The 71248-nt window shown below is 45.0% G+C and overlaps 1 protein-coding gene and 1 long non-coding RNA gene across 4 annotated transcripts in view; both read right to left on the bottom strand.

Moving 5' to 3' along the window:
• Positions 1-32920: 32920 nt before the first annotated feature.
• Positions 32921-64992, bottom strand: LOC131817971 (conserved oligomeric Golgi complex subunit 2-like). 3 transcript variants are annotated; one of them, XM_059151923.1, is made up of 6 exons: positions 64782-64992; positions 44686-44847; positions 43458-43520; positions 41153-41233; positions 34285-34412; positions 32921-33729 (listed from the first exon to the last, which is right to left on the bottom strand). In XM_059151923.1, the coding sequence occupies exons 1-6, from the start codon at positions 64851-64853 to the stop codon at positions 33687-33689; spliced, it is 549 nt and encodes a 182-aa protein (XP_059007906.1). In that variant the 5' UTR covers positions 64854-64992; the 3' UTR covers positions 32921-33686. The 3 variants fall into 3 exon arrangements, 2 of the variants coding, with proteins under 2 accessions (XP_059007906.1, XP_059007907.1); XM_059151924.1 differs by lacking the exon at positions 43458-43520; XR_009348647.1 differs by lacking the exons at positions 32921-33729; positions 43458-43520 and adding an exon at positions 39420-39523 and having other exon boundaries at positions 33898-34412.
• A 5919-nt stretch (positions 64993-70911) lies between these two features.
• Positions 70912-71248, bottom strand: part of LOC131818771 (uncharacterized) — a 577-nt gene continuing 240 nt past the window's right edge. The window contains exons 1-2 of the long non-coding RNA XR_009348933.1: positions 71206-71248; positions 70912-71081 (exon numbers count right to left, since the gene is read on the bottom strand). The exon at positions 71206-71248 is cut by the window's right edge and continues 240 nt beyond it. This is a non-coding gene — a long non-coding RNA (uncharacterized LOC131818771). The remainder of the gene's footprint in view (positions 71082-71205) is intronic.

Below are 71248 nucleotides of genomic sequence, written 5' to 3'. Positions count from 1 at the left end.
TTCCAATTCAGTTGGGCTCTGTCGTCAAGGAAGTGAGGTCACCACTGCCTGGGGGCTCCTTCCCGAACTTCCTGCTCCACCAGAGCTCCCTGAGCCGCCGGATCTCAAGCTTCTCAAGGCTCACATTCCACTCAATGCAGTGCCCATCCAGTGACCCCCATACAGCCTCCCACCAGCCCCTGGGAGGCATGGGTGCAGCTGTTGTCCCCGCTGGAGGGAACAGAGCTGGGTTTAGACCAGGTTAGTGTTAGGGTTAGGGTTAAGAATGACTTAGGGTCAGGGTTAGGGATAGACGTCTTTGGGGTCAGGGTTAGCATAAGGTTTAGGGTGGGGTCAGGGTTAGGGTTACGTTCATGGTTAGGTTTAGGGTCAGGATCACAGTAGGTTCACGGTTAGCGTTACGGTCAGAGTCAGGCTCAGGGTCAGTGTTAGGCTGATGGTTAGGTTTAGGGTCAGCTTCAGGGTCATGGTCAGTTTTAGGATGAGGTTTAAGTTTTGGTTTGGGGGCAAGGTCACGTCAGGTCACGGTTAGGTTTGGGACAGGTTTAGTATCACGGTCAGAGTCAGGGTTAGGTTCATGATTATGGTAAGGTCAGCTTTATGTTTATGTTCTGTTTTATGAGTAGGTTCAGGATCAGGGTTAGCTTTACGGTTACTAATCTGTTCAGGATCACGGATTGGGTCAGAGTTAGGTTTACAGTCAGGGTTAGGGTCAGTATTAAGGTCAAGGCCAGGTTCAGGTTTAAGGTTAAGTTCTGTCAAAGGCAAAGTTCAGATTTAGGATTATGATCAGGGTCAGGGAGAGGGTCAGGATTATTGTTAAAGTGGGGTTAGGTTTAGGGTTAGAGGTAGGTTGCGGGTTAGGGTTAGACCGGGGTAGGGTCAGTGTCAGGGATAATGTTAGGGGTTAGTTTTAGGGTTAGGTTCAGCATTAGGTTTCGGGTCAGGGCCCGTGTTAGTGTCAGGGTCAGGGTTACGTTTAGGGTTAGACATAGGTTCAGGCTCCCATTCAGTGTCAGGGTTAGTGTTAGGTTCAGGGTCAGGGTCACTGTTAGGGTCAGGGTTAGGTTTCTGGTCTTTGCCTGGCTCGGGGTCAGGGTGAAGTCTAGTTCCAGTGTCAGGTTTACGGTCAGGATCAGTAATTGGTTTAAAGTCCACATTCGGATCAGGGACAAGGTTATGTAGTGGTCATTGTGAGGGTCATGGGTAGGTTTAGGGTCAGGGCCACAGTCAGGTTTAGGGTCAGGGTCTGGTATAGGCAAAGTTCAAGGTTAGGGTTATGATCAAAGTCAGGTATAGGGTCAGGGTTATTGTTAATGTTTAGGGTTAGTTCTACGTTTAGCGTTAGATTGTCGGTTAGGGTGAGAACTTGTTAGGGTCAGGGTCCGTGGTAGGGTTAGGGGATAGTGTTAGGGTTAGGTTCAAGATAGGATTCAGGGGAGGGCCCATGTTAGGGTCAGGGTCAGGGTTACATTTAGGGTCAGAGTTAGGTTCAGTCTCACAGTCCGGGTCAGGTTTAGTGTTCAGTTGATTGTCGGGGTCACTGTTAGGGTCAGGGTTAGGTTATCGTCATGGTCTAGTCAGGGTCAGGGTGAGGTTTAGCACCAGTCCTTGTAGGGTCAGGTTCAGGTATTGGTTTAAAGTCCACATTCGGGTCCACATTTAGCTTCCTTTAGGATGTGCCTAGAAATGAGCTGGGCACGGCGGTTTTCTCTGTAATGGGGTGCCTGGATACGTGGGTTCCAATACAGTTGGGCTCTGTCGTCAAGGAAGTGAGGTCACCACTGCCTGGAGGCTCCTTGCCGAACTTCCTGCTCCACCAGAGCTCCCTGAGCCGCTGGTCCCGAAGCTGCTCAAGGCTCACACTCCAATCAATGCAGTGCCAATCCAGTGACCCCGATACAGCCTCCCCCCAGCCCCTCGGAGGCCTGGGTGCAGCTGTTGTCCCCCTGAGGGAACAGAGCTGGGTTTAGACCAGGTTAGTGTTAGGGTTAGGGTTAAGAATGACTTAGGGTCAGGGTTAGGGTTAGACGTCTTTGGGATCAGGGTTAGCATAAGGTTTAGGGTGGGGTCAGGGTTAGGGTTAGGTTCATGGTTAGGTTTAGGGTCAGGATCGCAGTAGGTTCAGGGTTATCGTTATGGTCAGTGTCAGGCTCAGGGTCAGTGTTAGGCTGATGGTTACGTTTAGGGTCAGGTTCAGGCTCATGGTCAGTTTTAGGGTCAGGTTCAAGTTTTGGTTTGGTGGCAACGTCATGTCAGGTCACGGTTAGGTTTGGTACAGGTTTAGTGTCCGGGTCAGGGTCAGGGTTAGGTTCATGGTTATGGTAAGGACAGCTTTATGTTTAGGTTCTGTTTTATGAATAGGTTCAGGATCAGGGTTAGCTTTAGGGTTACTAATCTGTTCAGGATCACGGATTGGTTCAGAGTTAGATTTACAGTCAGGGTTAGGGTCAGTATTAAGGTCAAGGCCAGGGTCAGGTTTAAGGTTAAGTTCTGTCATAGGAAAGTTCAGAGTTAGGGTTATGATCAGGGTCAGGGAGAGGGTCAGGATTATTGTTAAAGTTGGGTTAGGTTTAGGGTTAGAGGTAGGTTGCGGGTTAGGGTTAGACCGGGGTAGGGTCAGTGTCAAGGATAATGTTAGGGGTTAGTTTTAGGGTTAGGTTCAGCATTAGGTTTCGGGTCAGGGCCCGTGTTAGTGTCGGGGTCAGGGTTACGTTTAGGGTTAGAGATAGGTTCAGGCTGCCATTCAGTGTCAGGGTTAGTGTTAGGTTCAGGGTCAGGGTCACTGTTAGGGTCAGGGTTAGGTTTCTGTCTTTGCCTGTGTCGGGGTCAGGGTGAAGGCTAGGGCCAGTGTCACGTTTACGGTCAGGATCAGGTATTGGTTTAAGGTCCACATTCGGGTCAGGGACAAGGTTATGTAGTGGTCATTGAAGGGTCATGGTAAGGTTTAGTCAGGGCCAGGTTCAGGTTTAGGGTCAGGGTCTGGTATAGGCAAAGTTCAGGGTTAGGGTTATGATCATAGTCAGGTATAGGGTCAGGGTTATTGTTAATGTTTAGGGTTAGTTCTACGTTTAGCGTTAGGTTGACGGTTAGGGTTAGAACTTGTTAGGGTCAGGGTCCGTGGTAGGGTTAGGGGTTAGTGTTAGGGTTAGGTTCAGAGATAGGATTCGGGGGAGGGCCCATGTTAGTGTCAAGGTCAGGGTTACATTTAGGGTCAGAGTTAGGTTCAGTCTCACAGTCAGGGTCAGGTTTAGTGTTCAGTTAACTGTCGGGGTCACTGTAAGGGTCAGGGTTAGGTTATCGTCATAATCTGGGTCAGGGTCAGGGTGAAGTTTAGCACCAGTGTCCTTTGTAGGGTCAGGTTCAGGTATTGGTTTAAAGTCCACATTCAGGTCAGGGACAGGGCTATGTAGTGGTCAGTGTTAGTGTCAAGGTTAGGATTAGGTTCAGAGTCAGGGTCAGGTAAAGGTCAGGGCCAGGGTCAGGTTGAGGGTCAGGCTTTGTATAGGGTCAATGTTCGGTTCAGTGTCACAGTTAGGTTTTGGCGGTAGGGTTTGGGATTGGAGTTTGGGTTAGAGTTAGAAGTAGGGTTATGGTTAGGGTTAGGGTTAGGGTTAGACAGCGTAAGGTCAGGGTTAGGGTTTGGTTTAGGGTCAGGGTATGTGTTAGGTTCAGGGTCAGCATGAGGTGTACGTTCAGGGTCCTTCTAGGGTCATGGTTAGAGTTACCATTAGGTTTAGGGTTAGGGTCAAGCACACTGTCACGGTCAGGGGTAGGGTTAGGGTCCGGGTTAGGTCAGCGTCAGGGTTAGGATTAGGGTCAGGGTCAGGGTCCTGGTTAGGTTTGAGTCATGGTTACGGTAATGTCAGAGTTAGGTTTAGGTTCAGGGTCCACATCAGGGTCAGTGTCAGGCTTAGGTTTAGGTTTAGGGTTCAGGTCAGGATCACAGTCAGGGTCAGGTTCTGGGTCATGGTCAGGGCTTGGGTCAGGTTTTCGGGCAGGCTCACAGTCAGTGTCAGGGTCAGGGTCAGGGTTAGTGGTTACTGTTAGGGTTCGCCCCGCTCCTGGGTCATGGTCCCATGCATTCAGGGTCTCAGGATAAACCCTGTGCAGAAGGGTGTAGACCCTACACCCGATCCCACTTAAGCAGCCTTAAACTGGGGTGTGAACATGACTTGCCCACCAGATATCTAAACCCTCATCAGCCTGATCCTGCTTGGGGCATCTCCACCCACGCTGGCATGGCAAGGTCCTCTTTACACAGACACACAGACACCCAGAGACACTCGCACACACACACATACAGAGACGGGGAGGAGACCTAGGGCTACACAATTGGATAAGATGTGTGGGACTCTCTGACTCTGAGCCCCCTGGTGTCACCTTTAAATTTTATTAGCCAAAGGGCCTGCGGAGTTGGGGAAACCTGATATGACTTGCCAGGGAGGGGACGTGTCTGGCGGGCGAGCTCTCTTTTCCCTGCATCCTCTCGGCTTTAGTACAGCAGAGAACAGGTCGCTTCCTTTAGGATGTGCCTAGAAATGAGCTGGGCACGGCGGTTTTCTCTGTAATGGGGTGCCTGGATACGTGGGTTCTGATTCAGTTGGGCTCTGTCGTCAAGGAAGTGAGGTCACCACTGCCTGGGGGCTCCTTACCGAAATTCCTGCTCCACCAGAGCTCCCAGCGCCGCCGATCCTCAAGCTACTCAAGGCTCACACTCCACTCAATGCAGTGCCCATCCAGTGACCCCCATAAAAGCTCCCACCAGCCCCTGGGAGGCATGGGTGCAGCTGTTGTCCCCGCTGGAGGGAACAGAGCTGGGTTTAGACCAGGTTAGTGTTAGGGTTAGGGTTAAGAATGACTTAGGGTCAGGGTTAGGGATAGACGTCTTTGGGGTCAGGGTTAGCATAAGGTTTAGGGTGGGGTCAGGGTTAGGGTTAGGTTCATGGTTAGGTTTAGGGTCAGGATCACAGTAGGTTCAGGGTTAGCGTTACGGTCAGAGTCAGGCTCAGGGTCAGTGTTAGGCTGATGGTTACGTTTAGGGTCAGGTTCAGGCTCATGGTCAGTTTTAGGGTCAGGTTCAAGTTTTGGTTTGGGGGCATGGTCATGTCAGGTCACGGTTAGGTTTGGGACAGGTTTAGTGTCAGGGTCAGGATCTGGGTTAGGTTCATGGTTATGGTAAGGTCAGCTTTATGTTTAGGTTCTGTTTTATGAGTAGGTTCAGGATCAGGGTTAGCTTTAGGGTTACTAATCTGTTCAGGATCATGGATTGGGTCAGAGTTAGGTTTACAGTCAGGGTTAGGGTCAGTATTAAAGTCAAGGCCAGGGTCAGGTTTAAGGTTAAGTGCTGTCATAGGCAAAGTTCAGAGTTAGGGTTATGATCAGGGTCAGGGAGAGGGTCAGGATTATTGTTAAAGTGGGGTTAGGTTTAGGGTTAGAGGTAGGTTGCAGGTTAGGGTTAGACCGGGGTAGGGTCAGTGTCAGGGATAATGTTAGGGGTTAGTTTTAGGGTTAGGTTCAGCATTAGGTTTTTGGTCAGGGCCCGTGTTAGTGTCAGGGTCATGGTTACGTTTAGGGTTAGAGATAGGTTCAGGCACCCATTCAGTGTCAGGGTTAGTGTTAGGTTCAGGGTCAGGGTCACTGTGAGGGTCAGGGTTAGGTTTCTGATCTTTGCCTGGTTCAGGGTCAGGGTGAAGTCTAGGGCCAGTGTCAGTTTTACGGTCAGGATCAGGTATTGGTTTAAAGTCCACATTCGGGTCAGGGACAAGGTTATGTAGTGGTCATTGTTAGGGTCATGGTTAGGTTTAGGGTCAGGGCCAGGGTCAGGTTTATGGTCAGGGTCTGGTATAGGCAAAGTTCAGGGTTAGGGTTATGATCATAGTCAAGTATAGGGTCGTGTTATTGTTAATGTTAAAGGTTAGTTCTACGTTTAGCGTTAGGTTGTCGGTTAGGGTTAGAACTTGTTAGGTCAGGGACCGTGGTAGGGTTTGGGGTTGGTGTTAGGGTTAGGTTTAGAGATAGGATTCGGGGGAGGGCCCATGTTATGTCAGGGTCAGGGTTACATTTAGGGTCAGAGTTAGGTTCAGTCTCACAATCAGGGTCAGGTTTAGTGTTCAGTTAACAGTCGGGGTCACTGTAAGGGTCAGGGTTAGGTTATCGTCATAATCTGGGTCATGGTCAGGGTGAAGTTTAGCACCAGTGTCCTTTGTAGGGTCAGGTTCAGGTATTGGTTTAAAGTCCACATTCGGGTGAGGGACAGGGCTATGTAGTGGTCAGAGTTAGTGTCAAGGTTAGGATTAGGTTCTGAGTCAGGGTCAGGTAAAGGTCAGGGCCAAGGTCAGGTTGAGGGTCAGGCTTTGGTATAGGGTCAATGTTCGGTTCAGTGTCACAGTTAGGTTTTGGCGGTAGGGTTTGGGATTGGGGTTTGGGTTAGAGTTAGAAGTAGGGTTATGCTTAGGGTTAGGGATAGGGTTAGACAGCGTAAGGTCAGGGTTAGGGTTTGGTTTAGGGTCGGGGTTAGTGTTAGGTTCAGGGTCAGCATGAGGTGTACGTTCAGGGTCCTTCTTAGGGTCATGGTTAGAGTTACCATTAGGTTTAGGGTTAGGGTCAAGCACACTGTCACGGTCAGGGGTAGGGTTAGGGTCCGGGTTAGGTCAGCATCAGGGTTAGGATTAGGGTCAGGGTCAGGGTCCTGGTTAGGCTTGAGTCATGGTTACGGTAATGTCAGAGTTAGGTTTAGGTTCAGGGTCCACATCAGGGTCAGTGTCAGGCTTAGGTTTAGGTTTAGGGTTCAGGTCAGGATCACAGTCAGGGTCAGGTTCGGGGTCAGGGTCAGGGCTTGGGTCAGGTTTTCGGGCAGGCTCACCGTCAGTGTCAGGGTCAGGGTCAGGGTTAGTGGTTACTGTTAGGGTTCGCCCCGCTCCTGGGTCATGGACCCATCCGTTCAGTGTCTCAGGATAAACCCTGGGCCAATGGGTATAGACCCTACACTCGATCCCACTTAACCAGCCTTAAACTCGTTTGTGAACATGGCTTGCCCACCAGATATCTAAACCCTCATCAGCCTGATCCTGCTTGGGGCATCTCCACCCACGATGGCATGGCAAGGTCCTCTTTACACACAGACACACAGACACTCAGAGGCACTCGCACACACACACATACAGAGACGGGGAGGAGACCTAGGGCTACACTATTGGATATGATGTGTGGGACTCTCTGACTCTGAGCCCCCTGGTGTCACCTTTAAATTTTATTAGCCAAAGGGCCTGCGGCGTTGGGGAAACCTGATATGACTTGCCAGGGAGGGGACGTGTCTGCCGGGCGAGCTCTCTTTTCCCTGCATCCTCTCGGCTTTAGTACAGCAGAGAACATTTCGCTTCCTTTAGGATGTGCCTAGAAATGAGCTGGGCACGGCGGTTTTCTCTGTAATGGGGTGCCTGGATACGTGGGTTCCAATTCAGTAGGGCTCTGTCGTCAAGGACGTGAGGTCACCACTGCCTGGGGGCTCCTTACCGAACTTCCTGCTCCACCAGAGCTCCCTGAGCCGCCGGATCTCAAGCTTCTCAAGGCTCACATTCCACTCAATGCAGTGCCCATCCAGTGACCCCCATACACTCTCCCACCAGCCCCTGGGAGGCATGGTTGCAGCTGTTGTCCCCGCTGGAGGGAACAGAGCTGGGTTTAGACCAGGTTAGTGTTAGGGTTAGGGTTAAGAATGACTTAGGGTCAGGGTTAGGGATAGACGTCTTTGGGGTCAGGGTTAGCATAAGGTTTAGGGTGGGGTCAGGGTTAGGGTTAGGTTCATGGTTAGGTTTAGGGTCAGGATCACAGTAGGTTCAGGGTTAGCGTTACGGTCAGAGTCAGGCTCAGGGTCAGTGTTAGGCTGATGGTTAGGTTTAGGGTCAGGTTCAGGGTCATGGTCAGTTTTAGGGTCAGGTTCAAGTTTTGGTTTGGGGGCAAGGTCATGTCAGGTCAGGGTTAGGTTTGGGACAGGTTTAGTGTCATGGTTAGGGTCAGGGTCAGGGTTAGGCTCATGGTTATGGTAAGGTCAGCTTTATGTTTAGGTTCTGTTTTATGAGTAGGTTCAGGATCTTGGTTAGCTTTAGTGTTACTAATCTGTTCAGGATCACGGATTGGGTCAGAGTTATGTTTACAGTCAGGGTTAGGGTCAGTATTAAGGTCAAGGCCAGGGTCAGTATTAAGGATAAGTGCTCTCATAGGCAAAGTTCAGAGTTAGGGTTATGATCAGGGTCAGGGAGAGGGTCAGGATTATTGTTAAAGTGGGGTTAGGTTTAGGGTTAGAGGTAGGTTGCGGGTTACGGTTAGACCGGGGTAGGGTCAGTGTCAGGGATAATGTTAGGGGTTAGTTTTAGGGTTAGGTTCAGCATTAGGTTTCGGGTCACGGCCCGTGTTATTGTCAGGGTCAGGCTTACGTTTAGGGTTAGAGATAGGATCAGGCTGCCATTCAGTGTCAGGGTTAGTGTTAGGTTCAGGGTCAGGGTCACTGTTAGGTTCAGGGTTAGGTTTCTGGTCTTTGCCTAGGTCGGGGTCAGTGTCTGTAAGGGTCAGGGTTAGGTTATCGTCATGGGCCACTGTCAGGTTTATGGTCAGGATCAGGTATTGGTTTAAAGTCCACATTCGGGTCAGGGACAAGGCTATGTAGTGGTCATTGTAAGGGTCATGGTTAGGTTTAGGGTCAGGGCAAGGGTCAGGTTTAGGGTCAGGGTCTGGTATAGGCAAAGTTCAGGGTTAGGGTTATGATCATAGTGAGGTATAGGGTCAGGGTTATTGTTAATGTTTAGGGTTAGTTCTACGTTTAGCGTTAGGTTGACGGTTAGGGTTAGAACTTGTTAGGGTCTGGGTCCGTGGTAGGGTTAGGGGATAGTGTTAGGGTTAGGTTCAAGATAGGATTCAGGAGAGGGCCCATGTTAGTGTCAGGGTCAGGGTTACATTTAGGGTCAGAGTTAGGTTCAGTCTCACAGTCAGGGTCTGGTTTAGTGTTCAGTTTATTGTCGTGGTCCCTGTAAGGTTCAGGGTTAGGTTATCGTCATGGTCTGGGTCAAAGTCAGGTTGAAGTTTAGCACCAGTGTCCTTTGTAGGGTCAGGTTCAGGTATTGGTTTAAAGTCCACAATCGGGTAAGGGACAGGGCTATGTAGTGGTCAGAGTTAGTGTCAAGGTTAGGATTAGGTTCAGAGTCAGGGTCAGGTAAAGGTCAGGGCCAGGGTCAGGTTGAGGGTCAGGCATTGGTATAGGGTCAATGTTCGGTTCAGTGTCACAGTTAGGTTTTGGCGGTAGGGTTTGGGATTGGGGTAGGTTAGAGTTAGAAGTAGGGTTATGGTTAGGGTTAGAGTTAGGGTTAGACAGCGTAAGGTCAGGGTTAGGGTTTGGTTTGGGGTTGGGGTTAGTGTTAGGTTCAGGGTCAGCATGACGTGTACGTTCAGGGTCCTTCTAGGGTCATGGTTAGAGTTACCATTAGGTTTAGGGTTAGGGTCAAGCACACTGTCACGGTCAAGGGGTAGGGTTAGGGTCCGGGTTAGGTCAGCATCAGGGTTAGGATAGGGTCAGGGTCAGGGTCCTGGTTAGGCTTGAGTCATGGTTACGGTAATGTCAGAGTTAGGTTTAGGTTCAGGGTCCACATCAGGGTCAGTGTCAGGCTGAGGTTTAGGTTTAGGGTTCAGGTCAGGATCACAGTCAGGGTCAGGTTCTCGGTCGGGTCAGGGCTTGGGTCAGGTTTTGGGGCAGGCTCACAGTCAGTGTCAGGGTCAGGGTCAGGGTTAGTGGTTACTGTTAGGGTTCGCTCCACACCTGGGTCATGGACCCATCCGTTCAGGGTCTCAGGATCAACCCTGGGCAGAAGGGTGTAGACCCTACACCCGATCCCACTTAACCAGCCTTAAACTGGGGTGTGAACATGACTTGCCCACCAGATATCTAAACCCTCATCAGCCTGATCCTGCTTGGGGCATCTCCACCCACGATGGCATGGCAAGGTCCTCTTTACATACAGACACACAGACACCCAGAGGCCCTCGCACACACACACACACACACAGAGACCGGGAGGAGATCTAGGGCTACACTATTGGATAAGATGTGTGGGACTCTCTGACTCTGAGCCCCCTGGTGTCACCTTTAAATTTTATTAGCCAATAGGCCTGCGGCATTGGGGAAACCTGATATGACTTGCCAGGGAGGGGACGTGTCTCGCAGGCGAGCTCTATTTTCCCTGCATCCTCTAGGCATTAGTACAGCAGAGAACATTTCGCTTCCTTTAGGATGTGCCTAGAAATGAGCTGGGCACGGCGGTTTTCTCTGTAATGGGGTGCCTGGATACGTGGGTTCCAATACAGTTGGGCACTGTCGTCAAGGAAGTGAGGTCACCACTGCCTGGGGGCTCCTTACCGAACATCCTGCTCCACCAGAGCTCCCTGAGCCGCTGGTCCCCAAGCTGCTCAAGGCTCACACTCCAATCAATGCAGTGCCAATCCAGTGACCCCGATACAGCCTCCCCCCAGCCCCTGGGAGGCCTGGGTGCAGCTGTTGTCCCCCTGGAGGGAACAGAGCTGGGTTTAGACCAGGTTAGTGTTAGGGTTAGGGTTAAGAATGACTTAGGGTCAGGGTTAGGGATAGACGTCTTTGGGGTCAGGGTTAGCATAAGGTTTAGGGTGGGGTCAGGGTTAGGGTTAGGTTCATGGTTAAGGTAAGGTCAGCTTTATGTTTAGGTTCTGTTTTATGAGTAGGTTCAGGATCAGGGTTAGCTTTATGGTTACTAATCTGTTCAGGATCAGGGATTGGGTCAGAGTTAGGTTTACAGTCAGGGTTAGGGTCAGTATTAAGGTCAAGGCCAGGGTCAGGTTTAAGGTTAAGTGCTGTCATAGGCAAAGTTCAGAGTTAGGGTTATGATCAGGGTCAGTGAGAGGGTCAGGATTATTGTTAAAGTAGGGTTAGGTTTAGGGTTAGAGGTAGGTTGCGGGTTAGGGTTAGACCGGGGTAGGGTCAGTGTCAGGGATTATGTTAGGTCTTAGTTTTAGGGTTAGGTTCAGCATTAGGTTTCGGGTCAGGGCCCGTGTTAGTGTCAGGGTCAGGGTTACGTTTAGGGTTAGAGATAGGTTCAGGCTCCCATTCAGTGTCAGGGTTAGTGTTAGGTTCAGGGTCTGGGTCACTGTTAGGGTCAGGGTTAGGTTTCTGGTCTTTGCCTGGGTCGAGGTCAGGGTCTGTAAGGGTCAGGGTTAGGTTTTCGTCATGGGCCAGTGTCAGGTTTATGGTCAGGATCAGGTATTGGTTTAAAGTCCACATTCGGGTTAGGGTCAAGGTTATGTAGTGGTCATTGTGAGGGTTATGGTTAGGTTTAGGGTCAGGGTCTGGTATAGGCAAAGTTCAGGGTTAGGGTTATGGTCATAGTCAGGTATAGGGTCAGGGTTATTGTTAATGTTTAGGGTTAGTTCTACGTTTAGCGTTAGGTTGACTGTTAGGGTTAGAACTTGTTAAGGTCTGGGTCCGTGGTTGGGTGAGGGGTTAGTGTTAGGGTTAGGTTCAGAGATAGGATTCGGGGGATGGCCCATGTTAGTGTCAGGGTCAGGGTTACATTTAGGGTCAGAGTTAGGTTCAGTCTCACAGTCAGGTTCAGGTTTAGTGTTCAGTTGATTGTCGGGGTCACTATAAGGGTCAGGGTTAGGTTATCGTCATGGTCTGGGTCAGGGTCAGGGTGAAGTTTAGCACCAGTTTCCTTTGTAGGGTCAGTTTCAGGTATTGGTTTAAAGTCCACATTCGGGTCAGGGACAGGGCTATGTAGTGGTCAGAGTTAGTGTCAAGGTTAGGATTAGGTTCAGAGTCAGGGTCAGGTAAAGTTCAGGGGCAGTGTTAGGTTGAGGGTCAGGCTTTGGTATAGGGTCAATGTTCGGTTCAGTGTCACAGTTAGGTTTTGGTAGTAGGGTTTGGGATTGGGGTTTGGGTTAGTGTTAGAAGTAGGGTTATGATTATGGTTAGGGTTAGGGTTAGACAGCGTAAGGTCAGGGTTAGGGTTTGGTTTAGGGTCGGGGTTAGTGTTAGTTTCAGGGTCAGCATGACGTGTACGTTCAGGGTCCTTCTAGGGTCATGGTTAGAGTTACCATTAGGTTTAGGGTTAGGGTCAAGCACACTGTCACGGTCAGGGGTATGGTTAGTGTCCGGGTTAGGTCAGCATCAGGGTTAGGATTAGGGTCAGGGTCAGGGTCCTGGTTAGGTTTGAGTCATGGTTACGGTTACAGAGTTAGGTTTAGGTTCAGGGTCCACATCAGGGTCAGTGTCAGGCTTAGGTTTAGGTTTAGGGTTCAGGTCAGGAGCACAGTCAGGGTCATGTTCTGTGTCAGGGTCAGGGTTTGGGTCAGGTTTTGGGGCAGGCTCACAGTCAGTGTCAGGGTCAGAGTCAGGGTTAGTGGTTATTGTTAGGGTTCGCCCCGCTCCTGGGTCATGGACCAATCCGTTCAGGGTCTCAGGATCAACCCTGGGCAGAAGGGTGTAGAACCTACAACCGATCCCACTTAAGCAGCCTTAAACTGGGGTGTGAACATGACTTGCCCACCGGATATCTAAACCCTCATCAGCCTGATCCTGCTTGGGGCATCTCCACCCACGATGGCATGGCAATGTCCTCTTTACACACAGACACACAGACACCCAGAGGCCCTTGCACACACACACACACACAGAAACGTGGAGGAGACCTAGGGCTACACAATTGGATAAAATGTGTGGGAATCTCTGACTCTGAGCCCCCTGGTTTCACCTTTTCATTTTATTAGCCAAAGGGCCTGCGGCGTTGGTGAAACCTGATATGACTTGCCAGGGAGGGGACGTGTCTGCCGGGCGAGCACTCTTTTCCCTGCATCCTCCCGGCATTAGTACAGCAGAGAACATGTCGCTTCCTTTAGGATGTGCCTAGAAAAGAGCTGGTCACGGCGGTTTTCTCTGTAATGGGGTGCCTGGATACGTGGGTTCCAATTCAGTTGGGCTCTGTCGTCAAGGAAGTGAAGTCACCACTGCCTGGGGCTCCTTACCGAACTTCCTGCTCCACCAGAGCTCCCTGTGCCGCCTGTTCCCAAGCTGCTCAAGGCTCACACTCCACTCAATGCAGTGCCCATCCAGTGACCCCCATACAGCCTCCCCCCAGCCCCTGGGAGGCCTGGGTGCAGCTGTTGTCCCCGCTGGAGGAAACAGAGCTGGGTTTAGACCAGGTTAGTGTTAGGGTTAGGGTTAAGAATGACTTAGGGTCAGGGTTAGGGTTAGACGTCTTTAGGGTCACGGTTAGCATAAGGTTTAGGGTGGGGTCAGGGTTAGGGTTAGGTTCATGGTTAGGTTTAGGGTCAGGATCACAGTAGGTTCAGGGTTAGCGTTTCGGTCAGAGTCAGGCTCAGGATCAGTGTTAGGCTGATGGTTAGGTTTAGGGTCAGGTTCAGGCTCATGGTCAGTTTTAGGGTCAGGTTCAAGTTTTGGTTTGGAGGCAAGGTCATGTCAGGTCACGGTTAGGTTTGGGACAGGTTTAGTGTCAGGGTCAGGGTCATGTTAGGTTCATGGTTATGGTAAGGTCAGCTTTATGTTTAGGTTCTGTTTTATGAGTAGGTTCAGGATGAGGGTTAGGTTTAGGGTTACTAATCTGTTCCGGATCACGGATTGGGTCAGAGTTAGGTTTACAGTCAGGGTTACGGTCAGTGTTAAGGTCAAGGTCAGGGTCAGTTTTAAGGTTAAGTGCTGTCATAGGCAAAGTTCAGAGTTTGGGTTATGATCAGGGTCAGGGAGAGGGTCAGGATTATTGTTGAAGTGGGTTTAGGTTTAGGGTTAGAGGTAGGTTGCGGGTTAGGGTTACACCGGGGTAGGGTCTGTGTCAGGGATAATGTTAGGGGTTAGTTTTAGGGTTAGGTTCAGCATTAGGTTTCGGGTCAGGGCCCGTGTTAGTGTCAGGGTCAGGGTTACGTTTAGGGTTAGAGATAGGTTCAGGCTCCCATTCAGTGTCAGGGTTAGTGTTAGGTTCAGGGTCAGGGTCACTGTTAGGGTCAGGGTTAGGTTTCTGGTCTTTGCCTGGGTCGGGGTCAGGGTCTGTAAGGGTCAGGGTTAGGTTATCGTCATGGGCCAGTGTCAGGTTTATGGTCAGGATCAGGTATTGGTTTAAAGTCCACATTCGGGTCAGGGTCAAGGTTATGTAGTGGTCATTGTTAGGGTCATGGTTAGGCTTAGGGTCAGGGCCACGGTCAGGTTTAGGGTCAGGGTCTGGTATAGGCAAAGTTCAGGGTTAGGGTTATGATCATAGTCAGGTATAGGGTCAGGGTTATTGTTAATGTTTAGGGTTAGTTCTACGTTTAGCGTTAGGTTGACGGTTAGGGTTAGAACTTGTTAGGGTCAGGGTCCGTGGTAGGGTTAGGGGTTAGTGTTAGGGTTAGGTTCAGAGATAGGATTCGGGGGAGGGCCCATGTTAGTGTCAGGGTCAGGGTTACATTTAGGGTCAGAGTTAGGTTCAGTCTCACAGTCCGGGTCAGGTTTAGTGTTCAGTTGATTGTCGGGGTCACTATAAGGGTCAGGGTTAGGTTATCGTCATGGTCTGGGTCAGGGTCAGGGTGAAGTTTAGCACCAGTGTCCTTTGTAGGGTCAGGTTCAGGTATTGGTTTAAAGTCCACATTCGGGTCAGGGACAGGGCTATGTAGTGGTCAGAGTTAGTGTCAAGGTTAGGATTAGGTTCAGAGTCAGGGTCAGGTAAAGGTCAGGGCCGGGGTCAGGTTGAGGGTCAGGCTTTGGTATAGGGTAATGTTCGGTTCAGTGTCACAGTTAGGTTTTGGCGGTAGGGTTTGGGATTGGAGTTTGGGTTAGAGTTAGAAGTAGGGTTATGGTTAGTGTTAGGGTTAGGATTAGACAGCGTAAGGTCAGGGTTAGGGTTTGGTTTAGGTTCGGGGTTAGTGTTAGGTTCAGGGTCAGCATGATGTGTACGTTCAGGGTCCTTCTAGGGTCATGGTTAGAGTTACCATTAGGTTTAGGGTTAGGGTCAAGCACACTTTCACGGTCAGGGGTAGGGTTAGGGTCCGGGTTAGGTCAGCGTCAATGTTAGCATTAGGGTCAGGGTCAGGGTCCTGGTTAGGTTTGAGTCATGGTTACGGTAATGTCAGAGTTATGTTTAGGTTCAGGGTCCACATCAGGGTCAGTGTCAGGCTTAGGTTTAGGTTTAGGGTTCACGTCAGGAGCACAGTCAGGGTCAGGTTCTGGGTCAGGGTCAGGGCTTGGGTCAGGTTTTCGGGCAGGCTCACATTCAGTGTCAGGGTCAGGGTCAGGGTTAGTGGTTACTGTTAGGGTTCGCCCCGCTCCTGGGTCATGGACCAATCCGTTCAGGGTCTCAGGATCAACCCTGGGCAGAAGGGTGTAGACCCTACACCCGATCCCACTTAAGCGGCCTTAAACTGGGGTGTGAACATGACTTGCCCACCGGATATCTAAACCCTCATCAGCCTGATCCTGCTTGGGGCATCTCCACCCACGATGGCATGGCAATGTCCTCTTTACACACAGACACACAGACACCCAGAGGCCCTCGCACACACACACATACAGAGACGGGGAGGAGACCTATGGCTACACAATTGGATAAGATGTGTGGGAATCTCTGACTCTGAGCCCCCTGGTTTCACCTTTTCATTTTATTAGCCAAAGGGCCTGTGGCGTTGGGGAAACCTGATATGACTTGCCAGGGAGGGGACGTGGCTGGCGGGCGAGCTCTATTTTCCCTGCATCCTCTCGGCTTTAGTACAGCAGAGAACATGTCGCTTCCTTAGCATGTGCCTAGAAATGAGCTGGGCACGGCAGTTTTCTCTGTAATGGGGTGCCTGGATACGTGGGTTCCAATTCAGTAGGGCTCTGTGGTCAAGGATGTGAGGTCACCACTGCCTGGGGGCTCCTTCCCGAACTTCCTGCTCCACCAGAGCTCCCTGAGCCGCCGGTCCCCAAGCTGCTGAAGGCTCACACTCCACTCAATGCAGTGCCCATCCAGTGACCCCCATACTGCCTACCCCAGCCCCTGGGAGGCCTGGGTGCAGCTGTTGTCCCCGCTGGAGGGAACAGAGCTGGGTTTAGACCAGGTTAGTGTTAGGGTTAGGGTTAAGAATGACTTAGGGTCAGGGTTAGGGTTAGACGTCTTTGGGGTCACGGTTAGCATAAGGTTTAGGGTGGGGTCAGGGTTAGGGTTAGGTTCATGGTTAGGTTTAGGGTCAGGATTACAGTAGTTTCAGGGTTAGCGTTACGGTCAGAGTCAGGCTCAGGTTCAGTGTTAGGCTGATGGTTAGGTTTAGGTTCAGGTTCAGGCTCATGGTCAGTTTTAGGGTCAGGTTCAAGTTTTGGTTTGGTGGCAAGGTCATGTCAGGTCACGGTTAGGTTTGGGACAGGTTTAGTGTCCGGTTCAGAGTCAGGGTTAGGTTCATGGTTATGGTAAGGTCAGCTTTATGTTTAGGTTCTGTTTTATGACTAGGTTCAGGATCAGGGTTAGCTTTAGGGTTACCAATCTGTTCAGGATCATGGATTGGGTCAGAGTTAGGTTTACAGTCAGGGTTAGGGTCAGTATTAAAGTCAAGGCCAGGGTCAGGTTTAAGGTTAAGTGCTGTCATAGGCAAAGTTCAGAGTTAGGGTTATGATCAGGGTCAGGGAGAGGGTCAGGATAATTGTTAAAGTGGGGTTAGGTTTAGGGTTAGAGGTAGGTTGCGGGTTAGGATTAGACCGGGTTAGGGTCAGTGTTCAGGGATAAATTTAGGGGTTAGTTTTAGGGTTAGTTCCAGCGTTAGGTTTTGGGTCAGGGCCCATGTTAGTGTCAGGGTCAGTGTTTCGTTTAGGGTTAGAGTTAGGTTCAGGCTCACATTCAGTGTCAGAGTTAGTGTTAGGATCAGGGTTAGATCAGCATCAGGGTTAGGTTTAGGGTCAGGGTCTGCGTCATGGTTGGGTATTAGTCATATTTACGGTAATGTCATAGTTAGGTTTAGGTTCAGGGTCCACATCAGCGTCCTTGCCAGGCTTAGGTTTTGTTTTGGGTTCATGTAAGTATCACAGTCAGGGTCAGGGTCAGAGTCAGCTTCAGGGCTTGGGTTAGGGTTGGGGCAGGCTCACAGTCAGTGTCAGGGTCAGGGTTAGTGGTTACTGTTACGGTTAGCCCTGCTCCTGAGTCATGGACCCATCCATTCAGGGTCTCAGGATAAACCCTGGTCAGAAGAGTGTAGACCCTACAACCGATTCCACTTCAGCAGCCTTAAACTGGGGTGTGAACATGACTTACCCACCAGATATCTAACCCCTCTTCAGCTCATCCTGCTTGGGGCATTTCCACCCACGATGGCATGGCCAGGACCTCTTTACACACAGACACACAGACACCCAGATGCACACACACACACACTCACACACACACACGCAGAGACGGGGAGGAGACCTAGGGCTACACCCATAGATCGGAAGTTGTGGGACTCTCTGACTCTGAGCCCATGGGTGTCACCTTTTGATTTTATTAGCCAAAGGGCCTGCAGCGTTGGGGAAACCTGATATGACCTGCCAGGGAGGGGACGTGGCTGGCGGGCGAGCTCACTTCTCCCTGTATCCTCTGGGCTTCAGTACAGTATAAGAACATGTCGCTTCCTTTAGGATGTGCCTAGAAATGATCTGCACAGGGGTTTTTCTCTGTTATGTGGTGCCGTGATACGTGGGTTCCAATTCAGTTGGGCTCTATCGTCAGGGAAGTGAGGTCACCACTGCCTGGGGGCTCCTTATCGAACTTCCTGCTCCACCAGAGTTCCCTGAGCCGCCGGTCCCCAAGCTGCTCAAGGCTCACACTCCACTCAATGCAGTGCCCGTCCAGTGACCCCCATACAGCCTCCTCCCAGACCCTGGGAGACCTGGGTGCAGCTGTTGTCCCCGCTGGAGGGAACAGAGCTGGGTTTAGACCAGCTTAGTGTTAGGGTTAGGGCTAAGAAAGACGTAGGGTCAGGGTCAGGGTTAGACGTCTTTGGGGTCAGGGTTAGCATAAGGCTTATGGTAGGGGTCAGGGTTAGGGTTAGGTTTATGGTTAGGTTTAGGGTCAGGATCACAGTAGGGTCAGGGTTAGCATTACGGTCACAGTCAGGGTCAGGTTCAGTGTTAGGCTGACGGTTAGGTTTAGGTCCAGGCAGGGTCATGGTTAGATTTAGTGTCAGGTTCAAGTTTTGGTGTGGTGGCAAGGTTCATGTCAGGGTCAGGGTTAGGTTTGGGACAGGTTTAGTGTCAGGGTTAGGGTTAGGATCAGTGTTAGGTTGATGGTTATGGTAAGGTCAGCTTTATGTTTAGGTTCTGTTTCATGAGTAGGTTCAGGATCAGGATTAGCCCTACGGTTACGATTCTGTTCAGGATCACGGATTGGGTCAGAGTTAGGTTTTCAGTCAGGGTTAGGGTCAGTATTAAGGTCAAGGCCAGGGTCAGGTTTAAGGTTAATTTCGGACATAGGCAAAGTTCAGAGTTAGGGTTATGATCAGGGTCAGGGAGAGGGTCAGGATAATTGTTAAAGTGGCATTAGGGTTAGGGTTAGAGGTAGGTTGAGGGTTAGGATTAGACCGGGTTAGGGTCAGTGTCAGGGATAATGTTAGGGGTTAGTTTTAGTGTTAGGTTCAGCGTTAGGTTTCGGGTCAGGGCCCGTGTTAGTGTCAGGGTCAGGGTTACGTTTAGATTTAGAGTTAGGTTCAGGCTCACATTCAGTGTCAGGGTTAGTGTTAGGGTCAGGGTTAGATCAGCATCAGGGTTAAGATTAGGGTCAGGGTCTGGGTCATGGTTAGGTTAGTCATATTTACGGTAATGTCAGAGTTAGCTTTAGGTTCAGGGTCCACATCAGGGTCCTTGCCAGGCTTAGTTTTTGTTTTGGGTTCAGGTAAGGATCACAGTCAGGGTCAGTGTCAGAATCAGGTTCAGGGCTTGGGTTAGGGTTTGGGGCACCAATCCTAACCAAGGTGATAGGCTAGTTCAAATATCTACTAAAATGTAAGTTGTAATTCAATTGGTCACCTAGCATCACTGTGCAGCTTTCTCTGTGTGTTACAATTTATTGGCCACCTGTGCATGACCAGGCCCAACCACATGTCCTATGTCCTTAAAAGCTAGTCCGTAAAGGAGAGAGGGGTTGACTTCTCTGTAAGAAAAGCGGCCCTGGCTGGTCAGTTTGATTCTTGATGCTTGGTGCGAAATAAAGCTTTGTTTGACCTTCGCTTTGTATCAGTCTTGCTCTTTTAATCATGGACCCATTATTGGGGCATAACAGGTGGGACAGTGGAGCATGTACATAGCGGAGTGGACAGCCCACTGTGGGTATCCACCATTCCTTGCCTCCTCATTTGCATGTACTGCTCGCCCTGCCCAGTGAGCACAGCATGGAAATGGACACCTCGTGAGTGGTGGTCAACGAGACTCGCTGACCACGTGACGTCTATGACCAAGTCAACCGGAGCTCGCCTTCCCTACAGACCAGAGCTTGCTCTGAGCACCGGCAGGAGGCGGTGGCCTCTTGTGAGCAGCCCAGAACCCTGTCTTGTCCTTTCTCACTCATGTCAAATCCCTGTGTTAGCCAAGCCTTGGAACTGGTGACTTAGGAGGGAAGGGAAAGAAAGGCAGCCCCCGGCTCCTGATCCTGTCAAGTTCCTTACTCATCAGGAAGCCGAGGGAGGCAGAGTCGGTGGAACATGTGTGAGTCCCCAGGTGAGGTAAAGATGGCAGAGCTGGTCTTGTTCAGGATTTCCACAGTTCTGATAAGAAGAGGGCACGTGGGTGTGCCCCAGCTGTGGAATCCCTGCGTGAATTATTTAACACTGACATTGCACCCTGCCAAGATGAATGGCAAGAATCATGCCCATAATCACATTTTAAAATTTTTATTTGCTTGGAATGACATTAAATGCAAATAGAAAACAGCAGCCATGCCCCTTCAGAAGACAGACCATGGAGGAAATGAGCTTTCTATTTTAGTACCTTTAACAAACACTTCCTCCCTGTTTTTGCCCATAGGGCCCTATATCTTCATTTTGCATGGGGCTTGTAAATTATGTAGCCAGCCCTGGGGAGAGCTGTGCAGTGTCTCAATGACCCAGTGCAGGGAATGGCAGGAGCCTCCCTCCTTGATACAGTAGTATTACACAAGCCCCTGAAGCTGAAACAGAACTTCAGGATAAAGTCTGGGGGGGAGGTCCTCAAATTTCTGAGTCATGGGCTGTCGTAAACAAAATATCAACAGCCGGGTGGCTTAGGCAACATGCAATTTATTTTCTCATGGTTCTGGGCGCTGGAAGTCCAAGATCAAGGTGGCCGTAGGGTTCGATTCCTCAAATGTCTCTCCTTGGCTTGCAGATAGCTGTGTTCTCCACTCTGTCTTCAAACGATTGTCCTTCAGTCTTTACTGTCTGTGTCCTAATCTCTTCTTCCTGTAAGCACAACAGTCCTGTTGGCTTGATGCCCACCCCCAGTGAGCTCGTTTTCCCTTTATCACCTCTTTAAAAATCCTGTCTCTGAATACTGCCACATTCTGAGATGCTGGGTGTTAGGACGTCAATGTAGGAATCTGGGGGCATCCAACTAAGCCCATAACAATAGTCAAAACTGGATCCGAAACTGAAATTTAGACACATTTTAAAATGCTAAAAGTGTATATATATATATATATAATTTTTGTGGTAGGCCTGAGATGGTTGGTAGGCTGAGATGTATTTGTAACCTTTGAGGGAAACATCCTTTGGAATGACCAAAGAGAGCTTCTATGTAATTCCATACACCCACAATTAAACCCCAGAGCTTTCTAATTTGGAATTTGGCTGTTTTGTGCTTGGTGGCAACCAAAACCAGCCTAGGGCTTTTCTTTTCTTTTGACAGAAAAGTAGGAGGCAGAGGACTTGAGCATTTAGACATCTTGCTGCTCTTTGGTTTAATCATACTCTACTGGGTTGCCCGAAACTAATTAAGCTCTTGGCTCTGTAGAGGAGAGATGATGTTCATTACATGTCATTGGCCACATTGTTCCTTTTTTAAATTGTTGTTAACATTTGTCTTATTTTTCAGTATAAGAGGCAAGCTTTATCTTAGTTTGGGCTGATGTAACAAGAGCACCACAAACTAGGTGCTTTAAAGACATACTTATTTCTCTCAGTTCTGGAAGCTGGGAAGTCTACGATCAAGACCCTGGAAGATTCCGTGTCTGTTCAAGTGCCCACTTCCTGGGTCACAGATGACCATCTTCTCCCTATAACCTCCAAGGTGGAGGAGGCGAGGGATCTCTGTGGGGTCTCTCTTATGGAGACACTAATCTCGCCCATGAGGACTCCACCCTCATGACCTAAACATCTCCCAAGGACCCCATCTCCTAGTTATGTCCCTTTGGACATTGAGTTTCAACTTATGAATCCTGGAGGGATACACTGTCTACAGTGAGCTTCGTCAAACATCTTTTATGTTCAAGGCACCGTTTTTTGGCAAAATTAATCATTTCCTACACATCCTTTGAAGCAAGAGTATTCCTGCACTTTGCCTTCCTTTAGAACCTTTCTCTAGAGAGGATCCTAAAAAGTTCAGAAAAGACGCAGAAGAAACCTGCTGGTTAGCTCGTTTTTCACAGTAGAGCAGAATTCATTTTGAAGTAGGTTAATCTTAGAAATCCAGGCAAAGACACTTCGCTTGAAAATCATCTCAAATGATCAGTTTTGTTAGTATGAGTAATAGTAACTATAAGATCAATAGAACAACTTTTTGCTCTACTATGGGCCTACTGTGTGCTGGGTACCTCGGAGCATCTGAATCGAACCATCTCGTGATCCTTTCAACAGCCCACTGAGGGTCACACTGTCTTCTCCTCCACGTTATGGATGAGCCTTAAGTCTGGGCCAGAAATGACACAACTTTCCCAAAGCCATATTGCTACTGAGGGGCCAGATGGGATCTACGCCCACTCTGTTGCCAGAGCCTGTGATTGCAAACGTGGGCTGCACTAGCTGTTCAGAACAAAGGACTGTTCATGGAGGTGACACAGCTAACCCATGAGACCCACCACCCTTTTCCCTAGGGTCATCCCGGTACAGCCTGCAGTGATGGCCCGAGTTAAGCATTCGAACTTGGTGCTGCAGAGGGCGTGTTTTAGGGACAAGATTGGTGTTAAGGGGGTCTAATGAAGCCCAGAGGGAATGGGAGGAAACAGGACTTGGGGAAATATCTGGGTCCCTGGAGCAGTGATCTCCTTTTATTACTGTGCACCTCTCTTTCACAAAAATAAATACGTAAATACATACATACATACATACAAAAATATTTGCGTACATACCACCAATTTAAGCAAATTTTTGATAAATTATAGACTCTACTAAATTATTATGCACATTATAAATGACATGCAAAAGCTAAACAGTTAAATGGATGACATGAAATATGAATAAAACATAATATTTTCTTCCAGCCCCTTACTGGACTATTTCTCAAACTCCCTTTGGAGAAGACTTTTTAAAGATTTGTTTATTTATTTATTGAGAGAGAGAGAGACAGCACGTGTGTGCACATGTGAGTAGGGGGGTGGGGCAAAGGGAAAAGGAGAGAAGCAGACTCCCCATTGAGCACAGAGGCCTCACTAGGGCTCAATCCCATGACCCTGAGATCATGACTTGAGCCAAAATTTTGAGTCAGACATTTAATCAACTGAAACACCCAGGTGCCCTGGAGTAGACTTTTTAAGAAAGAGATAGGACATTTGGAATTATAGCAATAATTCCTAGAATTAATCTTTAAAAGTGGGAAGATAGAAATGGTTTTTTTAAATTTTTTAAAAGATTTTCTTTTTTTATTCATAAGAGATGAGAGGCAGAGGCAGAAGCAGGCTTCCCGCAGAGCAGGAAGTCCAGAGTGGGACTTGATCCCAGGACCTGGGATCATGACCCTAGCTGGAGATAGACGCTGGAGATACTGATAAACCAAACTTTAGGGAAAAATACTGAACTTTACTGGGAAGATGAAGCAGAACAACAGCATATGGCAGCAACATGAGTTTTAGATAGCTGTTGGTCACCCAGAAGGCTTAAGGTGGAGAGAAAAACAAAAGGCTGTAGTGACCCAAAATTGTCCAAGTTGTGTAATTTGACCCAGGAACTTCCGGGTGACATAAAGATTTGTTTATTTATTTCACGGACAGCGCCATGTGGGGAAAGAGCGAGAGGGAATGAGGATTCCATACAAACGTGTGAGTGGCTCTTCTCCCATCTCCAGGGGGGAAGGAAGAGATTGGGTTTACTCCAGTAAGCATGGTGATGAGTTGGTGAGGTAGGTTGACTAGATGTCTGGACACCTGAAAAAGCCAGCTAAGGCTGGCTTCCTGGCCATCTTGTCAGTGTCTTATTGAAAGCTTGTCATGTGCAAGACTTTCTTTTAACAGGTTGCCAGGTGAATCAGACTACCGGCCGCCATGTGTCATTGCTCAGGTGGTCCATGACACAATGTCCTGCAACTAAGGGGATGCACTTAGCATTACAGACATCGTTCTGTCTTTGTTATTTTGAAATTTAGAAAATATCTTATTAATTTGTTCACTCCAAAGAGGCAATTTATTGCTTACTATGACAGTCTTTTGGTAGAAGACACAAAACTGCTTTCTTTGTTATGAAAATCAATGTGTTACACCAATTTTCTGAAAGATGGAAATGAAGTGCCTCCTTCCAGCTGGGTCAGGACATAACTGTACCCTATGTATTGGTTTTTCAATAGAGTCCATTTACAGAATGTACATGTCTCTCAATACAGAAGACATTTGCTCACATTTATGTGTAGAACATTCCCGAACCTGGTCCAGGTTGCGGATGAAACCGTCACTCTGACTGGCAAGGCATAACGAAGAAAAGTTTTCCTGTAAACAATATGTGGTCATGGAAGGAATCAGCACTGCAATTCGTGGCTGGTTCCAAAAGCTCTAAGAGGTGGTAGATGCACAGGCAAAGTGGTGACTTTTGCAGAGGAAGCAGGCTGGGGAGAGATAGCAAAACAGAAGTTTGAGAGGGCCCTAAAATCTCCTCCTGTGGGATTATTGGCCATTGAGCTTGAGAAAGGCTATGGGGAAAACTTGAAAGAGCATCAGATCAAACCCTTGGCCACTGGAGGTTGAAACTGACATGAGCAGCACTATCTCTATTCTTGACCCAAGGCCACAGGATGACAAGCTTTGCTTTTTCAATGTGGTCTCATGTCTCTATACTGCCCTATAAAGAAATTAATACAAATAAATACTGAGAGTGTAAAGTGTAAGCAGAGCTCCCCTTGGCCATTTCCTAAGTTTTGTCCACTCCGAAGTGAGTATCACTTTGGTGAGTGCATTGCAGGAAATGGCCTTAATGATCAATGGCAGACCTCCACTCCAGAGTGACATAATAAGCAATCTGCACCTCCTTCCTGATTTGTCTGTAATGAAACTTGCTTTCCTCAGGTCCCAGCATTCGAGGCAGATAAATATGTTCCCTTTTGTTGGCTCTTACTCATACTTCAGCAAGATTTCCCATGTGCTTTCCTTGGCTGGCTGGGAAACTGGACCACAATTTATGGCATCTTAGGGGACAGGCGCATAGAATTCCAGTGGGATCCCAGAACAGAACCTAATTGGAGATTAGAGACCATTGCGGTGCGAAGCTTTTCTTTGAGATGGAAAGAGGTGCATGTTATGCAAATATTAGCAAGTGTAAGTTCACACTGTCTATTGAAAATTTATAGACTCATTATGGTCGAGAAGGCTGGAAGATAAGTAGATTTTGGGAAAGATGCAGGTAAATTCAGAGAGGTGGCAAATTACCCCAGGGAAAGTAGAATGGCTAAAGAGTATGGCCCAAGCCTTTTAAAAAGATTTTATTCACTTATTTGACACACAGAGAGCCAGAAAGCACAAGTGGGGGGAATGGCAGAGGGAGAAGGAGAAGCAGGCTCCCCGCTGAGCAGGGAGGCAAATGTGTGGGACTCCATCCCAGGACCCTGGGATCATGACCTGAGCTGAATGCAGACACTTAACCGACTGAGCCACCTAGGCGCCCCCTGGCTCCAACTTCCAAAGATGGTGTATGAGATACCTTTGGTGCGAAGGAATGAAGATCAGCAACTGTCCTTGATTCTGCTTCTCAGGAAGGCATTGTGATGTGGTGCCCAGGACTTTGGAGACAGACACACGCTTGGTGCCCTCTGGCTTTGCCGCAAAAGCAACACCTTCCAGAGGGCAGCTGCAGGCACCGGGTGGCGTCACACAGGGTCAGACCCGGGAGGCACTCAGCCACGTACCCATTCCACCATCCTGCTGGGTTTGGAAGAGCGCGATCAAAGTCCCTGCTGCCGAGGACCATCCAGAGTGACATGTCCCATGGGGCACGCCGGCATTCCTTTGCCCCTTCAGGTTATTGGCAGCAAGGCTGGAAATTTTTTAAATTGCCTGGGAAAATGATAGCAAACGGCTCCAAAAAGGAGTTTCAAAACGCAGACTTCATACTATGTTTTGAGTACATTTCATTCATTTGGCAGGTACTGACAGGGTGCTTAAGTGCCAGGTGCTGCTGCATTAGAAACGGACTTGAGGAGTTAACAGGAGGGGGCTCCAGCCCTCAACCAGCACAAAGTCGATCAATGGATGCATGTGACAGACAGAGCACTGTGATGGGGAGTACTAGGTGCTCTCATAAGAAGGGTGTGCTAGGAGTTAAGGGAACACTCGGGGGGAGCCAGAACCAACACTCGGGGAGAGCTGTGGGAAATATGATGGATGCAGATGGCTCCAGGGGAAACCAGAGAACTGCTCAGATCCCTGCTTCTTAACAGCTCCAAGTGCCCGCTGCTTCAGAGTGGGGGCTGGGCGAGCAGGGAGCTGGGGTGGGCGCAGCGATGCCTGATCCGACCTCCAGCCCCTGCGCTGTTTCACCTGTCCCTTTAGGAGTACAATGACATAGGATTTCACCAACGGAGGATCTACCCCTGCATCCTGGTACTGGGAAAGCACGCGAGGGCTGCGGAGCTGAAAGGAAGAGTTGGTAGTTCCAGTAATGTGTGCAGGGTTTTAAAAAACTATATACGTGAAAATATCCGGTCTTATTTGCATGTGTTTGTATCATGCACAATTTTTAACTGCAATCATCCTTTTACCTTCTTCCCTGTTGTTAAGACTCTCCTCACCGCTGCCTTCGTCCCTATAATACCTGTTGACAGCCTGGTGCTCATCCATGAGCTCATTCGCCTCTATCCACACACGCATGGGGCTCTGTCACTGTTTGACAAATATGGGCTCATTTTATCTACCTCTTGATCTAGTGCTTCCCGGTTAATAATCCCTCCTGCATAACGTCCTTCTGTTTTTATCTTCATTTTTATAAAGAATGGCTGCTCACCTTTTATCAGGTGCCTTTATTTTTTTATCAAATGCATTTATTGCTATGGTCTTAAGAGTTTTTTCACAGTTAATTTAGTGATGAGGTAAATCTTATTGATTTTCTGGTCTTGAGCTCCCTTTATTTTCCTGGAATGAATCCAAGTTGGTCTCAGGATATAGTCCTTTGATAGATGCCTGACTTCTGTTATTTCCTAACATGAGTTCAGTTTCTGTTAACTAATCTGTCCTAAGCCAGATTTGTTAATAGCTTCCCCGTTCCTCCCTCTCAGGTTTGGGTATTAAAATTGTGCTCAGCTTCATCAAGTGAATTGACTTATTATTGTTTAATTGCCTGTTGCCATTTAACAGTAAATGACAGTTATCCAGCTGCAAACCTCTCTGATCTTGGAACTCATCTTCTGAATTTTCCATTCTTGAATCATTTGGATGATTTTGTTTTCCTAGGAAATCATCGTTTCTTCTAGGTTATCAAATTGATTAGTATAAAGTGCCTTGCAGCTTAGTGATTCTTTTATATTATGCATTTGCTTTTATATCTCTGTTCCCAACCCTTATCTGTTTTGCAACTCTCTCTCTCTCTCTCTGTCCCCTCCTCCCTGAAACCCCCCTTTCCCCATCCCCCTTCCCTCTCTCCCCACCTCCTCCCACACCCCATATTCCCCCTCTCTTATCCTTAATAGGGCATGTGAAGTTTTTTTTTTTATTATTTCATTAGTCTTTCACAAAAACAACTTTGAGTTTATTTGCCCCTCATATTTTTTATTAGTTAAAAATTTTATCTTTATTATAATTACTTCCTTTCTTTTGATTGAGCTGCTCTTTTCTGATGGGTTTAAATGAGTAGTTTCTTTTATTCAAAAAAATGTTTGAAATTGAAGACATTTGACACTAAAGTCTCCTTAGAGTATAACTTCTGGTGTCTTCTGTAAGTTTTGGTATGAAATAGTCTCCTTTCCATTGCTTTCAAGATTTTCTTCAGTCGTCTTATGATTTCTTCTTTGACTGAAGACTGTATTTCTTAACTTGTATGCAGTTTCAATTTTTTGTTACCAGGTTATCTAATTCTGATTCTACTGGATTGTGATCAAAGAACTGTTCTTTAAATCTTTAATTTGGAAGGCTTGTAAAGGTTTCCTTTGTTGCCTAGTATGCAATTAATCTTTACAAATATGGCTTTCCTTAGGTGTAAGAAAGAAATGTTTTCCGAGGGAAATAAGGATGTCTATTTTCTTTTTTTTAAAAAAGATTTTATTTATTTATTTGAGAGACAGAGATCACAAGTAGGCAGAGAGGCAGGCAGAGAGTGAGAGAGAGGAGGAGGCAGGCTCCCCGCAGAGCAGAGAGCCTGATGTGGGGCTCGATCCTAGGACCCTGGGATCATGACCTGAGCCGAAGTCAGAGGCTTTAACCCACTGAGCCACCCAGGCGCCCCAGGATGTCTATTTTCTGTGTGTCCTTGTTTTTCCCTCTTTCTACTAGATACTCCCATTTGAAAAGCTAAAATTTTACCTTGTTATTGCATTTTTAGAGTCTTCAGGTATTATGTTGTTAGATGTATACCTGCTTATACCTTTTATATCTTCTTTCCAAACTCTGCCTTTTAAAATGTCCCTCTTCATCTTAGTACCTATAACTTTAGACCCAACTTGTCTGCGATGAATTTTGCCATTCCGGCTTTCTCTTTTGCATGGTATCTCCTCACCTGATACATTCTCAATCCCTTTTGCATTTTAAGTATGTTTCTTGAACAGCATGGATCTGTAACCCCCTGATAGGTGCTTTAATAGAAAAAGTCAGTCTGTACACATTTAAATTAATGATAAACAGTCATGATTTTATTCCTTCCATCTTATTTTGTTTTTATTTTCCCCATTTTTGATGTTTTTAATCAAGTTCATTCTTTTTCTACTTGATAAATATAGAAGTTCTTTGCATTTTTCGATGACAGCTTAATTGAGATATAATTCACAGGCCATACCACTCACCATCTAATGTGGACAATTTAATGGCTTTCACTTTAGTTAACTATACTATACTGAACTACCTACACATTTTCATCATCCTCAAAAGAAAACTTTAGCCATCACCACCAGTCTTAGGCAACCGCTAATCTACTTTCGGTCTCTGTAGATTTAGCTATTCTGGAAATTCCATATAAAACAAATTATGCAGTATGTGGTCTTCTGTGACTGACTTCTCTCAATCAGCAGAATGTTTTCAAGGCTCCTCTGTGTCGTGGCACATATCAAAATTCTATTCCTTTTCAAGGCTGAATAATATTCCACTGGCTGGGTGGATCACATTTTATTTATCTCTTCATCAGTTGATGAACATCTGGGTTGTTCTCACCTTTTCGCTATTACGAATAAATCCTAAACCTTCATGCACAAGTTTTTGTGTGGGCATAGTTTTTTTCTTGGCTCTATACACAGGAGTGATATTGGTGTGTCATATGGCAACTATGTGTTCTGCATTTTGAGGAGCTACTAAACCATTTCTAATGTGGCTGCGCTATTTTCCAAGCCCACCAGCAATTTACAGGTTCCAGCTCTTCACATCCTTCCAACAGCTGCTTTTGGGTTTTTTGATAGTAACCATCCACGAGGGTGGGAGGTGGTATCTCACCATGGTTTTGATTTGCATTTCCCGAATGATTAGTGATGTTGAGCATATTTTCACGTGCTTTTTGTCCCATATATTTTATATATACCTTATATGTATCTTTAAATATATTTCATATTTTATTTATATTTAAATACATATTTAAGAATGTAAATATATTTACATAAATATGTTTATATAAATATATGATAATGTAAAATATATTTATATATACATTTATATATTAATGTATACATTTGAATATTGGAGAAATGTATATTCAAGTTCTTTGCTCATTTTTTAAAAAGATTTTATTTATTTATTTGAGAGAGATTTATTGAGAGAGATCACAAGCAGGCAGAGAGGCAGGCAGAGAGAAAGAAGCAGGCTCCCTGCTGAGCAGAGAGCCTGATACGGGGATCGATCCCAGGACTCCAAGTTCATGACCTGAGCCGAAGGCAGCAGCTTAACCCTCTGAGCCACCCAGGCGCCCCTCTTTGCTCATTTCTTAACTTGGTTGTCTTTTTATTTGAGTTGTAAGAATTATTCACACAGTCTGAATGCATGTTCCTTATATATGACCTGCAAATATTTTCTCCCATTTAGTGGCTTGTCTTTTGACTTTGTCAATGGGGTCCTTGGAAGCACAAAACTGGGATATTTTGGTTGAGTCCCATTTATTTATTATTTTTTTTAAGTTGCTTTACTTTGGTGTTTGGCTGAGGAGCTGTTGTTAGATTCAAGACCACTAACATTTACCTTTGTGTTTTCTTCTGAAAACGTTATCATTTTACTTTATTTTTATTTTTTAAAAGATTTTATTTATTTGAGAAAGAGACAATGAGAGAGAGCATGAGCGAGGAGAAGGTCAGAGGGAGAAGCAGACTCCCTGTGGAGCTTGGAGCCTGATGCAGGACTCAATCCGGGAACTCCGGGATCATGACCTGAGCAGAAGGCAGCCGTCCAACCAACTGAGCTACCCAGGCATCCCGAACTTTATCATTTTAATGCTTACATTTATGTCTTTGATGCATTTTGGGTTATTTTCTCTGTATGGTGTGAGGCAGGACTCCTGTTTCATTATTTGCATGTGGCTGCTTGGGAGTAAAATACTGTTCTTACCCCCATTGAATTGTTTGGCACCCTTGTCAAACATTAGTTGACTGTAATTTATTTTCCTTTTTTTTTCACGTGCCATGTATATTATATTTCTAGGAAAAAGGAATCCCAGGATTTTCCCTCCTGCCTGGATTCTTCCTTCTTCATGGTGCATGATGCCAGAAGAATTTTTCCATGAAGTGAAACCAAACTGAGGGGATGGAAATATTCTGCCACTTTTCTAGATCTTTCAGTTATACAAGTCTAGGGCTGGTCATGCCACACTTGTTTAACTTGCCCGTGAGGTTCACAGCAGTTTTCCCAGCTCTGTGGTCATCAATAATTTCAAATTTGCCAATGTACTCATGCTTCGTCATCACAGTGAGGAAACGGGACGATGACTTTGGTGCATGGCCTCCTAAGAACCTGGCCTTCGCCCCCCCTTTCAGCAGTGTTAATGTTCTTGAGGGCATCTGTGGGACATTTTTTCACACTGTTACTGCGGCACGGAAAGATGGCAGAAAAACCTTTTTTCCCTTTTATTAATATTTGGTCTTGTTCTCCTTCCCTTTCTCATAACTGAATGCGTATTTCCCCTCCGTCATTTGAAAACTGCATACTGTTCTCCAGCTGTTTTCCCCAGACGAGACCTTGTGTATCAAGAATCCTTATTTCACGGTTATTATACACAATCTTAAAGATTTATGACTGTCCTCTTATTTTACACATGCATACACACGAAGCACTAAATACGGACTTTATCTGAATGGCTAAATGTTGGCCAACACAGAAGCCAGTTGTAGTGGGAACTTCTAGGATAAAGATATAGTCTGAAGTTTTTGTTCTTTAAAAAAAGCCTTCATGGGGCGCCTGGGTGGCTCAGTGTGTTAAGCCACTGCCTTTGGCTCAGGTCATGATCTCAGGGTCCTGGGATCGAGTCCCACATCGGGCTCTCTGCTCAGCGGGGAGCCTGTTTCCTCCTCTCTCTCTCTCTGCCTGCCTCTCTGCCTACTTGTGATCTCTCTGTCAAATAAATAGGTAAAATCTTTAAAAAAAAAAAAAAGCCTTCATGGGGCGCCTGGGTGGCTCAGTGGGCTAAAGCCTCTTGCCTTCAGCCCAGGTCATGATCCCAGGGTCCTGGGATCAAGCCCCGCATCGGATTCTCTGATCAGTGGGGAGCCTGCTTCCCCCTCTCTCTGCCTGCCTCTCAGCCTACTTGTGATCTCTGTCTTTCAAATAAATAAAATCTTAAAAAAAAAAAAAACGCCTTCATATTTTATTAAAAATTTTAGGTGTCTGAATTCAAAAGGTTAACAATATAGTACAATAATAATAATAATAATAATAATATATCATCTAATAATAATAATAATTTCTCCTGCATAGTCACTGCTGCACACTAGTAAAATGAGATGTTTCTTTTCTTTTCTTTTTTAAAGATTTTATTTATTTTATTTATTGGACAGAGATCACAAGTAGGCAGAGAGGCAGGCAGAGAGAGAAGGAGGGAAGTGGGCTCCCTGCTGAGCAAAGAGCCCGACGTGGGGCTCGATCCCAGCCAAAGGCAGAAGCTTAACCCACCCAGGAGCCACGAGATGTTTATTTTCATTTGGGATTATGGAGGGGCAAGGTGTTTTTGGCTCTCCTGCTGAAGGAGGGACTCAGTCAGTATTGTCTCCACCTTTTTCCCTAATATTAGCTCTGGAAGATGAAGACGTCCCTCCATCTCCCAGACATGAGGGTTTGACCAGGACATGGGATGGTATAAGCTCATTGACATAGTCTCATGAACTAAGCCCTGGTTTATTGGTCACAGTCGTTCTCCAAGTATTTTCAGGAATAAACTTCAGGTGTTGCCCTTACTCTAATTTTTCTTTCTGAGATTTCTGACTGCAATCACTACTTCCTGCAGTCAATCGAGGAGAAACGAGGCATGTGGCAGCGCAACAGTGTGTTTTTCTTTCAAGATGACAGAATCACTCTTGATTTCTGTACGCATCTCGGATTTTCATATACGAACATGGATTTTGGTGTCTACCCTGAGGAGATAATACGTATGGTGTGAGCTACACTTGTATTCTCATGACACGTCACCTGGGTTACCCAGAACTTTCTGGGCCCGGCAGAAAGGCAGAAACCCGGGTGAATTCCTCATTGTTCCAGCAGGCTGTCAGCCCTCCAAGGCCTTCTGGATGTGTTTGTGCATCGCAGTGTCTGCTGTGTAAGATACAGAAAGAGCACAGTAGTTCAGGGGGAAAATATTTAGGAACACATTTTCCAGGAGGAACCAGGATTCAGTTTGGGTGACTCTTGACCATTTTTCATCTTCTGACGACTGAAAGTGGTAGTTAATCTACAGTCATGGTTTTAACATGCATTTCGAATGTAATGTTAGTTTCCATCAACATAAAACTATAAGAACTGTCTTCCTAAAGGGCATTCATGTAAGGTCCGTTATTTTCCAGCTTGATTAATGAAAACAAAATTTTTCTGTAATGATTTCTTCCTACTCTGTATTAGTTTACAGGACTGGATTGAAAGTGATTTATTGTGGATAGGGTTATACCTGCTCATGGAATTTTTTTCTGTTCCTGGGATTTTAAAGGTGGCAGAGTTGACTTTCTGATTTTAATTCATCTTCACTAGATGAAGAATTCACAAATAGGACTTTTTCTTGAAATAACCATAGCCTGGGGGTGCTTGGGTGGCTCAGGTCATGATCTCAGGGTCCTGGGATTGAGTCCCACATCGGATTCCCTGCTCAGTGGGGAGCCTGCTTCACTCTTTGCCTCCCCCTCTGCTTATGCTTTCTCTAATAAGTAAATAAATAAATAACCTTTAAAAAAAAAGAAGTTATATTTGACTGGAGCTTCATGTGGAGTGACAGATCAACAGAAAGACAAAGGGATATGAGACAGGAAGCAATGAAGGAAAACACAGAGGTGCACAGTATAGACAAATGTTCCTCGGCTTATGACGGCCTCGGCTTCTAATAAACCCATTGTTCAGCTGGAAATCTCTTTAGTTGAAAATGCATGGAAAACACCTAAGCGACTGAACATCAGAGCTTAGCCCCGCCAAACTTAAATGTCTTGAGAACACTTACAGTATTGCACAGTTGGGCAAAATTCTCTAACACAAAGCCTATTTCACAATAAAGTGTCTGGTATCTCATGTAACTTACTGAACACTGCACTGAAAACTAGAACAGGACGGTTCAAGTGTGTTGGTTGCTGACCCTTGAGATCACGTGGTTTGCCTGGGGGCTGTGCTTGCTGCCCCTGCCCAGCATTACAAAAGAGGACACTACTGTAGATCGCCAGCCTGGGAAAAGATCCAAACTAAATGCATATCACTTCTGCACTATTATAAAAAGTCAAAAAACCATAAACTGAACCAAGGTGAAGTCAGGGATCTTCTGTACCAGGTGTGTTAAGGAAGGTCAAGCACTCCTGTCTGGCCAGGAACCATAGTGGTATGGGGGAAAGTTCCACAGTAAAAAGTTCTACAGCGGAGAACCACTAGGACTCAAGCACCAACGGTCACAGGTTGCGCCAGGAAGACTGGATGCTCTTCTGTGGGCGATGAGAAGCCACGAGCGACTCAGGAAGGCTGCAGAGCTCTGGGCAGGTGGGACAGCTGAGGGCTGCAATGAAGAGGGACAGGTGGAGCTGGGAGACCAGGTGGGGAGAGGCCGCTACCCTCGAACAAAAGGCGACAAAGGTCTGGACTGGGATGACGGAGATGGTGGAAGGTAATGGGATATTCATGAAACAGAACTGGAAATCCATGGAAATGAAATAAGAGAGGGAGGGAAAACCGAACATGACTTTAATTGCCATCAGTATAAAACGTGTTGAATTAAAATGAATTGGTATTTCTAGACCGATGATGACATCACAATAATGGAAGGAAACCAATTTTGATTTTGAACCTGGTTAAGGAGAAAGTATAGAAAAGAGAAAAGCAGAGGCTCTGGAGTCACACAAATGTCACCGTTGAGATTCGTCCCCACTCTTCATTCCCTTCCCTGTAAACCCAGGCAAGCGACACCTGCCTCACAGCACTGGTAACAAATAGGGAAGAGCACATGTTCCCACGTTCCTGGGTCAGACAGGACAGCCAGGGATCAGCGGCACATGAGGAGGTGACAGGTGGTCACTAAACTGAGCTCAGGTGCATACACAGCATTTTATGTCACCTTGAGATGGCTCCTCCTGTGACCTCTCGAAGAAGGCAGCAGTGGTGAGGAACGAACTCCAGGAGCTTATTAGCATACATGATCTTCAGGCCGTCCGGATGAGACTCAACAATCTGCTCTACAATCACCTAGCAGAAGGAAGAGCATTTTATTTTTATTTATTTATTTGTTTGTTTGTGTTTTTGTTTGTTTTTAAAGCACCTAAAAGAGAAGTATGAACTATACACTACAGAGAAAAGAATCGAGTAAACCTTACAAATGCACTTCGTCCTTCCTCCTCCCCACTCAGTATGCTTTCTAAACAGGAGGTAAGTAACAATGGCATGAAAATCTAGGTCCCAGGATTTGGGAATACTGCTCCAATCCTGGGGGACACAGAGGCTGAGGGACAGAGACTGGCCTGAAGCTAAAACATCATACACACTCATCTGCTTCCCTTCTGAGCTTAAAAGCGAAATACTGTATCTGCAGACAACAGCTCTGTACCATCTTCACCCTGGCCTTATCCTCTACTGTCTCCAGAACAGGGAAAGGGCTGAGATGGAAAGTGATGGAAGAAAACACATCTTATTTTGCTTTAGTATTTTATTTTTTTTTGGTGAGGCTGAGTTGCAGGAGGTGAATGACAAGCATACAAACTTAAAATACAAACGTGGCCACAGTTAGTTCATTTAACGACACGGAAACGTAAAGTACTTCCTTAATTTAGCATATTAGATTCAGTTCAATGAAAAGGGTGTAAATTAAATAACTAAAATGTTTTCATTTAGTGACAAAGAATAATGTGATCTTTTTCACCCCCACAGAGAGAGCTATGAACTATAATAGGATACATACAAAGAACTGACAGATCATTTACTTTTAGTAGTCTTAATGAAGCTGAGAAGATTACTGAAATTAATCCTTCAATTTCACTTCTATCACTGGGATACTGTCCCGTTTTAAAACTGGAAGCCTTTCATCCTGAAGTCATGGTGGGTAGCTTTATACTTACCAGACAGAAAGAACACTCGCACTGGCAGGTGACTGGAAGAAAGCCCTCAAACGCTGAGACTGGCTTCATGACTTCTGTCAGCCTTAACTAGATGAAACCGACACTCTCTAAGTTGGAAGCTGCTGATTGCTGGCGGCCTCACATGGTGCAGCCCATACTCCGGCCGCTCAGAGGCAGGATACACTGACTCCCTGTATTTAACTGTATCCTTATCGGTCAAGAACACTGGGTAACCAAGTTCCGGACTTAAGGTACTACCCCGCTAACTCGCCCTTCAAAGCCCTTTATCTTTGAATATTCCCTCCCTCCCACCTTCCTAGCCTGGCAAACTCCCCCATGGTCTTCAAGACTTAGGCCACATAAATTCTCCAAAGACGCCTCCCCTCACAGACTTTCCCTGCGCACAGAGCTGTCTTCCAGCTCCTCCAGTGGGCACGGGCGCCTTGGTGGGGTCACGCTTTTTGGCAACTTCATTAACGTATAACTTATGGAAATGGAAATTGACCTGAAAATGTTCTGATCCGTACCTTCTTCCTAGGCAAGTCCCTCACCCCTACTAAATTAAGATGATCCCTGAGTTATGGCATCACTGGAAGAGACTAGAGCGCATGCCTGATTCCTGCCATGCTGATGGGCACCAAGCGGGACCAACCTTTTCTTACAACCAGAAGAGCAGGAACTAGGAGCATCTTCAAGGAAGAGCCCTGAGCTCTCTCGCACCCAGTCAAGAAACGAAGCCAGATTAGATGCTCTGTGTTTGTGGAATGAGGTGCATGGGGGCACAAACCTCATCCATGTACGGTTTCACCAGTACTTGACCAACTAACGCCTCTGCATCCCGTGTCTTGTCAATTGTAGCGTAAGTCTGGAGGCAGTGCCGTATGATATCCACATTGGAAGTCTGAAGCCCTTCTAGCAGCAGGCCCTGGGGCCTGCTGCAGCATGGCTGTAATGTGGGCTATTCGCTGCAAGAACAGAGAGACCAGGAAAGAAGGCCCAGGCACCACAGTTTCTAAAAGCTCAAATATATGTGTATAATTTATATACATATGTGTTATATATATAAAGCGAGCCTCTAATTCTACCAGAATATATGTAAGATTAAAATCCCAACATTTCCTAGAGAAAAACAATGAATCTCTTCTCCCCATGATTGCTTTCTTTCTTTCTTTTTTTTTTAAAGGTTTTTATTTATTTATTTGTAGAGAGAGAGCACAAGCACACAAGTAGGCACAGGCAGAAAGAGAAGCAGGCTTCCTGCGAAGCAAGGAGCCCAAGGTGGGACTCAATCCCAGGACCCTGGGATCATGACCTAAGCCAGAGGCAGTGGCTTAAATGACTGAGCCACTGAGGCGTCCCCTCCCTATGATTTCTTTGAAAGTAAGTCGGCTTCATCAAAGTGAAGTTCAGATAATTACTGAACGACAAAAAGTTATTTGCCTCTTAAGCTACGGAGTAAATCTGACAAACGTGCATTTAAACCCAGTCAAGGGCTTTGGATAAATGAACTCTGACTACATCATATGATGTGTCAAGTTACATGAAATTCAGAATTAATTTTACTTGCATAGTTTCGAGACTATGCTTGTGTCTTTACACAAAATCTATCTAGTGTGACATAATGAAAGCAGGGTCCCAAGCAGGAGACACTGAAAAAAAAAAAATTCAAAGCTAGCTTCAAAACCCTGTAGAGTAGCAACTATCAGGGACAATGCTAGGTCAAACCAAAATCATCCAGGAAATTCGCAAACAGCAAATTGAAAATCGAAACCAACACTTGCTGGTCTTACTTTGTCCCGAAGAGGCATGCCTTTGCTCTGAACAGCATGAAACTGTAACTGGTTAAATTCTGTGGCAATTCTCTCCAAAATCTGGCTAGTCCAGAGAGGGCTAGTAGAGACAATTAGAGAAATGTAATTCCCAAAGTTAAAACCTGCCACCCCCACCGCCCCCCATGCCTTACAGAGCTCAGGCACCTGCACCTGCATGCCATCAATTTTCATGACAAACTGTCTGTGCAGCAGGCCCCAGTGTGAGGGGTGAGGAGCGGGGAGGTCATAGAAGCCACCAACGCAGCCTGGCCCGGGCCACAGGGCCCAGGCAAGGGGATGGAGCTATTTTAGGTCAGTGTGGGTACAACTGCATGTTTCCACCACGTTCCTTGGGCTCTCCCATTCGTACCCTTCTCCCTTCTTCTCCCATTCTCTAACCCCCTCCTCTCTCTTGCCCTGTCCTACCGTTCATACCCGAAGCCCCCTCTTCTTCTCCACCTGCCTCATTCTCCCTCCCAAGTACCTCCCCATTACCAACTACTGCTGTCTCCTCAATCAGCTAAAACTGACCGCCTAGCAGCAACCTGGGAAATCGCTCAGAGCAGCGGACTCCAAGTTTAAATTTACCCAACGGCCGAAAGAGCAAGCTCGGTGCTCCAGGAGCTGGTGAGAAATCACTCACAGTGCATCTGCCATCAAGTGGATTGGATACACTTCCCTCTTGCCCCCCACATTAGAAAGCGTCAACCCCATTCAAAAGGAAGCCGAACAGTGAAAGAAAAAAAAAAAACACAACAAAGGCCCCAAAGCCCCTGCTGGGCTCTATGAGGCATCCCACATCTGAGGATGGGCAGTCAGGTAGTGAGGAAACACACTGTAAGGAAACTCAAAATCTCTGGAGACCTGCCACGGTGTGCCCCGTCCCAGAGCATCAGAACTGGTGTGGAGGGAAGGCAAGCGCTTGGCACTAACAGTGCCGAAGCCTAATCCCAACCTCTACTGACTGATCCCATGCGCATTTCCTATTTATCCTTTTCTCGGCATTTCTGGGCCTGGCAGAGCATGATGGATTTACCGTGCGCTGACGCTACTCTGGCTTTCCTGACTCTAGAGCTCAGAGCTGCTCTTCGGGAGAAAAAAGTCCTCCAAGGTAATTCTGAGCAAGAAAGCGCACAATGTCTGTTTATCAAGGACAGTGCTGCAAAGGGACAGGATTGTAGACACAGAGCTCACTGAGGTGTTTCTATCCGAGGAGCACAGCAGCAACAGCAAAGACGGGAAGAACACTGGAGGGCCAGCTCCCCAGGGGCCGAACGTGGACATGGCTGGAAGGGTTGCAGGCGCTGCCAAGGGCCGCAGCGAAGCAGAGCCGCTGGAGACACACGGGCTGCAGAAGGGCCGCGTGCAGACTGTCTGCTAAGTGTGGACGAACGGGGCAGAAGCACGAGTGCAACGGGCTAGAGACACAAGCACAGTGGAGGCTGACCACTTAGTTGAATGCCTTGATGTGAAAGGGGGCAGAGACCTAGGACCAGAGAATCGCTTCCTTTGGGATGTGTCCATTCTTAATCTCCATCATGAGACATGTGGAGCATATGATCTCTCAAGTTCCTTCCAAATCTAAAACCTTAATTCCTAAAATTTAGAAACCTAACTCCGCCTGCAAGGGGAGGGACTGTTAGCATCACACAACAGAGCACTCAGGGCACCAGGCGACCTTGATGCAGGCATCCCAGCTGGTATGTGTAGGACCAGCCCCAGCTACTCCCACTGCACCACTGTGAGTCTCACGGTGCTGACAGGACCTAACTACTCATTTTCTGAGTCACTCATCTACCCTGGCTGATTGAAAATTCACACCAGGAAGGGAACAAGACAATCACAGTATAACAAAGAGAGCCATCATCTTTTTCCTATTTCATAAATTTTTTCTTTCCTGTTTGTAAATTTCAACTGGATATGTCCTATACTGTTTCATAATAATATAATGCTGGTGCAAAATACATCAATGGTAATACTCTGGGCATGTCTAGGAAAAAAAATGAGATGGAGAAAAACCAAGATGAATGGTAGGTATACCTTAAAGATCAACAGGACTTTGCTAGTCCTCAGGGAAGGTGATTCCAAATATACTTTTCCACTGCAAGCATAATGACGTGTTGGAACTGTGGTCTATAACCAAAGGGTTTATAGGAACGTGATATAGATTTCACCATTTCATGCTCTCCACTCTCCTGGAGCTACATTCTAGCCACAAACCTGGATTTTCTTCTTGTTCAGAAATGAATTCTAACTAAGCCGTCCATGCCTAATTAGACTGGATGTGAAGTATTAATTTATGTGCTACTTAGTTAAAAAAAAATGCTTACCTGCTTCCTTCTAGTGCAGAGGTTTCTTTAGAACTTTGTGAATTTAAGATTTTTTCAATTTTTTCAACTGATCAAATAACTTGTATAAGCCTCAACACACACATCTATAAAAATAAAAATTAAGCAAATAAAAAATGTCACCATCTTTACTCTTAATCATCTTTATTTCCCATGCTAAATGCAGGAAAATATAAGACCAAAAGTTAACTTCAAATATATAGGGCATGCTATATTTTGAATATTTCTATGAAACACAGAATTCTCAAGAATGCCAATCTTAGTTCTAGAATAAGCATACTTCCATATTCTATTGCAAGTTTATAGAGGAAAAAAAAACCATAGACTTTGCTTTCTCATATTCTATACTCTTATTTCTTCTTTTCCCCATCCCGAATCTTTCTATGGGCATTTCTTTCCTATTTTTTTAAAAAGATTTGTTTATTTGAGAGAGAGAGAGACTGCATGTGCGCGTGCAGGGGAGGGGCAGAGGGAGAGAGAGAATCTCGAGCCGACATCCTGCTGAGCACAGAGCTCAATGCGGGGCTCAATCTCATGATCCTGAGATCATGACCTGAGCCAAAATCAAGAGTCAGACGTTTAACCAACTGAGCCACCAGGCGTCCCTCCATTTGTTTTCTTATGGCCCTTTATTCATGTTTTAACTTTGGCTTCCGATCGTACTGGCCCTCTCAGTTTACATGTGCATATACCTATATGCCCAAGCACCAAATCATTAAAGACCTTTTATACTACAAATATTATCAAAGAGGTTGAGGGACATTATGAAAACTCTCATCCTTAAAGAACAAAAAAATACAAAGTCATCCATTCAATAAATAATAATAATAATGAACACCCCTGGGAGCTCGACATTCATTCCGAGGGGGGGGGGGGCACGAGAAAATAAAGCAAGAAATACACCCTGCTCTCACAAAGCTTACTGTTTTGTCTGGAAGTGCACGACAAGCATTCTTTCGACAAAAGCTGTGAGGAGATCCAGAGGCGAATTAAACAGAAGGTCCCTCAAACAGGCTTCTCCCCACTGAGATTTTAACAAATATGCTAATAATACACATAGAAAACATTGTACAGAGCAGCAGGCGAGAGTCAGAAGCCCAGACTCCCAATGCCCGCTGTGTCCCTACATCGTTATGATCATGAATGATATCGGGGACACTTGGAACTGGAGATAGCACTAAGGGGCACACTCCCAGGGTGAGCCCTCAGATGTACAGAGCCGTTGCCTGTCTCACACACCTGAAACTAAGCCAACACCGCATGCTAACTACTGGGAATCAAAAAAATTAAAGTGAACACCAGAACATAAAGAACACAGGATCAGAAAATAACAACAAACCTACGGCAGAATCCTGAGTTTGCTTTGGAAAGCCCACTTCTCCCCTAGTCTCTAATATAGGCCTATTTTCTTTACAGGGCCGCTGACAATTTATACAGTCGTTAACTGTCAAGCGCTGCACCGACAACAGTTATCACTGTTTCTTGTTCTGGAAAAAGTGGGTGATCTTGAGATCGTGTTGGTACCTCTGAAATTCTGTCTTCTTATTTCAGGTAGATAACGTGACATAATACATAAAATGCACATGCGTGAGAGCTTTGAAAAAAAGCTAAATTAGAAAAAAAAGAAAAAAATCTGAATAGTGCTGACAAGTTCGCGGATACAAGAGGAGAGGGCTTCAACTGGCATGCAGCATAAGAAATCTACTGGAGGGTACCTTTTTCTTCCTTATGTCCTCTTGTTTACACATTCGTTTATCTACTGCCCGAATTCCTTCACTGACTGGTGACCTGAGACTCTTTAAAAGAATAATAAAGAAAACGTATTACAGACATTGTTTTGTCACATTATCAAGTTCCTACATCTCATTCAATTCCACAGAACTTAATACCTGTGCACCAGTACTATGCAGATATTGACAAAAAAAAAAAAATACCATGATATACCAGACACAGTTACTGTTGAGGGGACTCATGATCTGGGGGCATAATGACAAGAAGGCAGGGTCGCATGGCCAGAAGAAGAATGACACATATACAGTGAAAGTTATGGGGATGAGGGGGCTTAGAATGGAGAACAGATAATATGAAGCAAAGTACAGGAGAGTCTGGAAATGTGATGGGGCTCGAATTGGACTCTGAAAGCCATGTGTACACAGCTGCCAAGGTGGGGAGGGGATGGGGAGCAGATGTAAGTGCACACACACTCAGGGGCAGGTTCAGACAGGCACACAGCCATGTGCACTGCAGGCTTCCTTCTGGAGAGAAGCAGAAATAGGAATGGAGGGCCAACTTCACTGAGATGAGGTCTTTAGATTCTGCATATTTTGGAGAACGAAAGAATGTCAAAGCACTGATGCATGATGATGAAATGTGGGTATGGAAATACCAGGAATCAAGAATGAAGAACATAAGACCAGAAAAAGGCAGAGCACAGAGGTAGAGAAATATGTCCAGAAGCTAATGAATAAAGAGATAATTAGGAATTAGGGCCAAAACAAAGGTCAACAGAAACAACTAGAATGAAGTAGGCATATCACAAAAATTCCACAGGAAGGTGAATTAATTCACTCCATCAACATTATGAAACACCTCCTGGACGTCAGTATTGTGGCAGCCCACAGGGATGCAATGAAGACAGATATAGTCGTATCCCTCAGTGGTCTGAGAATCTCACAGAACAGCTTCAGAGTTGGGACCAGAAAGGCAGGTCAGGCCTGTGGCTGAGCAGGACCAAAGTGGCCATAAAAACAGGCCATGGAAAAGGGAGGGGATACGGTGATGGCAGGGGGTGAGGCGGGACGGGAGCCTGTGTGAGTAGAGCAAATCTGCCTCCAGGGAGGGGGTTCGAGAGAAGAGTGGGAGGCCAAAGGAAGGCTAGGCTTGGGAAACAACACCACTAGGAGGCCCCGGAAGGAAGAGGCACACCAAGGAGGCAGTGGGAGAGCCCCACAGCGGCTGGTGTGGAATCCAACAGCGGACCATGAAAATCCCTTCCATTCCAAGGAAAAGTACCTTTAACAAGATTTTGTAAAATTCAAATGAGACATAAACCATGGAAAGTATTGGCTACCTCAAGGCACAACTCAAGATTTTTACCTGTTTCACGAACTCTTTCCTGCCTGCCCCTCCCCTAGGCTTCTCAGCACTGATATTTCCATTACTCCGCATTTTTCTTGGTTCTAACCATGTACTGTGTCTTCCCTTAAATTATGTTCTCCTTATATTCTCTCTAGGATGCAGGCACTGTCTTAGGGGAGGGACACACGAGGCCACTCAAGCTAGAGGAGACACACAAGGAAGGATGGTGTCGTTTATGACAAGTTTACGACAGGGCATCAGAATGGACAGAGGCCATAAGTCAGGGCACCAGACACAGACGGGGGGGGGGCAGGGGGGGGAGACAGGGCAGCACAGTTTTCTGTTAGAAGTGATGCCACAACTGCCCCTCCACTGTTCACCCAGGTGGAGTTCCTATTCCCAATGGCTTAGAGGTGGGGAGTCCCATTCCCACAACAGAGATTTTTCTGAGAGAACATGCAAATGTAACATTTATTAAGTATTACATTTTATTTATATTGTCCTTCAGTTCCATTAGGGATTACACAGTTTTTGTAGATCAGCCCAGGAACCTCACCACATGTAGATTACATGGGGTGGGGGGGATATTTACAAGATTACAAACTGTTAAAATACAAGTCATTCATAAGTTAGAAACCACTTACATATGACCAAAGTGGCATTAATAAGTTGAATTTGGAAATATGCTTCCTCTCCCCTGACATTTTAAGGTTGACTACTCTGAGAATATGTCTTCTTCAAATCGAACATGTTTTTTTAGGTTTTTAGCATATGCAAAAACAAAATCATTTACAAATCTTCTGAAGGTGAATATTATAATCATGAACCGTTAAAATACAACCACCAGTACCACCAAACTAACAGATGAAAAGAGTTCTTAGAGAAAAGCCGACGAGGACAACAGGCATCACAGCAGACTGTTTTCATTAATTGGGGACTTACCAGAACTTCTCGTAACTGTCCCAAAGCCACAGAAAGTTCATTGAGGGCTTTGTTCATGCCAACCTAAAGGCAAAACCAGGTTGGCACAAACACATCACGATAAGGAGTAATAGTGACGTATCTATTTAACGATCAAAGCAGTACCAGATTTAAGTTATTTTTTTGGCACAACCGTATTTTGCTACATAACTAGCTAAACAACAGAAGTGTTATTTGGCCATTAATGTTCATAGAATATGAAAAAAATCTGTTGAAATACATGGAACTATAAAAATAAGGGAAGTCATGAGAAACGAAAGTTTCCTTAAGAACAATTTGCCTTTAGATGACATTTTAAATGAATGTGAAAAATTTTCACAGAAGGTGTACAGTTCTCTGTCTGTAATTGATGATACTCAGCCAGCTGATGTGAAAGTCTGACGGGCTACGTCTCTCTTAAACATTATTATAAGCCTTGAGAAAAATAGAAATTAAACAGAAGTAAAATTTTCTAGGTTTTTAATCCTATTGGGATATTTATCTTAGTGGTATATTTCCCAAAAGCAAATGTGCATCATTAATTTTAATGCTTCTTGAAATTCCCACGGAGCTGCAACTTTCTGTGCTTCTCTAGACAAACAGATTTAAAACAAAATGAAGCATCAACAAGGAGACTTTTCTGCCAAGTAACAAAATTCAACATTTCTAAATGGCTTTTACAAACAATTGATAAGCTCACTGCAAATCATTCTTATATTTTTATAAAACCAAATTTTTAAATATCAATATTGGCCAATGTTCCCTCAACCTAGCTCTGGCTAACAGATATACCTGGGAGTAAATTAAACATTGTAAGAGTGGTGGACATTTGCTCCTACAAATTAGTCTAAATCAAGGAAGACTTCAGGGTAATCACTTAGCAACTAATAAAACAACCCCTTGGGTATTATTATCCTTTACTTTTCACTGTTGACTAATGAATTTGAAACATAATCAAACTAGAGCAACCTTAAATGAATAAAAACTAAAACAAAAAAATGTATTCCAAAAAGTTTAGTTCTTTTATTAATGAAATTGGTGATTTCTTCAAGTTTCTGGTGGGGTTGGTGGGGTAATCAACTGAAGACTCCGCCCAGACATCTAAAAACTCTGCCCTTTTAATAAATATGAAGGAGAGAGAAAGGTGTGTGTGTGTGTGTGTGTGTGTGTGTGTGTGTGTGTGTGTAGGACTTGTGAATTTCAGGTTTACCAAGTTTGTGGAAAGGTTGACAAAATCTGCATAATCCTTGTTGATGAGCTCGACCATGGCTATTTTAAGAAGTTTATAGTAGAGTTCCAGATATCCTCTTAGTTCCTCCAGCTGGACACGCTTCCTACAGTCAGACACAAAGTGATCGACATCGAAATCTTCCTGAAAATCAAACCAGAAAGAAAAAATGATTGCACTGATACCACATTTTACATAGAAAAATAAGATCAGAGAAAGAATAAGAGGCCGTATTACTGCAGGGGAACACACACAGGACATCAGGGGGTCTGCTCACTTCCTAAGATTATGGGAAAGGGGACCCCTCACCAAGACCATTCTCTCCTGTTGCCTAACTCTACAGGCATTTTATTTCTTTTAATTATACATTTCAAAGAGGCTCTTCTCAAAATAGAAACAGCTTTTTCTTCTTAATTTTAAAAGTAACAAATGTTCACTGTCAAACTTTCAACCAACCAAGAAATACATATGTAAGAGAGAAAAAAAAAAATCACCCACTCTCGAATGCTCTGCAGTTAAGCATTGTTAATGTTTATTTTTCTTCGCTATTTAACACAGCGATTCACATCCTTCCAGACTTTGTTTTGGTCTTTCTCTTTACTTTTTTTTTTTTAAAGATTTTATTTATTTGAGAGAGAGAGATGGAGAGAACAAGTGGGAGGAGGGGCAGAGGGAGAAGCCGGCTCTCTGCTGAGCTGGGAGCCTGATGCCAGGGTTCATTCCAAGACCGTGAAATCAAGATCTCAACCGAAGGCAGACGCTTAACTGACTGAGCCACCCAGGTGCCATAGTCTTTCTCTTTAAAATATAAATTACTTTTGGGGTGCCTGGCTGGTTCAGTGGGTTAAGGCCTCTGTCATTAGCTCAGGTCATGATCCCAGGGTTATGGGTTCAAGCCCACATTGGGCTTTCTGCTCAGCAGGGAGCCTGCTTCCCTGTCTCTCTCTCTGCCTGCCTCTCTGCCTACTTGTGATCTCTGTCTAATAAATAAATAGTTTTTAAAAAAATAAAATATCAATTACTTTTTAAAGAAACTGACATATAATGGACACATGCTAGTTTCAGGCGTACAACATAAAAATTCCATATTTTTATCTGTTGTGAAATGATCACCCTAAGACTAGTTAACATCCATCACCAAACATACACATTTTTTTCTTGTGCTAAGAACTCTTAAGCTTTAGCAACTTTAAATATATAATAATATACGGCACCTAGGTAGCTCAGTGACTTAAGGCCTCTGCCTTTGGCTCAGGTCATGATTCCAGGGTCCTTGGATCGAGCCCCACATCAGGCTCTTGAAAGACCCGCGGATCCCCTTACCCAAGAATTCAACACTGCCACAGGATGCAAAGAGCAAGAGGTTCTTTATTGTAACGCGGGCGCCTGCGGGTGGTCAGCAGCTCCTGCTAGCTGAGCACACCAGGCTGGGGTGGTGCAGGATTTTTATAGACAGGTACATACAAGTCCCAGATGGGACGGGGCCAATTGGCTGACAATTTGAACATTTGAAAAAGGGCATACTTGGTGTTAGTGGATTGGCTTTGGAAGACCCCCTGCGTGTGAACAAAAAGGCAGGAAGGGGAAACAAAGAGGGGAAGTTAGACCTTATTACTCAGCAGAAAGATATCCTGTCTACGTGACTGTGCAGCCCCCTGCCTACGTGACTAACGTGACTATGCAGCCCCCTGCCTACGTGTCTAATGTGACTATGCGGCCCCCTGCCTATGTGGTCAGGTATTAGGCCATATTTTATGAGAAGGCTATTTGCAGGGAATGCCATATCTTGCTAAGAAACAGTTATTATGAAACTACCAGCTATCATTGTGTTGGGGGAGCCAAGCGGTTACAGAAAGGCAAAAGAGCAGTTAATTAATTATATCCTAAAAGCCAAGCAGTTACAGAAAAGCAAAAGAGCGGTTAATTCATTGACACTTTGGGGAAAGGGTCTTTCACTCTCTCCTCAGCAGGGAGCCTGTTTCCTCCTCTCTCTCTGCCTGCCTCTCTTCCTACTTGTGATCTCTGTCAAATAAATAAGTAAAATCTTAAAATAAATAAATATATATATATATATATGTATATATATATATATATATATATAATATGCAGCCATCAAAAGAAATGAAATCTTGCCATGTGCAATGACGTGGATGGAACTAGAGGGTATGCTGAGTGAAATAATCAGAGAAAGACAATTATCATACAATCTCCCTGATATGAGGAATTTGAGAGGCAAAGTGGGGGGTGTGGGGGTAGGTAAGGAAAAATGAAACAAGATTGGATTCGGAGGGGGGCACCTGGGTGGCTCAGTGGGTTAAAGCCTCTGCCTTCGGCTCAGGTCATGATCACAGGGTCCTGGAATTGAGCCCCACATCGGGCTCTCTGCTCAACAGGGATCCTGCTTCCTCCTCTCTCTCTGCCTGCCTCTCTGCCTACTTGTGATTTCTGTCTGTCCAATAAATAAATAAAATCTTTAAAAAAAAAAGATTGGATTGGGAGGGAGACAAACCATAAGAGACTCTTAATCTCACAAAACAAACTGAGGGTTGCTGCGGGGAGGGGTGTAGGGAGAGGGTGGTGGGGTTGTGGACATTGGGGAAGGTATGTACTACGGTGAGTGCTGGGAAGTGTGTAAGCCTGACAATTCACAGACCTGTAACCCTGGGGCTAATAATACATATTTCTAATAAAAAATAATAAAATTAATATACAATAATACACAGTATTATTTACTACAGTCACTATGATGTACATTACATCCCCAAGGCTTATCTTATTAACTGGAAGTCTATACCACTGGACCCCTTCATCTATTTCCTCCATAACCTCGCCTCTGGCAACCACCAATCTGTTCTCTATGACTTCATTTTGTTTTGTTTTTTAGATTCCACATGTGAGGGAGATCATACAGTATTTCTCTTTCTCTGTCTGACTTATTCCACTCAGCACAATATCCTCAAGGTTCATCCATGTTGTTGCAAATGGCAAGACTTCCTTCTTTTTATGGTTGAGCAATATTCCATCGTATACACACACATTTTCTTTATCCATTCACCCCGTTGGTGGACACTTTAGTTATTTCCAAGTCTTGGTTGTTGTAAATACTGTGATACTCACTACCGTGAGTGTGAGTCTTGCTGGCCGCTAGAGCCAGGTGATCTAGAGGTATACCCTGGGTAGCAACTGCAAACCTCAGGGCATCATACGAGCATTCAAGCTCCTTTCCAGGAGATACCAGAAAGCAGAAGCGAGGTAGAGGGACAGCTCAAAGATGGTACCCATCAGCTCCATCTTTGGAGAATACCTTACTAGGCTCCAAGATCCATGTTAAATTAGATGCCTGCCCCTCAGGGCTTTAAGATAAGCAAATGAGCCTCTTTCACAGAAATCTGAACCCATTTCAGTCTGCTGCTTCTGTGCTGAGTTCCAGGGTGGGTCAGTCTACTCGCGCGACTGCTTTAAGAACTGTTTCTCAGTTTGCTATAGCCTTGTGGGTCTCATGGGTGCAAGCTCTGATGGCTTTCAAAGCTGGATGTTTTGGGGTCTTGTCTCTTAGATGTACGTCTTGGAAGTTGGGGTGCCAGAAGTGGGGCTCAAACCCTTTGCTCCTCAGGGAGAAGCCTGGGGTTTTGAGTACCCTCCCAATCCCAGGTCACTGTACCAGGGGTGGGGTTTATGGCAAGACTGATTCTTACTTCAACATAGGTTTTTTTCCTTACTCACCTAATGTGTAGGAGTCACTCAGCTAGTTGTAGGGTTTTTTCCATCTTGAATGGAAACCCCAGACCTTCTCTATGTATGTGTGTACACACACACACAAATATTCATGCTCTTCTAAACTATTTCCCATCTAGGGGCACCTGGGTGGCTCAGTGGGTTAAGCCTCTGCCTTCAGCTCAGGTCATATCTCAGGGTCCTGAGATCAAGCCTCACATCAGGCTCTCTGCTCAGCTGGGAGCCTACTTTCCCCCCTCTCTCTGCCTGTCTCTCTGCCTCCTTGTGACCTCTCTCTCTCTGTCAAATAAATAAATAAAATCTTAAAAAAAGAATAAAAAAATAAAAAAATAAAAACCCATTCTATTAAAAAAAATTTCCCATCTAAAAATATAACTTGAATGTCTTTACATAAAACACATACATTTCTATTAATATTTTATGTGCATGCTGAGTGTCCCATTGAACAAATGTTCCAAATCTTTCATAACCTATTTCCAAGTATTGGTCTCACAGGATTAGCTATCCTGTGTTTCCCCTTTACAATACTGTGATACCCCGGTAGGCTTATATGCTTAGAGGCAATAAATTACTATCTAATTCCCCTGTGACTCTGCTACTCCATGACCTGTTTAGTCAGCAAGAATCAAATGTGATGATTCCCAAACTAGTTAAGGACACCTACACTTACTTTTCATTAAACACTATGTAAGCCAACAAAATATAACTGCAAAAAAAAAAAGTCACTGTTCTTTTGAAAACTAACACAGCTACTTTGGAAAGATTTGATACAAAGAAATCAATAAGAAAATTTTTGCTAAGTTAGGTATGGGTGAGATGACCAAGTACCAGGCAGGGAGGGAGTGATCACAGGATTCTCACTCAATTCAGTTAAAGAAACTGAAACTGAATGCAAAAAAAGACAACATAGAAAGCTTTTTTTAAAGATTCTTTTTATTTATTTGAGACACAGACAGACAGTATGAGCAGGGAAAGGGGCAATGGGAGGAGATTCCCCGCTGAACAGGGAGTCCAATGCGGGACTCCATCCCAGGACCCCGAGGTCATGACCTGAACTGAAGGTAGATGCCTAACCTATTGAGCAACCCAAGTGCTGTGATAACTCAGAAATCTAATCTGCAGGCCAGTTTCCAGAGAAAACACCTGGCACTGTTTCAATGGAGAATAAATGTACATATATTTTTTACAATTAAATGCTAAAAACTGTATGTACCATTCCCTAAGAGTACTTGTTTAAACTGACTTTTTTAGTTAATCAACCAAAGACTGACCCTGCTAGTGTCAGAGAGAAGGACTTCATACCAAACCGTAATTTCACAGTCATCTACAGAGAGCCACCTGCTCCTTACACTGGTGACCAAATTAGCCTGGACCTTTCTCTCCTGAGACCATTTCAGACCTTACATCATAGTTATGTAGTACATCACGGGAGGGGGTCTCGGTTCATAATCCTGGCCATCCTACTCACCAACTGTATACCTTTAGGTCGATCACTTTCCCTGCCTCAGTTACACATTGTTGAAGTTCTTGAACTTCATGATGGCATTCTAAATTGTATAACTGGGGTGCCTATGTGGTTAAGCATCTGCCTTTGGCTCAGGTCATGATCCCAGTCTCTTGGGTTTGAGTTCCACATCAGGCGCTCTGCTGAGCAAGGAGCCTGCTTCTCCCTCTGTCCCTTCCTCCTGCTCCCGCACTCTCTCACTCTCAAATAAAATCTTAAATAAATAAATAAATAAATGAATCATATAACTTAGCCTCAGTGAACAAATGCTATTAGGTAATATTAGTACTCAACTTACCATTTATGCATTTGTTCTCAGATAAACAAAAGTTGCATAACACATGACTAAATAACTCAGAACATCTGTGAATACTGGGTTAGGCAGCGTTTGCTGTGAAAAGCAAACCCAAACTCACAGTGCCATAATAGAGACCCATTTCACTTAACCCAGAATGGTTTTACTACTTTAGGAATGGTTTGACTTTATAGTGTAGATTTCCCAAGTATTCAAAAGATAGTATTTACAATCCATACATTTATGGTCAACTGATTTTTCACAAGGATGCCAAGACCATTTAATGGGGGGAAAAACAGTCTTTTCGAGTGCCTACTACTGGGACAAGTGAATATCTACATGCAAAAGAATGAACTTGGAACAGCAACATCACACATACACAAAAATATAACTCAAAATGGATCAAAGATTTAAATGTAAGAGTAAAAACTGTAACACTCAGAGAAAACAGGTGAAAATCTGTATGACTTTGGATCGGGAAAAGCTTTCTTAGACACGATACACCAAGCAATAAGAAATATTAGATAAGCTGAACTTGATCAAAATAAAAACTTTCGTGTGTCAAAGGACACTACGGAGAACGTGAAAAGACAACCCACAGAATGGGAGAGAGTATCTGCAAATCATTTGTCTGACAAGGACCTAATAACCAGAATATGCAAATATACTCTTAGAACTCAACAACAAAAAGACAAATAACCTAATTTAAAAACAAGCCAAAGACTTCTGAATAGACATTTCTCCAAAGATGATACACAGACGGTCAGGAGCACATGTCGGGATGTTCGACATCCTTAGTCATTAGGGAAATGCGAATCAAAAGCACATGCAGATGCCACGTCACACCCACTAGGACAACTATGGTAAAATAAGAAAAAGAAAAAGAGAAAAAAAAAGAAGAAGAAAAGTGCTGGCAAGAAGGCGGAGAAGCTGGAACCCTCCTGTATTGTCGGTGAGAATGTAAAATAGTGTGGCTAAGGCAGCAAACAGCTCGGTAGCTCCTCAAGAAGTTACACACGTACAATTACCCAGCAGTTCTACGTCTAGGGGTATGACACCGACAGAACTGACAACAGATGTTCCTGCCACAACCTGTACATGAATGTGCACAGCAGCGCTGCTCGTAACAGCCAAAAGAGTATATACCCAACGTCCATCAACTGATGAATGGATACATAAAATGTGGAAGAGCCTCTTACACAACCATAAAAAGGAATAAACTGTTACATGCTACAACACGAGTGAAGTCTGAAAACATTTTACTCTCAGGTTAAAGGAAGCCAGACACAAAAGGTCACGTGTTATACAATTCCACTGATATGAGATGTTCCAGAAAAGGCAAATCCATAAAAACAGAAAGTAGATTCATGATTGCCAGGGAATAAGGGGAGGGGAGAATTGGAACTAAGAGGTTTATTTTTCGGGTGATGGAAGCATTCTGGAATTAGACAGAAGTGACGTATGTACCATATACACAGTAAATATACTAAAAACCAGAGAAGAGTACACTTTAAAATGGCAACTATTATGCTTTGTGAATTATATTTTGATGAAAAATGAAACAACTTAAATATCAACAAGTTAAATGCTAGGATACATTAAAAAAAATCCAAAGTAACACTAATCACAGGAACAATGGCATAGCTACATGAATTTCAGACAAAGCAGATTTCAGAGAAGGAAAATTATCAGGCATAAAGAGCAGCATTACATAATGATAAAGAAATCGACTGACCAAGAAGACACAATTATCCTTAACGTATGTGTGCCTGATCAACACAGGTGAGACACAACCTAACAGAACTGCAGGGAGAAATAAACAATTCCATTATCACAGCTGGTGACTTCAACACTTCTCCATCATTAATGGGCCGATCCAGCAGCAGGGCAACAAGGATCTGACAAATGTGGACATTCAGTCCAGACATGGCACACTTAACACCACCATCAATTACTGTACAACAGATGTACACAGACAATTTCGCCCAGTAATAGTGCAACACACATTCTTCTTAAGCTCACATGGAACACTCATCAAGACAGAATAATTCTGGGCCACAAAACACAACAAATTTTTAAAAATAAAAATTATACCAAGTATGTTCTCAGACCGCAATGGAATTAAAAATCAGTAACAGAAGATAGCTGAAGAAGTCCAAAATACATGGAGATTAAATGACACACTTCTAAATGACAGGAGACCAGTCTCAACAAAATACAATGTAGCAAAATGTGTGGAATGCTGCTTAAAGGGAAAATACAGTACTGAATGCAAATATTAGAAAAAAAAAAGATTAAAGTCAATAATCTAAGCTTCCATTTTAGGCAACAACAACAAAATCAAATCTAAAGTAAGGAGGGGCTCCTTGGTGGTTCAGTTGGTTAATCATCTGCCTTTGGCTCAGGACATGGTCCTAGGGCCCTGGGACAGCACCCTGCATCAGAGCTTCCTGCTCAGGGAGGCTGGTTCTCTGACTCCCATTCCTCCTGCCTGTATTCCCTCTCTCACTGACTCTCTCTGTGTCAAATAAAATCATTAAAAAAAAAACCATAAAGGAAGTAGAAAAAAAAAATTAGAGCAGAAATTAATGTAATTAAAACCAGGAATTTTTTTTTTAATCAATAAACCCCAAGTCTGTTTCTTTGAAAACATCAATAAAACAGATACACCCTTAGCCAGGCAAACAAAGAAAAAAAGGTAGAAGACATAAATTACTAATATCAGATGAAAGAAGGGAGGGCTACTGCTAACAATCCCAATCACTGTAAATTCAACCAAACATTTATGGAATACTACACAATTCTCTAAAATCTCTTCCAGAAAGTAAAACTAGAAGGAATACTTCCTAAATCATTCTAGGAGATCATTATTACCTTGACACCAAAACCAATACTACAAGAAAAGAAACTACAAACTAGTATCTCTCATGAACACAGACACAAAAATCTTCAACAAAAATTAGCAAATAAAAGCAAACACTATATTAAAAAATTATACACCAGGTTCATGTAGGATTTATTCCAGGTATGCAACATTAGAAGATGTTCAACATTAGAAAATCAATGTGATCCATCATATCAACAGAAAAAAAATCACATGATCATATCAATGAAGGGAGGGAAAAAAAATTTAACAAAATCCACACCTCTTCATTATTAACCCTCAGGAAACTAGGAATAGGAGGACTTCCTCAACTTGATAAAGAATGTCTCCAAAAATCCACAGCTAACATGATATTAATACTGAGAAAATAGAAGACAGGGAATCAAGGCAAGGATGTCCCACCTACTACTACTATTCAATACTATACTGGAAGGCCAAACTAATGAAATAAGGTAAGAAAAGGAAACAAAAGGTATACAACCTGGGAAAGAATAAAACTTTGTTCACAGATGACATGACTGTCTACAGAAAATACAAAGACTTCACACCCCACACCCTCCTGAAACTAGTCAAGTGATTATAGCAAGTCTGCACAATACACAGTTAAAATACAGAAGTCAATTGCTTTCCAATGATGTATCAGACAAAGGGCCAGTATTCAAAATTTATAAAGAATTTATCAAACTCAACATCCAAAAAACAAACAAACAAACAAAATCCAGTCAAGAAATGGACAGAAGACATGAACAGACCAAAGAAGACATCCAAATGGCCAACAGACACATGAAAAAGGGCTCCACATCACTCAGCATCAGGGAAATACAAATCAAAACCACAATGAGACACCACCTTACATCAGTCAAAATGGCTAAAATTAACAAGTCAGGAAACAACAGATGTTGGCGAGGATGTGGAGAAAGGGGAAGCCTCCTACAGTGTTGGTGGGAATGCAACTCTGGAAAACAGTATGGAGGCTCCTCAAAAAGTTAAAAATGTAACAACCCAACGACTTAGCAATTGCCTTATTAGATGTTTATGCAAAGGATACAAAGTGATTTGAAGGGGCAAAAGCACCCCGATGTTTATAGTCAAACTATTGAAAGAGCCCAGATGTCCATCAACAGATGAATGGATAAAGAAGATGTGGTATACATACACACACACACACACACACACACACACATTACTCAGCCATCAAAAAGAACAAAATCTTGCCATTTGCAAGGACATGGATGGAAGTAGAGGAAGACAAATACCATATAGTTTCAGTCACATGTGGAACTTAAGAAACAACAGATGAATATAGGAGAAGGGAAGGAAAAATAGAAACAGACAGGGAGGTAAATCACAAGAGACTTAACTACAGGAAACAAACTGAGGGTTACTGGAGAGGGGAAAGTTGGGGTAACTGGGTGAGGGGTATTAAGGAGGGCACTTGTTGGGATGAGCTCTGGGTGTTGTATGCAACCAATGAATCACGAAATTCTAACCATGAAACTAAAAGTACACTATATGTTAACGAGATTGAATTTTAATTAAAAAATTTAAAAAGTCAATTGCTTTCATATATACCAGCAATGTACAAGTGGAATTTGAAGTTAAAAACACAAGACCATTTACATTAGCATACCAAAAAAAAATTAATACTTAGGTGCAAATCTAACGAAATATGCACAAGATCTATATGAGAAAAAGTATAAAATTCTGATGAAAGATAACAAGCAAGGTAAGATGTGAAGTGGAAAGAAAGTCCATAATCTTGGGTAAGAACACTCAATAGTGTTAAGAGGTCAGTTCTTCCCAAACTGATCGACAGACTCAATGCAATCCCAATCAAAATGCCAGGAAGTTATTCTGTGGATACCAACATGTTGACTCTAAAATTTGGATGGAAAACTGGAAAACCAAGAGTCCCAGAGTAGTCAACAAAATATTAAAGAGCGGGGAAAAAAAGGAAATTGAGGATTGCCACCACCCAATCTCAAGACTTACTATTAAAGCTATAGTGATTAAGACAGAAGGTGCCTGGCAAAAGAGACAGGTGCTTGGAACAGAGTGGAGAGCCCAGAAAAACATCCACACACACAGGCAAAAGGCTACTCAATGGCAAGGACAGTCTTCAACAAATGGAACCGAACAATGGGACATTGATAAGACAAAACAAACAAATGAAAAGAATAAAAACAAACTTTTCACACCTTTCACAAAACCTAAACGTAAAATGCAAAACTTCTTAAAGATGACATAAGAAAAAATGTAGGGATCCTTGGATTTGGCAATGACTTTTCAGATATAAAACCAAAAGCATGATCTACGAAAGAAAAAAATTGATGAGAGGGACTTTGTTAAAATTAAACTTCTCTGTAAAAGACACTGTTAAGAGAATGAAAAGACGGGACGCCTGGGTGGCTCAGTTGGTTAAGCAGCTGCCTTCGGCTCAGGTCATGATCCCAGCGTCCTGTGATCGAGTCCCACTTCGGGATCCTTGCTCCGCAGGGAGCCAGCTTCACCCGCTGACTCTGCCTTCCACTGTCTGCCTGTGCTCACTCTCGCTCGCTCTCTCTCTGACAAATAAATAAAATCTTAAAAAAAAAAAAAGAGAGAGAGAGAGAGAATGAAAAGACCAGTCACAGAGTAGAGAAAATATTTGCAAAACACACCCATGGTAAAGGACTTAAAATAAGAAATGTAATATAAAGATGTCTTAGTAGCAACAAGAAATCAAACCTAATTTAAAAATGTGAAAAGAGCGGTGGCTAGGAAACCCAGTCAGTTAAGCATCTGCCTTTAGCTCAGGTCCTGGGACTGAACCCCACACTGGGCCCCCGGTAGAGAGGAGCCTGCTTTTTTCCCTCTCCCGCTGCCTGCTGCTACCTCTCCGTGTGCTTGTGCTGTTAATAAATAAATAGAATCTTTAAATAAGAAAAAAAAAGGATCTGAAAAGATGCTCAACTTTGTATGTCATTAAGAAATTGCAAATTTAAACAAGGTACTATTACATATCACGTAGAATATAAAAAATCCAAAGCACTAGTAATACCAAATGCTAGCAAGGATGTGGGACAACCGAACTCTCATTCACTGTTTGGTCAGAATGCAAAATGGGAGGCACTATGTGAGACAGCTTGGCAGTTTCTCACAGAACTAAACACATTCTCACTATAAGATCAGTAATTGTGCTCCTTTGTATTTACCCAAAAGAGCTTAAAACTAGTGTCCACACAAAAACCTGCACACGGATGTTTACAGCAGCTTTATTCTCTGAAGTGCCAAAACTTGGAAGCAATCCAATCTCCTTCAGTAGGTGAACAGGTACACTGTGCCACACCCACACAACGGATTATTTGACAATTAAAAGATGAATTATTAAGCCACAAGACTTCGAAGAACCTTAAATGCATATTGCTAAGTGAAAGACCAGTCTCAAAGGCTAAATACTATATGATTCCAACTCTATGGCATTCTGGAAAAGGTAAAAATTAACCAACATTTTTATTTTTATTTATTTTTTAGGTCATCTCTATGCCCAATGTGGTGGCTAGAACTCACAACCCCGAGATCAAGAGTCAGGTGCCCTAGCAACTAAGCCAGCCAGGTGCCTCTGAAAAGGTAAAACTTTAGACAGTCAAAAGATCCCGGGCTGAGGGGTGAGCGAGGAGGGTGCAGAGAGAGGAGAAGAAACAAATAGATGAGGTACAGGGGTTTTCAAGGCAATGAAACTAGGCTGTAAGATACCAACAGTAGGTAAATAACATTATACATTTGTCAAAACCCACAGAACTATAGAAAGAGGAGTGAACCCTAATGTAAACCATGGATTTTAATTAATACTGTATCAATGCTGGTTCATCAGTTGTAACACATGTACCACAACAATGTAATACATTAATAATAGGAGATAGTGAAGTTAGAAGAAAAATATCTTCTCTTTGTACTCAGGGGTATTTCCTATCTCAACCCAGTTCAAGTACAAATCCCCCAAAAGGCCAGAAGTTGGGAGATCACAAGAGGTGTTGGAACACAGGAAAATAAATGAGCAAACCAGACAAGCTGCAGGTAATTAAGAACCATTAACCATGAGAGAAGCAGTGACATCACTCAAAATTAAAACCAAGTAGAGTTTAATAGTTTAGCTACTTTACTAACTAGCTGCAATCAGGGATGGCAAACAAAGACTAATTCAAAGTAACCTGGGAATTAATCATTTAAAACTTACCAATAATCTGAAATTAGTAGCTTTAATGCTATGAAAATTACATGGAATTTGGAAAGATTGAAGTTCTCTAAACTGCCAAGAAGTAAAACACTCCTTCCCAGATACATGGACTTATAAAATCACTATATACTATCTCCACGAGAAGCAGAATCCCCAGAACCATCACTCTGTAAAGATGAGAAGTACTAAGAGGGCATATGAAATTTATGAGCTCTGCCCTGAAACATGTCCCATTTCATCGAGACAAAAAACCAAAATAGTTAAGCACTAATCTGCACACTACAGAGGGGTTGAAAGACATAGAAAGATTGTGTGAGCTCACGTATGTGTGTGTTTCCAACCATTCTTGAAAACAATGGACAACAGAGATGAATAAATGTCCCTGTATATCCCATAAATATTCCTCAAATATTTATAAAGCAACTCCAGCTCTGCTCTAAGACCTGGGGACATAGTCATGAAAAGAAAAGACAAGGTCTCTGCTTTTAAGGAGCAGATATTCTAATGCAGAAATGAGAAAATAAATATGTAAACAAACATTATATTAATGAACAGTGATCAAATGGTGATTAATGAATAGTGATCACAGCTAAAAAGAAAACAGGACACAGTAAAGGTCTGAGTGACAAATGGGATGTATTTTAACTTGGATGAACCAGCAAATATAGAACAATGAGTTGAGATCCAAATGACACAAAGGAGCTAGCCACAGGAAGTGTGGGAAGAGTGTTCCCGCCCAAGGTATCAGCATGTATACAAAAATGTCCTTGGAGCTCTTCCCTCCAGCCCTGCTCTCAAATCTCTGACCCAGCTAGGTGGGGACATAATCTAGGACTTGTGTCTCCCAAAACTCATTCTAAATCTTTGTTCAGTGACTAAATTATTCAAGCTTGAGAAATTAAAAACATATGCTAACAAGATCTTCCCACCATCTACAGAGAGATCATCTTAAAATCATCATGAAATAGTAACACTGAAATTCTAAAAAACTTCTGTTCTAACATTTTCATCAATTTTATATCAAACTCCTTTCTTGAATTTATATACCCATTTGACATATTTATGAAGAGACAAAAAAAAAAAACCCTACATTCCGTAAATGTATTTATCCATCTAACAAATATTTGAGTACCTAATTACACTCTGTTCCAGCTGATTTCTTCTCTTTATCTCTTTTTTCCCCTCAATTTAACACCAATCATAATCTATGTAGGCTTTTAGTTCGCTTTTCAAAATTAATTTCTTGAGCTATTTAAAGGAATTATCCAGTGCTAGAGTTCTCAACACTGGTCACACATTAGAATCACTTAAGGAACTTTTTTTTTTAAGATTTTATTTATTTATTTGACACAGAGAGAGAGATCACAAGTAGGCAGAGAGGGAGGGAATCATGCTCCATGCTGAGCAGAGTGTCCCATGCAGGGCTCGATCCCAGGACCCTGAGACCATGACCTGAGCTGAAGGCAGAAGCTTAAACCTCTGAGCCACTAAGGCAGCCCCTCACCTGAGGAACTGAAAAACAAAAAGCCCAAAGGGCACCTGGCTCGTTCAGTCACTGGAGCGTGCAGGTCTTGATCTCAGGGTTGTGAGTTCAAGTCCCATGTTGGGTATAGAGATTACTTAAAAAAAAAAAGAAATAAAGAGCCCAAGTCCCAGTTTGTGATTAATTTGTTTAAATGTTTCAAGAAATTTGATGCTAAATGTTGTAAGACTAGTTAAATAACAAAAAGATATATTTACATAATACTTCTTGCTCTCAAATTTTGAACAAAGAGCTTACTAATAATAACTTAGTAGGCCAACATTTTATTTAAATAAGTTTTATGGTACTACAAAGAGTGAATTAGAAAATCAAAAGCAAGGAGAAATGGGCATGATGTGAACATGGGGAAGCAAGAGAAAGCAAGAAAGTATGTGACCGGGAAGCAAATGCTTAGCTCTGAGATCCTTCTCCGAGAGAAGAACAGATTAAAACCTAAAAAGAAAGAAAAGAAGGATCCCATGCACTCAAGGAAAGAGAAGTCCCCCAACATCCCTCCTGCTTTTTCCAATATAAACACACAGCTGGGCTGACTTACCACATCCTGGTTGGTACCGACTTTATCAACTTTTCTATTTAGGCCAAACTTGACCGGTCAATGATGGACGGGATGTGTGCCAAGTGTACCAGTTGTACAACTGACTGTGTAATGGCTGAAACTGAGAAACCGGGGTGAAAGTATCAAGAGGCTCTAAGGATAGCGAAAGAGCCAAGACTCAAACGATTACCACGTACACACAAGACAAACTATGCAGATGACTGCTCAGTACGGAAGTAATTCAGAGTGTTACACTGTGGCATCAGCTGACCCAGACCCAGAAGATTGCTGGAGTTCCCATCATGGACATCTCTAACCATATAGACGACACTGAGCGAATGCCAGATGATGATGGAGCCCCTCACTCCTATGTCTTAATAGAGTTCCTCAGCTCTCCTTTACCAACTTTTCCTGTTGCCAGTTCATACAAGCAATTCTCCTTACCCAGTTCCTCTGTTCTGAGCTATGGCTAAAGACACTCATTTTTTAATGTTTTGAAACTGATTATCTTGTACCATTTTACTTTTTGTTGCATCTTTTTATAAATCAGATGACCGCTCACAAGACAAAAAAAAAAAAAAAAAAAAAAAGGAATGGAAAAGATCAAAAGGGAGGACAACAACAACAAAAAAACAGTTCTTTTTTGCCGGGAACCCTTCTTACAAGTGCCAATCAGATAAACTATATCTGATGTTACATCGTCACAACTCCTCTATCATCAGGGAAAGTAGTTCACATAAGAAAATTTCTCTATAAAATGAGTTCCAGGCTTACATTCCATATTTGGCTAATTAGAATTTCATCACGATGTCTGTCTCAAACTGATGCGGAAGAGAATGGAATCTTGTCATCAAGACGTGACATCGAACTAAGAACCCACAGGGTAAGCACTCAGCTCCTGTGATACGAAGACGGCTCCTGGGGATGGGTGACCCTGGGCAACAGTGGCTGACCTGCGGGCCTGTGGCTATCTGCCGTCTGTCACTCTTCCCTCTTCCTCCTCTGTCAGCTGCTATCTCCAGCCGCCGTCAACAAAGTCCACCTCAAACAGCCATCACTTCCCTCTGGTCCCATTTACCGTAGCTAAGCTCCAGGCCAGGCATCCAGATCACCAGCCCTGTGGGAACTTCTTCTAAGGTAAGAGGTGGCCCTATTGGTGAAATGCAGGTGCCAAGGCATGCAGACATTGTGCCATCTTCTGGGCTATTCTTAATGTTCTGATTGTCCCACTTCCCTCAGTTCCCACCTGTGGCCTCTGGAAAGGAACATATTACAGTAGGATTTCCAAGGACTGATGCGTGGGGGTCAGGAGATCTGGCCTGTGATTGGCCCCAACTAGCTGTGTGGCTTTAAAGGAAGTCATCACACCTCAGGCCTCAGTTTCCTTATCTGCAAGCCAGGAGGGACTGGAGTCTTTTCAGAAGAGCCGGCAAAGATCACATAGATAAGCACCACCTCATTATACTAACAAGCAAACAGAAGGCCGGAGGCGAGTGATTTGCCCCAAGTCAGACATAAGCAGGCAGAGAGCAGAGCCGAGGATGGGACCCACATCTGCAGGTCACAGCTAATCAGCCAGCACAGTACAAACAGATATGAGCAGCTGCTCATTCTTCCCCTTTTCCGTTTTGTCCATCAGAATGCATGCTCCCTGCAAACAAGGACACACAGGACCTGCTGCCTGTCTCAAAATTCCCAGTTCACCCAATTAGAACAGGGAGGAGCCGCAAGGACTTACCCCCCCCACCCCCACACACGGTTCTTTTACCTATGGAACATGAGGGTACATACATTCACCGTCCAGAGGGCTCCTGCCTTCACTTCTCATGGAAAAGGTCATCATGTGCCTACCTGGGGTGCCAACGAAGCCACAAGTTCCAGAGAGGAACTGACACAGAGAAGTTCGAAGGAGGCAGACTGGCTCAGCACAGAAACAAACTGTCTACCAAGAAAAACTACCCCATGGGGGACTGATTCTCTTTGAAATACGTTCGAGTGCATGGGAAAATGGTTTTTCAAGAGCTGGTGGACTGACCAGTCACCTGGTACATACAAGATCACATCCGCATTCTGACAAGAGTGGCTTGCCTGCAGTGTAGACCAGGGGCCAGAAAGACAAGGAAGGTGCATGGAGACTGGGTGAGAAGCTTCTACGGTGTGATGGCAAGGGCGCACTGCAAAGGTACGAGAAGTGATGGAAAGATGTATATGGACTCAAGAGGTTTAGGAAGCAAAATCCACAGGACTTGGTGTGACAGACTAGATTTTGGAAAGGTGACAGAGTAGGAGTTGACTTCTGGTTTCCCGACTCCAGGCTAAACGGATGAAGTGTTTACTGAGAGAGGCAATAGAATAAGAAAGGTGGTTTTCAGTGGAGGAGGTGCTCATGAATTCCGTCTTGAACCTGATGAGTCTGAGGGGCCACAGACACATCCAAGAAGAAAGGTCAGCAAGTCCGATACACAGAACTGGTGCTCAGGAGGTGTGTGGGCCAGAGACAGGAATCTGCCTGACCTGCTGATAGGTGGTCATGAAGCTGCACAAAAGGTCATCTGGGAAAGAAAGGAACACGGGGCTGAGCCCATAATTAGCATTTAGTGGCTACCAGGAGCATGACTTTGCACAGGAGACACATCAGAGAGGTAGAAGAAAGACAGGAAGCAATGCAGAGCATTTGGTCTACTGCGATGTCGAGTAAGGAGACAGAGAAAGGTCGGGTGCGCTGACTTAGAAACAGTTTTGGTAAGAACTCTTTAGTGGAACGACAGGGCCTGAAGGGTGAAAGGTGGGAAAGTCAAGTCAACCGCTGAGCACTGGCTGTGATGCGCGACAGTGACAGGGCAATACCTAGAGGTGGGGCAGTCAAGTGGGAGAGAATCAAACATTAGCGCATGATGGGAAGGAGTGCAGGGGAGAGGATCCTCGCAGCCTCCTGGAAGGGCGGGAGGGCATGGACTCCAAGCCAGAGTGGAGACTGAACCCGAGGAGGAAGGAGAGCCCCTCCCCGTACCAGGCAAGGAGGAGAAGGGGACAAATACAAGAATGGGCTCATGATCAGCAGGATGGAGGAGGTCACGTGGGATGGCTGCTAATTTTTCTGTAAAACTGGAGATGAAGTCATATGTTGAGATGGAAGAGGAAGGCTACATGTGATGTCAATAGCACACCCATGTAAACGGTCTAATTTATCTGTCATGCCACTTTCTCCCCTACTACCAATACCTTATGTCCTGCTCATCTATTATTTGGCTGTCAACCCAAAGGATTTTCATATTTCTAAGCCGAAAAAAAGTATGATGTTGCCAGTGCCTCTGCCCCAGGTGACCCTTCCCCATCTGCCATTCCTGCACTTTGATCATATACCTCTTTTGCATACCTTTCCCCTTCTATTTATCATTAGATCTCATAAACATGACTTTTTAAGTAGTCTCCTGCCACCAGTCAGCTCGAACTCAACAGATATGACCATGCAACTTCCTGCTGTAAACCTGACTGCAGCTCTACCGTGAAGACTGCATCAACGTGGACCCCTCAATGTATGCAGTGTCCAAGGTGCAACCGCAGCCCCACCCCATCTACCTTTCTACTATCTCAGTCTCATTCCAAAATGTGCCAAACAAGACACCTATGTAGAAATACAACCCCGACAGCAAGCTCTCCACTCATTTCTGCCTCGGAACTGTAACTTAACAAAACATCTCTCTGACGGAAACACAAATTGCATATAACCTTTATCTCCAGCTCCCACATAGAAGATCAATACCACTTTACACAGAACAGCTGTTCCATGTATTTTCCTTCTATGTATGAAGGGGTCACGTTCATTAACACTACAAATTGTACATTATATTCAGAAATGTCAGAGCCTTGAAAGAATATGGAATTGCTGGCATTCTAGCCACTTTCCCAGTTTGCTCTCTTCCTACCTCTAAGTCCTACTTTAGAACTGCTATTTTGAGATTTCTATTTTCCGAAGCTGCTTTGACCAAAGGCATTCTGTCAGCTCAGAGTGAGAAAGATGGCAGGGCAAGGAAGTGCGAGAAAATGCTAGTGTTAGGCCCAAAGAAAGCCTGACGAAGTCCAAAGACAGACAAGCTAAAGAGACTTCCGTGCTTTGAGGTTCTTTAAGTCTGTGTGTGTGCCTTTTCTTCTTCCAATGACCTCTCTCCTCATCACGTGTCCTTCGTTAACAAAAGGTTTCTGGATCCGGGAATTCACTCTGTGCTCTCCTTCAGACACTCCATTCACTTTACACCTTTTATTACAGTGGCTTAACATCACCATACAAGAACAAGAGTACAAAATACCTTCGTCTAGGCATCCCTACATATTAAAAATGATATGGCCACACCGCAGAGGATCCAGACATAAGCACTTTTAAAGCCAGAGTTTGGGAGATGTGATCTGAATGCAGGTATCAAAAAGGAACTAGCTGGTTAACCCAAAAAAGAAAAAAACATATTATGACTTGAAGCCATAAAAAAGTAAGAAATTCAAACTCTTTTCAGAATTTTAGGTACCTACAGAGCCAAAACTTTTTAACACTGAAACCAGCTACTAAATCCCAATCCTTAGAAATTAAACATATACGTTTTGATAGTTTAAGTACAGACCCAGAGGGATACAGAAAACAGATAAAGCTCCTCCTGGCTCTGATTCAAACCTTGGGACATTTTCAAGGCTATGTCTGATGAACCTTTCCTGTCAGTAAAGTCTTTTCAGTTTAAATTTCTATTCTGTAAGTTTATGTCCTACAGTTATCTGCTGCCAGCTTCAGGCTGACCTCACCAAGAGAAGTAGGGCAACTTTAGAAAAGGAGCTTGGTATGCTTTGTAGTACTGGACCAGAACCAGTAAGGACAGTACAGTCTTTCAGATTTCCCATTCCGGGAGCTTAAGACGAAAGTCAGGCATAAACGTTAGGTTAAGTGCCTGTTTGACCAGATTCCTGGTAAGTACGTGTGTTCAGAGACGTGTTCAACGCACAGTCGCTCAGCTTCTAGGCACAAGGCACTGGGAGGCTTCTGTCAGGCCGGGGGAGCGGCGGTCTGACTGTGCCGCACGGTACCAGAGGCGGGTCCTACGGGTCCGGGGCTTTTACGTTTAGCTCAAAACCACTTGCCCTGAACTTTCAGGCCTTTTCATTCAATGTGCACGATTTCACAGGAGTGCTTTCTCCAGGCTGCACCTAGCCCACCCGAGGCCAAGAGACTCACTGCGAAGTGCAGTGAGGTCCCCGCCGAGGACCCGTCCGGGGCGGGGACAGCCCAGGAAGCCCGCAGGAGAAGCCCGAGGAGAGGCCCCGGAGGGCCAAGGAGGGCAGGCCACCCACGGCCCGGCTCCAGGGAGCAGAGCCCAGGCGTGCACCTTCATGAACTCGTCCTTGTCGAAGCAGAGCGAGTCCGGCCCCCTGGGCAGGTTCATCTTACTTCTCTCCATCCCGCCGACCGCCGCCTCTCAGCACCGACACTCGAGCGAGGAGGAAAGGTAGGAGGCTGCGCTCCCCGACGCTAACGGTGAAGCCACGGCGTTTCCACCACACAGAAGGCACCGCTTCCTCCAACATGGCAGCGCCCCCGCCCGGCCAATGAAAGAGGACGCCGCAGGCCCGCCTCTGCCTGCCTTCGCCAAGAGAGGCGCGCGGGCCGCTACCGTCGAGCCAGCAGGCGATGCTGCCCCCATGCGGCGGAGGGCGACACTACAACCTCGCCTAAGTTTCTGCAGGGCAGCCCCGACGCTGTTGATGCCCGGTGAGCGGGAGAAGGGAGGGCGGGGAGGGTCAGGGGCGCTCCCTCCCCACCTCGCCCTTTCCCTCGGAAAATCGACCTGCGAACCTCTTCCAGGACCTTCTCCCGAGATTATCCCGCGGGAAGCATAGCCGTGGCGGGATGCTGGCCCTTTACTTCTGCAGCCGGTTGTCCAGAGAGGGGGGCGCGTCCGGGTGTCAGGCCTCCGGTCCCCGGGCGCCGCCGCTGCAGCCGCCTGGGCGCGGAGGCCTCTGTGGGAACCTGGCTTCCGCCCTTAGCCCCGGCACCCACCTGCGAGCTTGGCTTCTCCCCCGCTGAGCTTGGCTCCAGCGATCTGTAGGGAGGAAGGTGGTCAGCTGGCAGCCTCGGGTCGTCTGGGCCGCTCCCAGCTCCACTTCAGCTCAGCTGCGGGGCGGCCACAAGTTTGGGTTCTCAGAGCTCTTAAAGAATCACCTCGCTACCGGCCGGCCGACAAAACGCAGCCGACAAGTAGATGTGCGAGCATGTTTATGTCCAGTCCGCTCTAGAATGGGCGGAATCGTGTGTTTGTGGCTAGCGTTGTTTCGATCGCCACACCTGCCCCCAATTTCCGAGACCCCCTCCTCCTCCTGCCATCCACCCCACATTTATTTTGAGATTTTTCTTTCCTCTTCCCTTGCTCTTTCTCCCACTGTCCTCCCCTTTAGTGGGAATGTCATGGTCAAATGATGATTCATTTCTCTTTTTTTTCTCCGTGAGACTCTGACAGCTCAAACCACATATCTCACGCGTGCCCTTCAGGCTGCAGCTTTGCTGTAATAGCCCAGGCCTGGGCTGCCTCTCCCAATGCTGTGATCTCCCAGAGATAGCAGGAGCAGTCCTTAGATAGGGATGGGACACAGCAAGACAATGGCTTACAGTGAGTCTTACATTCAAGTCACTCCAAACGGGAAACTGGTCACTTTTTTTAAAAAAAAAACTTGAGTACAGGGACGCCTGGGTGGCTCACTTGGTTAAGCAGCTGCCTTCGGCTCAGGTCATACCAGCGTCCTCATATCGAGTCCCACATCGGGCTCCTTGCTCAGCAGGGAGCCTGTTTCTCCCTCTGCCTCTGCCTGCCATTCTGTCTGCCTGTGATCGCTCTCTCCCCCTCTCTCTCTCTCTGATAAATAAATAAAAAAAAAAATCTTTAAAACCTGAGTACTGAATCTGAAACAATACATTCCCTAGCAGTGGGCCTGGCAAGGCCTTGTTGAGGAAAACGTTCCCAGTCAATATCCAGAGACTATGACAGGTAGGATGAGAGCTGGAATCTTATTTGGAGAATCAGAATAAATTGCCAGGGGAGCAACTATGAAAGTGCATTCTATGCCCTGTTGTGGTCATTTGGATATAGGGAATGAAAGTCTCATTATTTGGTCTTTGTTTACTCTTATTATGAAAATTCTCAAGCATACACCAAAGTGTGTAGAGCAGAAGGATCCTGGCCCTTCCGAGTACTTATCACTCTGCTTCCCCAACTGTTTCATAGGCCCTCCTCCTTCTACTGCCCCCAAAGTGCCTGTATTTTTGTTTTTGGGAGAGAGGGGAGGTCTGGAATATATTTTAAAGTAAATCCCAAACATCACATCATTCCCTGCTCCCCAAATACCTTGGTTTACACATCAAAGAAGGAGGAGGAAGAGGTGGAGGAGGGGAAGACTGAGAAGGAGGAGGGATGAAGAAGAGAGATTTCCGCACAGGCCTACTATGCCAGAATCAATAGGTCTAATAAGCTATTCTGATTGGCTCTGGGAGGCATGACTTTTAGCCTCTCTGACTTTTAGGGCCTCAGTGCTAATAAGCGACAAGGGCAAATTCAGGCAGTGCAAACAGCAAGGCCCACACTCATCACCAAGGCACCGAGGTGGGGGGGCAAGGGTGCCAGACCGACGGAACAAAGTTGTCTGGGAACCCCACCTGCCCTAGAAGTCCAGATGAGCGAGTAGTTGAACTGTTTTTTACCTTCATTGTCATTCCTTTCTGAAATTACTGCCGGCCTTTGGTAAAGACATGAACCTGAGCTTGTGCAGCCTGGGGTACTGATCTTGGGGTTGCTGAAGAGAGTAGGTGCCAACAAAGAATGAAAATCCCTGCTGCCTGTTCTCCCTCTGAGAGTCAGGAGGTGACAGTCAAGACCCCATACAGTTCACTGCCACTTGGAGCCCTGGCTGTGGCAGTGGCATGGCCCACCAAAGCCAGGAGCAACAGGCAAGACCCCAGACCCCAAATGCTAATGGAACACCCTGGGGAGGACGAAGGAAAGGCAGAGAGTCAGCGGAAACCTTCCCAAAGGACATTTCCCTCAGTTTCATCTGGGAGCTGACACTCAGCTGGTACACACCCCTTCAGCCACACAAAGTTTGGTGACTAGCCTCTGGCCAGAACCTGCTGTGTGTCTCCCTACCCTGAACCCTTCCCAAGATCCCTACCATGGCCTCGCGATCCAGGCACTGGGCGTGTAACACTTGACTCTGCAGGGGTCCCCGGGCCAGCTTTTGGTTAGTTAGTTGTCCACGCTGTTAAAGATTTGACTACTGTTACATGTTTGACTCTCGTCTTTGGTGATGGTACCTATTTCATAGGAAATAGAAGCTGGAATCCAGGAAATAGGCTGGAAGATGAAATTAAAAAGTGGATACAAAGCTTCTAATCAGAGCCAGACACAATCAGCGATCAGCTATATCCCCGTCTCTCCCCTCTTCTCTGATCTGTACTTTCCTTAATGAGGAATGAGACTTTAAATGACTTTTTTTATCTTCAAGTCTCTCTCTCTCTCGATTCCCTAACTTCCCTCTCTTGCCTTCATTTCATCCTAGAACTTGTGCCCACGATTTCTTTTCTAAGTAAATATTAACCCCCTTTGACTCTGAATCTCTGGAAGATTCTCAGTTCCCTATTTTTGCTGGCACTGTGACAGGTCCTTATTTCTCCTTCCCACTCCTCTCTATTTATAGTTTTCACATTTTTTTTGGCAGGTTGGCTACAGAACACTCAAAAATTGCAAAGAGAAATATTGTGTTCTGGAAATTCGCCCTAGCATTTTTTTCCAATATCGTCCTTATGCTCTTCTGATCCTCTCTTGAACTGTTGTACTAAAGCAGCTGACGCTTCCACCAGCAACCAGAGTCATCCTGTCCACTACTGTGGGAACAGAGGGTTTCCATTTGGAACTGCAGACTGAGCCTAAAGTCTGGTGGCCCTTTGGTGCCAGGATAGCAGGTATGGGACGGGTGGGGCATGGAGGACAAGCATCATGGTAGAGGTCTCCATTCGACCAGGAAAGCTCACAATGAGCCAACAGGTCCATTTCAACATCTTCTGTATTTTCCTTATAACCTGTTTCATTCCAGAGTGGATTTGAGATCATTTAGTTTGATTCTTAAATGTTTCCCATTCCAACCGGAAACAGACTCATCCTTCGGGCTCCCAAATTCTGCCTCATCTTCCTAATCAGTTAGTACCCCAAATTGGGTATGATAGTGCCAGAACATTCTTCCATGTGTATTTTATAACAGACTAGTATTTTATTAGTTTTTTTTCAAACTAATAAGAATAAGGGTAACTTTTTTTTTTAAAGCATAGGCAAAATCACGAAAGACATTGAAATGAACCTAAAAGATTATAGTGTCTTCCAAGGGAAAACAGGTGTTGTCTCATGTAACCTTCTGGGCTGACCAATTCTGTGCCTTTCTTGTCTTTGATTATTTTGCAACTCTATAGATTGTACATAATTGATGTGGATGCAGATGATCTTGTCTAGCTATATGTAAATGAATTTTGTCTACTGGAAGTACAGTTGACCCCTTTCCTTTAGTAGAAGGCAGTTTTGCATCCATTTGCATTCTATTTGCATATCTATTTGCATCTATCAAAGCAAATTCGTTTAAGTATTACTGATTGTATATGTGTCTGCCTGGAGATTTTTGCTTGAAATGGTGGTAACATTTTAGTGGTTCCCGAGCTAATGAATGAATTAAACAAAATCCCTTCAGGCATTCATCTCATATTTGTAAAATGGTCCTTATTTAATCTTTTCAAGAAAATGATACACTAGCAAACCATGACAAGATTCTGGTAAATGAAAAGTGCAATGAAATCAAATCGGAATGAATTTTAGAATTACCTTCAATGTGGCCCACGCTATGCCAGAGGCACAGAATGAATGAATCTCAAAGACATGGCTTCGGGCCCCCAGGAGTTATAGTACTCTGTGTCAACATTGGCATGCCTGAGAAATGCCTGTGACATTCCCATCAGGGTTTCCCCGGGGGTTCAGTTAACCTTTCTCTTCCAAGCTACCCTCTCTTGTAGTGATATCAACTGTGCCCTTGGTTTCAGCTCCCATTCCCTAGCCAACATCTCTCCCACTGATACACGACCATCTGTTTCTTTCCTACCCACCAGGCCCGTGTAACTGACTACCTACTCATGATATTTCACTGATGCCCTACCTGTGCCTCAAAACCCAGCATGTTCAAAACTTGATTCATCATCGTTTGTGAAAGAATGGCTTATCCTCTTTTGCTTTGTTTCTTTAGAAATGATTCTACCAATGCCAGCGGCATGCACCAGAAACCAGGAAGGAATAAGACAGCTGAGCCAACCTGCTGTACTTTAAAACACTTGACCACAATTCTCCAGTGGATACTCAACCCTGGCTTCAAACTCCCTTGTCTCTCCGGTGAGTTTGCTTTCCCTCCTTCAAGACTTGCCTCAACAATCCCTACCCCCACCTCTTCTGAACTATGTCGCCTCACTCCCAGCTCCTGTCCTAGGGATAAGGGAGCAGAAGGCAAGCTTAGGACAAAGCAGAAACTGGCACCCTATACCCTCTCCCCATGCCATATGTGTAACATTCCTCATGCACTCCTGGCTGCCCTAAAGGAAAAACGATGCTTAACTGAGAGATCCCAGTCCTGCAGGACAGGAGTATCCCTCCATCTACGAATGTCCTAGTGACTTACAAGGAAGGAAGAAGCATTCTCATCAATAGCCTGACTTCCAGACACCCATACCTCAGTTTCCGGAAGCCCTAACATCACCCTCCCCTCCATAAAATTGAGGGAGGCTAAGAGGGAGGGAAGTGTAATAAAACTGAATTTCTTCTAAGCCCAAAGGCCACTGACAAGGATGTGTGATAGGAGGAATGTAACATATCTCCAGGAAACTCCCGACTTTCTTCATGCTTTCCCTCATTAGAGGCAAAAACAGACTTGACTTGACAATAACCAGGTCTCCCTTATCCTGAAATTCTTCTTTAGCATATGACAGTCCTTCTGGACACCCCCTTTGTCCTCACCTTCCTCAGCTCCCAGTCAACCATGCCACTGTCTGAGCAGCTCTTTCTGCCCCTGGGTCCTGTCCCTGTGTTTTAATAAAACCACCATTTGCACCTAAGACGTCTCAAGAATCCTTTCTTGGTCATCGGCTCTGGACCTCACCCCACCAAACCTCACCTGTGTTCCAAAACTTCATCACTAGTGTCACACTTCAAGAAAATAAAAGCCCTTTGTGCAGGAATTCCCTTATCTTACCACCACCCAATCAAATCTATACCTACATTTGTATCCATTTTTAATTTGTTTTTAGACATTTACTCAACAAATATTTAGTCAGTGCTACACACTGCCCTGAGTGTTTGTAAATCTGTGGCGAACGACACAGAAAAGTCCCTGGCATCATGGAATTTACATGGTAATTGGAGAAATGTACAAGAAACACAGAAAGAGTTGAAGACAGAGCAGGTTTATTGAGAAGAGCAGACATCCCCAGCTAGGGTTTGTTCTTCCTTGTGCCTGGGATTTGTTCCTTCCAGCCCTCTCCAGGACTCCACTCCCAGGGCCAATATCAAGTTCTTGTTCCAATGGATCCTTCCAGTCAGAAGACAAATGACCTTTTTCTTAAAAACAAAAGGAAAAAACCCAAAACAAAGACTTCCCTTAACCTTCTACCTTCCTATAACAACCTCCATATTTCTCTCCCCACCTCATTCCCAGCATAGCTTGTAAAATATTTGTCTACACCTGTGGGTGTAGGGTACCATGTCCCCAAGGGTAGTTGAAAAAT

Source organism: Mustela lutreola, chromosome 16 (genome assembly GCF_030435805.1).
Source record: "Mustela lutreola isolate mMusLut2 chromosome 16, mMusLut2.pri, whole genome shotgun sequence".
NCBI classification, from domain to species: domain Eukaryota; kingdom Metazoa; phylum Chordata; class Mammalia; order Carnivora; family Mustelidae; genus Mustela; species Mustela lutreola.
This window is presented reverse-complemented; position numbering and strand designations above follow the sequence as displayed.

Coding starts and splice junctions, on each gene's coding strand:
- LOC131817971 (XM_059151923.1), bottom strand. CDS start 64,853: ATGGAGAGAAGTAAGATGAACCTGCCCAGGGGGCCGGACTCGCTCTGC. Junction 43,521..44,685: donor TCAACCTTTCCACAAACTTG/GTAAACCTGAAA, acceptor TTTTGCCTTTAG/GTTGGCATGAACAAAGCCCT. Junction 41,234..43,457: donor GACAGTTACGAGAAGTTCTG/GTAAGTCCCCAA, acceptor ATTCTTTTAAAG/AGTCTCAGGTCACCAGTCAG.